The following is a 72,089-nucleotide window of genomic DNA, read 5'->3' on the forward strand; positions in this document are numbered from 1 at the left end:
TTGTCAGGGAGATTAGTTCAGCAACATGACTATATTAGCAAAGAAGCATTATTGAAAAACAGTTCTGAGAGAATAGTGACTTAACAAACATATTTTTGCCAACTGACTGTCCTGTTTAAATCCCATTGAAAAGAGGCTTTTCCTGAAGTGTCCGTGTTGACTTTCTATTAAGAGTGAAAATTAAGTTGTTAAATAGATTGCTAGATTAGAAATCATAAAACTTAACTATGACAGTAGCTCTAGGTGAGAAGAGGAAAAGCATATCATTACAAAGATATTGCTGAGTCTCTTACTCTTATTAGTAACTCCTTTGCTCACATACTTACAGAGGTTGACCTAATTGTCTTCAGGAATGTCCACACATGCTGCAGTGCAATATAGTTCATTTATCCCACCACATAGCCTATGATTGCAGATAAGTATGGGTACTCTCTTGAATGCTCTCTCTTAAGTGATCTTGTTTCAATTGAATTCATGATGACTGGTGGTCCGGGTTTCAGCATTCTTCACCACCAGTAGCACCTTACTGGCAATCTCAGCAGATAACATTAGCAAACCCAGGTCAGAAACCTGTTTTCCACTGAAAAGGGGCCAAACACATTCACCTGCATTAAGGCTAATCGTATTCAAGCAGCAGTTCAGCTGTCCTGATTACAGATACCTACTGACACTTGCAGACGGCATTGTTTGTATACAAAGTAATTTAAACTTTTGACTTCTCCCTTTGAAACAGTAATAGAGTGTATTATGGCATTTGGCAACACTGACGAAGAACAAATGTCCAAAGGAATTTCAAGACTTACTGGTATGAAAGTGCCAAACAATTAAAAGCTGTTTTGAATTTAAAAACAGAGGGAGAATATATAATTTCTTTTTTAAAAAAGGAACATTCCAAATAGAAACTGCATCTGTGTTTCACAAATGGGGCTATAAAAAACTACAAGAAAGAGCGAGTCTTATTGTTTATGGGTAACATCCAAGCTAAATTAATATCACATCCATTTATTTAGCCTAAAAAGCCTTTCCTTTGGAAAGATTCATGTATGCTTTAATGTAGTTTACATCAGGATCGTTATGAAGAAAGAAAAACATCATCTTGATGCTGAAATAAACATTTGGTCTTTTAGATAGCTGGAGAATATAGCTAAGGAAAGATTGTACTTTGGATCTTAATCTGCATTAGAAATACATTCATCAAATCAAAAGATGGTTTCAATTTACATTAAAAAGAAGCCTTTCACTCATAACTAATATGCCTCAAAAAACATCAGTATTTACAAATGTTCACATCTAAATTGAGGGCATTTTATTTCAACATCAGCAGTGTGGAGGTAAACATGTTACTGTCCTGGACAACAGTTTATCTTGGCATTTGTCTCATTTGTGTCTAATACTGCAAATCTTGTGAGAAATGCCAGTCTTTCTCAAAGCAAACAGCTGGGCCTGTAACGATTGCCAAACTCTTGAAGTCTGTCGGATCAGTTTCAGTAAATGTGGCATGTTCATTGGTAAAGAAAACTACATATATATTTTAGAACTGCTTTGAAGCTAAAAGAGAATTTATACTTTGTTTTTCTCTAAGGCTCAGTGAAGCCTGGAGCAGCTCTTATTTTATCCACACCAACTCTGCCTCTCTCTGACCATGATATATGTTCATTCCATTGCAATAGGTGGTATTTCAAAGGTCTATTTTTGCCCTATCTGTGTGGTAAATTTCCTCTTGACATTTATGTTTCTACATGTTTTATTGTAGGAGAAATTCAAAACATTTCAGTTAAGTCTTAAAATTGCTCCAGATAAGGAGAAAGCCTTCATCGAAACAAGAATGGTCTGACTGACAGGTCAGCTTCAGAATAAAGCCAAGCCTGAGAAACAACAATCCAGAATCTTTCCACAACCAGAAGAAATGAGCACTGAGAGACCTTCCAACCTAATCAAACACCCATGGCAGACGAGCATTCCTTCCCTCGAAAACATAAGTGATTTCTCCTTAAATATCACAGACTGCACCCAGGTCGTGGTGCCAGAGGAAGTTTTTTTCACTGTTGCTGCTGCTGGAATACTGGAAAATCTCCTTGTCCTTGTTGCTGTCATTAGAAATAAGAATTTGCACTTGCCCATGTACTTCTTCATTTGCAGTTTAGCCATTTCAGACATGCTAGGTAGCCTCTACAAAACTTTGGAGAATATCTTTATCATCTTGTGCAAAATGGGGTACCTGACACGTCGTGGGGACTTTGAGAAAAAGCTGGATGATGCCATGGATTCCATGTTCATTCTGTCTTTACTGGGGTCGATTTTCAGCTTATTAGCTATTGCAGCAGACAGATACATCACTATCTTCTACGCTTTGCGGTACCATAATATCATGACACTAAGAAGGGCCTTGGTTATCCTGGCAATCATTTGGATGTTCTGTGCTGGCAGTAGCATTGCCATTGCCCTCTTCTCCTATGAAGCAGCAACAATTATTCCCTTCACCATCCTATTCCCTTTAATGATGTTTTTTATACTGTGCCTCTATGTCCATATGTTCCTCCTGGCTCGATCTCATGCTAAAAAGATCGCCTCACTGCCAACCAGCACAGTCCATCAGAGAACTAACATGAAAGGAGCCATTACACTGACCATTTTCCTTGGAGTTTTCCTTTGCTGTTGGGCCCCCTTTGTTCTTCACATCCTCTTAGCCAGGTTTTGCCCACATAATCCTTACTGTGCCTGCTACATGTCCATTTTCCATGTGAATGGGACGCTCATAATGTGCAATGCGATCATTGACCCCATGATTTTTGCATTCCGAAGCCCAGAATTGCGGAGTACATTTAAAAAGATGTTCTACTGTGCCAGGTCAAACTGGAACTGGTAAACGCTTCATGAAAAATGAAGATTATAGAAGCACACCTATGAGGAGCGTGCAACATCAATTTGCAGAGTTAAAAATACTAACAATTAAGCCCAAAGTAATACTACACTTATAGGATACTGCCAGTGATTTTCAGAGGGCTACCAAAGAAAAAACTCAGTGTGCACACAAATCTTTGCCAACCAGACCTCCAGATATATTACTGATGAAGTTAATTCTGTGGACAATTTTCATGCAAGTAAAAAAAAACCCTGTATCTTAACTATGTTTTGTGATTTCAGAAAAATTCAGATATACATTTTCTGCAGCCAGTATTGCATTACCCTAGAGATTAGTTTATGCCAACTCATTTTGTATCAGTAATTTCAATTTAAGGTGTATATTACTTTAAAATTCTGTTGTTTAAATCACAATGAAATTAACATTTCTTTCTAAACTGCACATTTATATCAAAGTATATGACAAAGCAGAAAACATGGACATGTAATTGAATTTTGCTGGAAAAGTAAATTCATTACTTTCTTTAATATCCAGTCTCCTTAAAATCATGGAATTAGTGTTCTCTGAGTTTCAAAAATAACTTTTGGAGTGTGACTCCAAGAGAATTAGTTTAAAAGCTATTTTTAGTGACTGAAGAATTTTTCACAACATACATAAAGTTTTTGTGACAGCAAAGACAGGTTTTGAATTTTACAGCCCCAAAGCCGTGTCTGGACTAGCAAAGGGAATTGCTGAGTTTGCCAGCTCCCTATTGAAAGCCCCTGGACCAGTTTTCTTTAATTAAATAATAAGCTTTGCAGACAGTAAAAGAACTTTTATTAAACCATAACTTTCTAAACATGCCACAACAAAGAATTTTAAAAAATAAAGTATCAGCGAGAAAATTCAAAGACCTCCAAGGAAGTCAGTCACCTGGATAAGAAATCAACTACCAAGTATGAAAGGAAGCTACAAGGCAGTTTGTATTTTACAAAATCCTAGTGGGAAAATTTTGAATTGTCCCTGCCAAAATAATACAAAACTCACAAAACTTTAAGGCAGAATAGTGTTCAACAGCAAAATATCCTGAAGCAGTCCAGAGCATATGGTGAGGAATTAACCTCACAATAATTCAGTGGACTTGTTCAGCCGTGCCAGAGACAGAGTATTTTGTAAGAGACAAACATGAAACAGAGAAAGCCAAGACACAGCTAGAACAAGAAAGAGAGAAAAAGATAAAATCTATTAGAAGTCGTAGATAAATAGAAGAATTTACTCCGACAGAACACTAAGAAAAACAGGAATTTCAAGATATATGGAATATGGACCAAGCCATGCATATTCAGGTGGACTTAGGCTTACAGTTAAAGAAATAAGAAAGGGACAGTAAATCTGAAAGCTTCTATAGATCTAAGCAAAGAAAATGCCTTAAATGAGAAAAGAGGTACTAAAATCAAAATTTTTCAAACCTATATATTTATTACAAAAAAGGTTTATCTATAAAATGCAAGTTCAGAAGGGAGTTCAGATATATTCACACATTTTGTTTTAATGAGTTTTTCCTTTCCATCAAAAGCAGAACAAACGTAAAGCTGCACAGCAAGGTACAACTCTTTGACATGAAAAAAAAAAAGACAAAATTATACAATATTAAAGATAATGCCAAACAAAAGACCTACAAAAGACATAATACTCCATGCACACAGTTGATGAGCTTAAAAATTATTTAAAATATTGGACAGAAAATTGTGATTTAGGTAACTTCTATGTTAACTCTGCAACACATGAAATATCTACTAATTGCACCTTCTCTCAAAACTTTATTTTCCATCCACTTCCCTAAAACAGACATACTTAAGAGAGCTAAGTAGCCTCCATCATGTTAGAAGTCACTGTACCTCATAAGGAAGTCCACTCTAACTCTACAGATGTTGAGTATTAATAAAATATGTACAATAAAAAATTAACCTATTCTAAACATGGAGAAGTAATCAATAAAGAAATGCATTTAACACTGCAAAGATAACATTCAAGACAGATTCAGTCAAAATCCAAAATTCAGCAGTAAAATATATAATTAAAATTCTGCGTAAAGTCCTTTGCAAAGGACTGTTTGTCTTGTGGGGACGCTGCCCTTGGTGGCTAGGAAAGGGATAAATATGAGAGCACAGGCTGGGGGTGGACATGGCCATGGCTACAGCAGGCCCTAGATGGGGCCACCAGCTACTGCTTTCTTTTACCACACAAGCATGTGGCAGCTCAGAGTAGTCCTGAGACAGGGTTGGCCTCACCTGGAGGAAACAGGACAACTTCGACCTGGCTGCCTTCAGTTGCCCCCCGCTACACAAGAGTCTCGGGAACTGGCTGGCACCAACCTTCCTCATGGCATCCCCAGCCCCAGAGGAGAGAGGAGGGCGAGCAGTTGCTTGCAGACCCTAGGAGCCGGAGCCTAGCTCTCACCCCTGCACTGCCAGCAGTTTGCTTTGCAACAAGGACATGGACTCCTACCTTGCCATAAAGTGTGGCCTCCAGGCCTCAGGCAAGGAGGTTGGATGAGGCACTATGCCCACCCTCATCCCAGACCTCCAGACTGCTTAACAGGTTCTCCGCTACCCTGCCCATGTCGCAGCCTCAGGACATGGCTGGGAGTGGTGGCACTCTCCGGCCGTGGTCCCAAGACCCACGCTAGGAGCCCTCGGACAGCCTGTGTGGGGCACAAACTGCTCACCAAGCAGCTGGGCTCACTCTCTCCTTTTCATCACCCATGCCCCAGCTTCACCCACAACCTAAGACCTTAAGGGCACCTAAGATAAGAACTTAAGACACAAAATCTGTCCTACAGCACACCTTTGATCCCCTTCCTCTTAGCCCCACTTCAAGGGCAGACTACACTGTCCTCCAGTGACCCAGCAGCTGTCCACTCCTTCCCAGGCTGTCCCACTGTTTTTCTCAGCACCATCGCCAAGCCTCCAGCCATCGTTTACCTGCAAAACATAGAGCAGCCAAGGTTATGTAGCCCAGTGAGATTTTTTTTTTCCCATCCAACTTGTTAACGCATGGAGTCAACACTCAGGCAGCAAATTTTCAGCAGGTTTTACCTCACATTGTTCACTTTGACTTGCAAGTATTTCTGAGATCCAAGAGCTGTTAGGAAGCGGTTCCTGCCTTACCAGGAATTAGCTGCCAATTCTTTGTAGCTTACCTGGATACATTCAGAACAACATCCCAAAAGCATTTGTTCATGTCATGGTGCCTGAGCAACACTTAAACTCATGGCTTGAGGTTATGTCTTTAAATTTGTGATAGGAACTTGACGGCTGTTACTGTTAGACTGTGTGTCTAATATCCAGACAGCCGGCAAGGTGGGGAAAACCAAGGGGATCTAAGATAAAGCACAGAGTGAACAGGCTTGTAGATTATGAGAACTGCCTGTTCTTCTCCATTTTTAATGGGTTCAGGACAACAGAACTTGCCATGTTCTCTGTGTAAATTTGTAATAAATGCAGATCTTATGCATTTGCAATACAGTTGAAATTTGCAGCACAATATTAGATCTCAAGCTGAGCCTAAGAGTTGTATAAAAGAGTCAATATAACATTCAAAAGACACATATAAAAATATTTTTTTCTTCAGTGTGCACTAGTTATGATTAAATTGAGTATTTTTTAAAAAATATTTTATTTCAGGGGAGGCCAAATGAGGAAGAGTACAAAATAGTCCTGAATAAAAAAAGCTTCTAGGAAGATTTTCATTTTTAAGTCTGCCAGCACTTGTTGCGTATCACCAGATAGGTAAATCTCCGTATGTTATCTCCTAATTGGCTGTAAATTTGGCTTGCATTTTAACTGTTGGGCAGTCTCCAAGCAACTAATTTTTTCTCTTTCACCTAATAATGTCTACATATATTTCGCTGTGTTGCTCTTTGAACAGATTCTTTAAGCCATGATTTGTGAAGCCTTCATTGTATTGTACTGAAGTCACTCCTGAAACTCCACTGTTATATTAAAGAATAACAGCGAACACTTTTCTCAGATTTTGGGACTTCCTTCACCTGCCCAGCTTTAAATTACAAATGTTTAGGGGGCAGAACTGTACCTTAGCATTGGGAGAAGTAAGTTCATCTTGGATCCTATCAGAAGCTAATAAGCCTGGAAGGAAAATCCAGTCCCTTGAAAATCACAGGCAACTCTACAATTGATATTTCATTTGGAAGGGCCCACAGAACTTCACATGCCTGTGGCAACAAAACGTTTCCTAGTCACTTTCTACAAAACTGAAGAAGAAAAGCTCCTCCTCTGTTTCTGTTGTTTTGAACTGAACTTCATGTTCAGGAACAAAGTGAACAAATCTGATAAAAGCACCCAGGGGAATTAATTCCACTGAAGCAGTCAGCACGCCAGTGAGAGTTAGACTTGCATAGCATTTTGATTTTGTTCACAAAATAGCCAGACAAATACAGTTTATTTGTGAGAAAATATAGTTTAGAGTTTATTTATGTGAGAAAAATCTTGTTTCCATGAATTACAGTCCTGGGCAAGACTTTCAGAAAAGTATATATCTTGGACTCCTATTAGCTGAACAAAATTTCAGTTTTTCAAACAATATTTAAGTAACTGAAAAAGAAGTTTGACTTGAAGTGCAGAATACTGTCAAAGGCAAGCAATGCTAATTTATAATATTTGTTTATAATATAATTGGAGGCAAATGTTAGCCTTCTCGTTTTAAATATCTCAAGTAGGACACTTCATATAGAGTCAGCTAAAATTACAGGCAACGTAAACAGGAAAAGGATCTTAAAGTATCTGTTTATTGTGAGACCTAATACTGTTTGTAATAGTACTGAATTACAATTATGTTCACAACCTTATCGATTTGGGTGATTTTTTGAATTTGATTTAGCCCTGGAGGCTTGGAACTTTCAGTACTTTTTTTCAGTACTAAACATCTACATTTCAAGATCATAGTTTTTTAAAATAAATCTTTTTGAGTCAGATTTGAAATAAACTTCTCAAATGATACATTTATTCAAACAGAATCTATTCCTCAAGTAGGCACAGGATCTGGTTTTTAATTCTCTCAAGGTAATTACAGCAGATACTATATGTTCATTATTCGATAGTGCTTTGATATGTCTTCGTCTGAAGTGTCACTTCTACAGAACATACAATGCTGCTGTCAGCTTCTGATTCAAAGAGGATGACTTACAGTACAATTCTGGATAAATTAGTGTGACCATTTAAGAAAACTTTTCATGTCCACTTGAAAGCAGTTTCCTTATGTCTACAAATCCCCTCAAATTACCACTATAACAGAAAAATCATACTTTTGAACTGTGACACATAGTCTAGTGAGTCACCATTAGCTATCAAGTAATTATGGATAACCCAGGTGGAATGCAAATGCCTAATAAGTAAAATTATTTATTGCTTTACATAATTTTTTTACATTAAGACCATAAGACAGATTTGTTACTCCACATTGCATTGCTTCAGCAGCACCTTTACACTACCGTTTATTACAACTTCAGTCCTTCAACATTTGCACCTAAACATCATATGAACTATCTAAATAAAGGTAGAGCTAGTGAAAAAACCATTTAATAACAAGAGGAGTTACTCCACCGGCAACTTCACACCCTCTGACAACCCAGCTGAGAATGGAGGAGATGGAGCACGTGGCCTGGGTGAATACTTGTATTGACAATTCAGCTGTAGTAAGTCAGATGCATGATTTACATGGTTAGTCAAATAGCCCCTTTATCAGTATTGCTATATAGAAAGTTTCCAGAACAAAAAGACAGGCTGCACTGTACGCTGCTTTATAGGTCAACAGCTTGGTTCAGTGTCATGGCCCTGAGGCACTGCCAGGTCTGACTGTCCCTACCCACCTCGGGGGCTCCCCCGACTCTGCTCATGGTCCAGGACCCCATTTCAGCCCCCAGAGCCATTGGCCCCTGCCTCAGCGATGTTGCAGCAGGGCCGGTCTTCAGATCCCCACAGCCCTGCCCTGCCCAGCCATGGGGCCTGCCGAGCCAGGCCCACCCGCAGAGTGGCCCAGCCTCAGACCGTCCCCAGGGAGGTGCCCGATGCCCCAGGGCTGGGGCTGCCCTGCTCTTTTCTCGGGTGGTGGGACAAGTCCTAGCTGCCAGGCCCTGCCCTGATGGACCCCAAAGGAGCCCCATAGCCTCCGGCCCACGCAGGCCCCTGCCATTAGGCTGTTAGTTGCAAACAGGCATTTAAGAGCCGCTTTCACAGAGTCAGAAACCAAACAGGAGCCTCTGCGGCAGAGCGTGAGAGCATTCAGCTCTGCAGGGAGCTTCAGTGTCAGCATAACACTGTGTAGTTTAATACAGTCTCTAAAGCTAGCAAAAAATATGTTCAGATCTTTTAAAATTCTATCACATAAGTTATTCCAGCTAATTGTCCCTTCTTGACAATTTATATTTGGTCTCAGTATTTGGTGGCATTGAAAATGTATTCCAGTTCAAAACTAGCTTCCCAGTAGCTTCCCAGCTACTCACTTTCGAAACTAATCAATATTATCCACCCTGCTAAATACGTATTTGAGATTTCACTTGAATTTTAAAGAATGATCTGCAGAGTCTGCTTCATTGATATACCATTTCAGTCTTACAGTCTACAGTCTTACATTTTCATTTACTTGAGAAATGAAACCACAGCCTAGCAATTTGGGTAATTACATCATCTGGTGTGACGGCTAAATCTGTCTTAACTGCCAGTCTGTGCAATGAGGAAAAAAAAGGAAGAGAGCAAAAAGCGCTTCAAGCCAGCACGGAGCCGTCCATGTCAGAGGGCAAGCCGAGAGGAACGGATGGAGGCCTCAGGTCTCTCGTCTGCGCCTACCTTCCTCTCAGATCACAGCAGAGCCTTTGAAAGAGAGGGGGAATTTGGATAAAAGGCAGCTGCTGGCTCCTGGATGAGCAGGCAGATGAAAGGAGTGCAGCCTTGCAAGTGAGAGCTGGCTGGTTAACAAGGGGTTGAGACTGGCAGTGTTTCCCATTAGAGGTGCTGGCACTAGGGGTTGTTAGAAGTCTGGGAACAGGCCCAAGGAAGAGGGTTGCTGAAGAATAATATTTTTTTTTAAAAATAACAATGTTAAATGGACTAAATCAATTGTTCAGCCTTTTTCTGTACAGAGGGGTCTTCTCTGAAGGCTTTGTCTTAGTGGCTCAGGAGTATCAGGGGCATAAGAAGGCTCATCAGGCAGAGGGTTCCTGGGATCCCATGCTGGAAACATTGCCAGCAAAGCCAGGGTCAGATTAGGAGGGAAGAGGGCAGTGCTGAGACCTGGATGGGAAGAAAGAAGTAATTTCTAGGATTGGGTAGGACAGCATGGAAGTAACCAGAACAGAGAAAGAAAGAGATGGAGAGGACATACTCATCTTGCACTGCTGGACAGAAGTGTGCAGACCTAAGAGAGCAGTAGAAATGAAGAAAGTAACGTTCAGGGTCAAATAAAGCAAAGAAATGTCAAGAAATGAGTGAAAGGAGCAGAGATGTCCAGAACAAGGCTTTTGTTCTTGATTTGCAATAACAACCAATAATATTTTTTTTTTCAACTGCATTTTGTGTTCAGTATTGGTGTATTGGATGCTGGTGCTCAGGTGCTGGCAGAGGGGGGCTGCAGCAGTGGCCTTTGTGAGGAGAGGCCAGGGCTGCCTCATGCCAGACACAGCCAGCTCCAGCTGGCTCCAGCGGACCCACCGCAGGGCATGGCTTAGCCCCTGAGATAAGATGGTGGCACCTCTGTGAAAACATGCTTAAGAAAGAGTAAAAACTCAGTACAGCAGCTGTGAGAGAAGAGTGAGAAAAAATGTGAAAGAAACAGCCCTGCAGACACCAAGGTGAGAGAAGGAGGATGAGGAGGTGATACAGGCATTGGAGCAGAGACTCCCTTGCAGCCTGTGAAGAGGACCATGGTGAAGTAGAGATTTCCCTGCAGCCCTTGGAGCCCCATGCCAGAGCAGCTATTCACACTGCAGTCCATGGAGGACCCCACGCTGGAGCAGGTGAATATTTCCTGAAGGAACTGCAACGCATGTGGAGAGCTCATGCTGGAGCAAGTTTATTCTGAAGGGCTGCATCCCATGGAAAGGACCCATGCTGGAGCGGAAAAAAAGTATGAGGATGAAGGAGAGGCAGAGAGAAACTGTTATGGACTGATCGCAACCCCCATTCTCTATCCCACTGCAAGACTGAGAAGGACATAGGGGAATCAGGAATGAAGAAATGAAGTTGCATCTGGGAAAGAGGGGAGAGTGTGGGGAAGGTCTTTTTAGTTTTGTCTTTGTTTCTTGCCATCTTACTCTGTTTTAATTGACAATAAATCAATTTTCCCCAGGTTGAGTCTGTTTTGCCTGTGACAGCAACTGGTGAGCAGTCTACCTGTCTGTTTCTTTTTTCATCTTTTTATCTCCTCCTGTCGTTTTGAGGAGGCAAAGTGAGAGAGCATCTGATAGCCAGCCAAGGTCAACCCAGCACAATGGATTAATCCTACAAATAAGGATTAATGGTTCTACTATAGAGATCAGATGCAGTAGGACTGCAAGGATGGGCAAACCACAGGTGAAGGAAATGGCTTGCAGTAGACTAGACTAGGGAACTTGCATCAGCTTTCTAACCTGAAGCATCCTTTGTGCTCTTACACTAACAGGAAAATGCTGACTTAAACTGACAAATTAACCACAGATAATAATGTTAAACTGGGTTCTGTGCATAAACCTTGGACATTCACTTACCTCAAAGCACTGGGATAAACTATATCTCCTCTCTTTTCAGCTGATGAGAGTAAACTTTGCAGGTATGCATGGCTTTGTGTGCTGAATACTATCTGCCAGCTTTCTGCCATCACATGGTGAGAACTGGGTGAAAACTCCTCTGACTGTTAGAAGGCAGTCTGAATTAAACAGAATGTGATAATAAAACTGCCTCAAAGGTTGGCACTATTGCCTTGATACTGCCAAACAAAGTTTGAACACTCGAGAATATTTTATATTGAAAATGCAGAGCAGTAGCTTTTTTTTAACAGAATAATCCTTGACAGCTGCTCAGGAGTGTTCTCAAAATGGTTCAGATATTTACCGTTTATTTAACTGTTGTTCGAGTTCAAACCTGGTAGTCTATTTGGAACCAATGTCAGCCTCAGCATGTCAAAGGCATGATTTTCTGACAATACTCAAGCAAGATATAGAGAAGAGGCAGAACTGACATTGCCTATGAAGCAGTTATTTCTATTTGATGTATTAGTGCCAGAGCTACGGTACCACATAACAAAAAGAGCACTTGCTTCAGAAATCTCAGTGAAGAGGTGGCTAATAGGGAAAAACTATCTTGAGCACCATCAGCCACTACTGCTGCCAAGGAGGAAGGACATCAGTGGTGGTAGCAGCTGGAAGGAGTGCCTGGTGCCTGGAAGTAAGGACGAAGCTGTGGCTATCAGATTCACCCAGATTTCTCTTTTATTTCCTTACTTACACATTTAAAAAATACTCCATTACTTTCCTAAATAATCGTCATAAAATTGTCTGCCATGATCCTGGTCCCTGTTAATGTATTGCGTCTGGGGGCCAGTCATATTAGAGTCAGATTAAGTGTGGTGCTTCTGGTATTTCAAAAATCACCTGATAGTTTAAAATTTATTGCACATTCATTTGAAATTCAGATGTTGAAGTTTAAAAAAATATTTCATGCATTATGTCTGCAAAATGCTTTATATCTATTTCATAACTAAGTACCCTACTGAATACTTTCCTCAGCTGATTGTCCTCCCAGTAACTAAGTCATGACCATAAAATTCAGCTTAAATGACTACAATTACCTAACATAATGTATGTACTAACATTCAGTAGTCTATTGAAATGTTTGCCATCTTATGTTTGTAACAGAAGATGTGAATAAAAGGCAGTACTTTGAAAAAAAGATTTTAGGACTAAATAAAACAAAGGACTTTGGTGGAATATGGTCACTAAAACAGGAAGACCTATAGCTGTTTCTGTTTTCTTTGCAAGCAAATGCACACAAGCTCAGTGACACAAGCAGCTCCTCCAGGAAATGGGAGACCAAGATTCACAATCTTCTTAACACGGAGAGAATTCAAATCTCCATCTATAGCCTCTCTAAAGCAACTGTTGGGCCACAGGGTTTTCTATAGGTAGAAAAATTTCCAGTTGCTCTTCCTTGAAGAACGTTACTGCTGTTGAAACTGTGCAGTGAAGAAAACAGCATTCATTGGAGTGGGGAAAGAGAGAGACTTGTTGGTCAGAAGCACCCCTGTGGGTCAAGGAGCTCCATAACCCAGGTCCTCCTCTCTGTACTGCTGACCTACTTCAGCAAAAATACAACAAAGTGATTCCCCAGCAAGTCTGAACTAGAAGTCCCTCGGGTAACAGAGAGACTAGAATCCAGCCTCACTTACTTCTGGAGGGATGGTTTAAATGTTAGTCTATGGCATGAAGCTCATAGTCTTAGAACCAAGACAATGGCAGCATTTTACAACAACGGCATATAGTACGTAGCTCCCTCAAAAAGGAAGGACGTGATCACCTGCTCTTAGTAGAGATATTCAGTATGTGGTTCCATACCCCACAAGATTATTTGAGTCACCTCCTTCATCATTGTGTTCAATATTTCTGACCCTGTTTTGGGACACCTCCTTGTATCCTCATCCAGTTTGAAGAACCTTAGACCTAAGCAGGCCTCTGGATTCCTCTCCAGGGACTGCAGAAGCTGAAAAAATAATCAGAACTAAAACAGTTTAACTCAGCTCTCTAGACTATCTTCTCTTCTATGTGCACAAGGAGTAGACGGTGACAACTTAGCTCCATTCCCAACATGCTCTGTGCAGAGCTCAGTAGCAGCTGTTTGGTGTATACAAGCTGTGGAGCATGAACCATCCAGAAAAAAAAAAAAAAAAAAAAAAAGTTACTACATGGCCCTAGTTCCCAACTGCAAGCTCACCTACAAAGCAAGCAAATCTGTGAAAAGTGAGAGCAATCCTGCTTCCTCCTGATTACGAGAAAGAGATAGTTTTGAACCAGTTAGAAAGCATCTTATTTTTGCCCTCTGTACCACAATAAGTCTGTAATGGAGAATTTCTCCCCTAAAGAAGACAGATAAGTTTACTAAATTATCTCATATTGCTTGCAGTTAGCTTTGTAAAAGCTCAGACTTTCAGTTTAAAAGTTTGGAAAATGTTCTCCTGAAAGAAGGTTAAAGGAAATGAGGGGGAAACAAAAGGTCTTCTGAATTAAGCAAGTCTGCTCTCCCAGCCCTTCTGGCTATACTGATGACAAAGCGTCCCCCACAAGGAATGTGCTCTACCAACTGGCATTGTTGTGGAACAAATGCCTAGAATAAGAGTCAGAAATAACATTTGGCAGTTCAAAAATACTTCTCTTCTGTTAATGATACTTTCATATCAGTATTTTTGCATCACAGGTGAAGCCATGTGGAAATGAAAGTATTTTTTCATCAGTTTAACTCTTCTCACGCTAATTTCAAGCTGAGGTGTGCTTTTTTTTTGTCCATTGGTGAATCTTTTCAACAAATATCTTTTCTCAGGTCTGCTTAGTAAGTCCTGGAAAGGCGTACTTGGGCTGGTTTGTGTGCCTGACCAGTTACCAGCTTCCCTACAATAAACTGCAAGGCAGATTGCCTTGCATGTGACCTCAGGTGGCCAGAGCACAGCTTTAGTAGTACAAGACTGCAGGACAGCAGTGGGGAGAAGAGGCTTTTCCCACAAAAGAGAAATCTGATGTTTGCTAGCACCTGCAGCACACTGGGTGACAGTCCCTTCAGGTTCTGAAAGTGGGTACAGGTGCGAAAAGTCACGCTCTCCAAAGTGCGCAAACCACTGCAGCACAGCACAGCAGCCCCTGGCAGGTAGCCAACTGGAGTTACAGGGTAGGTGACACAGCACTAGTAAAGGAGTTGGAGTCATAGAATCATAAAAAGGTTTGGGTTGGAAGGGACCTTTAAAGGTCATCTAGTCCAACCCCCCTGCAAGGAGCAGGGACATCCCCAACCAGATCAGGTTGCTAAGAGCCTCATCCAACCTGGCCTTGAATGTTTCCAGGGATGGGGCATCCACCACCTCTCTGGGCAACCTGTTCCAGTGTTCCACCGCCCTCATTGTAAAAAATTTTTTCCTTATCTCTAGCCTGAATCTACCTTCTTCTATTTTACAACCGTTACCCCTAGTCCTGTCACAACAGGCCCTACTGAAGAGTTTTTCCTCATCTTTCCTGCAGTTGAGTTACCAGCAAACGTAACCTTAAGAGAAAGAAAAGGCAAATAAACTAACTGCTTCATTTTAGTAGTGCTTTCTAGCAGCAGTAGAAATAGTGGCAAAATTACCAAGAGAAAAATGTCAAGCACCACTGTGCCCAAGACGCTCTGGGTTGCGAGAGAGTTCCTTGGCACAATATTCAAGCAATAAGAAATGAGAAAGGACTAAAGATAGAATATTCGTAATTAAATTTAAAACAGTATATATTCAGTAGTGGTAAAAAAGGAAATTATTTCTAACATTTCTGTTTAAAGTCTAGCAATCTGTGAATTACCTGGAGTGCACACTGATTTTTGAGATGTTTGGTTTTTGAAGGATGTTCTAGAGTATATTGTAGCCTGTATTTTGTGTAATCCCTTTTATCTATCCACACTAGAAACATTTTGCTGCCCTTTAAAAATCACTTTTTCAAAAATTATGAACTACGTTTTCAAGATCTATTCTTTGCTGCTAAATCTTCACACCTTTTCTCATGACTCACTCACCACTTTTTTCAACCAGTTGTAAGATGAAGCCTCAGTGTTACTCTCCTAAACTAGTTACCTCAGGGTATTTTCTTTAAATGACAATACTCAAGTTTATTACAACAATATTGGCTAGAGGGAAGGTCCCTGGATTAAGTAATAACAACATTGCAAAGTGAGGAGACTGTATTTTGACCATGTGGAGGAAACGTTCTTGTAACAGGGGTAGAAGCTCCCTCACGCTTTCCTCCTCAAGAGCCAAGGTGGGCCAAACCAATAGTATCTGAGCCACACTTCAGGGAACAGCTAAAAACCATTTCATCTCAGCCTCACAATTGTAGCTGAAAGACATCATGAACTACAAACTGTGCTATCAATACACACACCCATTAGTAGGTTTCTGCAGTTGAAAAAAAAAATTGTTCTTTAAGTGGATTAGTGCCAAAAATTAAAATGTAGCCAGCTTCTAATTTCTGAGGAGGAGATTAAGGAAGTAGAAGGTGAGCCACAGGCTGATACTCCAGGGAGGGAAGAAAACAACTGTGAGTTGAAACCCAAACATGGTTCATTCCTGCCGGAAAGAAGGTAAAGGCAGCAAAATCACCCCTGCAACAGAGCAGTGAATTAATTAGTTTTAGTACTTAGCGGTGTAGATTGACCTCTGTGTGGTTGTTTACAGTATTTTGGCCTCTGTTTAAATCACAGGGGCTTTCTAATAAGATTGTTCTGGTTTTAACTCTTAGGTTTTTATTCTCTTGTTTTTACCAAAGAGATATAACAAGACTAGTGGATTTACTGTGCGGAATTTAACAGCAGGTACATGAGCTTCCCTTGAGGAAGACTAGCATCCATGCAGGGGAGAACTGCTGTAGCAAAACATAATGGTGAGAGTAAAGAACTTGATACTTGAAATAAGCTTTCAAATATATGTTTCTGTGGGAGCAAATTAGCTATAATATATGGAAGGATGGTACCCACATTTCAGCCAGCATTGCTTCCTCTCCACTCCCTGGCCACATCTCCCTGTCTACATTTCGAATGTCTGTGCACATGTTCAAGATTCAGATGCCTGTCCTCAGCTGACTTAAAGTAAGTTCAGGTATTATCTTTGGCATGTTTTATAGACTATTTGACAAGTAGTGCATTAACAAAAACACAATTTCATGTACTTGAAATACAATTGTACCCACCTCCAAGGCTGAGAAAAACAGTCTGATACAAAGAGCTTAATCTACCTACCAATAACTTGCACTAGAGTGAACAACAGGGAGAAGAAATGAAAGTAGACACCTTTTTAAGACATGAGGAAATTATAAGTTGAGAACCCATACGGACAGGAGGAAGATCTGACAAGGACTGCATGTCTCTCATGCTGATGCACAACTTGGTTAAGTCTATCCTCAGCTTTGCAGCTCATGACCTTTGGATCTGTATACAGATGCCTGTTGTTCAGTACCCTTTTTGTTCTAGGAAAAATGTGTTTCCCAACTATAGTTCCCAGTTGGTTGCACAAGTTTCCTATAAAAGAATTGAGCTATTACACTAGTATCAATTTAGGTCCCTTAGAGAGGTCAAAAGCTGCTATTCTGCTGCAGAGGGGAAGTTGGAAGAGCCAGACGGACACAGTCCTGTGCAGAATCTGGTCTAAACAGAGGCTCCCAAAGGAGCCTATTAGAGAGAGCAGCCCTCCTGACTTCATTTAAAGAGAGTGAGATCTACCTAGCCTGAAAACAACTGAAAAGAAATACAGGGTGACTCTTTGACATTTCACTAGTCATCTCACAGGTTTGTCTCCACAAGACTGACTGAGTTTTTAAACCACATATTCTTGGCTATCAGCAGTCTGTGCATCTCTCTGACGCAGGATGAAGTTCCACAAAGTTGTTTGTACGTGTGGAAAGAATAGGAAGATTAACAATAACCACCCACAAATTTTGATCAGGAGGTTCAAATCAGGAGGTGTTTGATAACCTGTTAGCATTTAGATCACCAACGTGTATCACTTGTCAGATGAATAAATAAAAGGTTAGACAGATAAACAGATCATAATGTTACATCATTATTATGCTATTTTGCCAGTTCAGAAACAAAGTTAGCCACTCAGTAAAGCAGTACAAAAGCCTCAGGGACAGAAGCTGACTGGTAAGAAAAAAAAATGCATTTTTGGGAAGGCCAAAAAAACCCAGTCTAAATAATGAAGCCAATATGTTCAAAGCACAAAATACAATGACTATTTCCCACTAACAAATGGACATGTAAGAATGATGGTTTCTAGGAGAGATAAGAACTTCACATCCTTGTCTTTTGTATACAATGGAGCAGAAACAAAAAACAGAATTAGTGTTGCCATCTACAGCACTGATGGGGTTCAAAACCTCTAAAAAATCTAAAGAATTACTGATTCAAATCCTGGGGAAAAATGAGTGTGGGTTTGTAGAGTCAGAATCTTCTTACTAATAATTATAGCTGCAGCTTTTATTTACAGGGACTCTGTGAAGGTAATGAATTACTGTGCTAATGAAGATGGCTTTCATGTTAGTGCCAAAAACAGCATTGTAGCCCAAGGAAAGGTCCAAAATTTTTCAAAATTGAAGTATAAAGCTATGTCTTATATTTTCCACCTCATTTTGGCACAGTGTTTTTTTTTGTCGGTATGTAAGTGGCTTGCTACTTGTAGTCATCTCTTTTACAGACAGGACAGTTTCACCATCAGTTACTGCAGCCATTGGTTGTAAAAGCATTTATTTCTCTGGATAGAAAAAGCAACTATTTTGCAGTTGAACGTAAGCACAGTATAATTTTTTTTTTGCATTCAGCCATGACAGCACTTGTTGATTTAAAGCCAATGAAATTATTACTGAAAGAAATCCCTAGAATATTTTGCAGACAAGTCATTATTTTGTCTGACCTCTGAAAGTTTCACTGATCAAAAAAAATTGTATCTCTTATAGACAAAAAAAAAATTAAGTAATTACAGTAATTAACCAAGGAACAGTAATGGAATCTCCATTAAAGCGGGTAATGCATTGCCTTCTAAAAGACACTTCCCAGTCTGGTTTATTAACAGATACGTGACATCGACAGGAGATCTCACCTAGGGAAGTAGTTTTCTTTGTCTTTCACAGGAAGTTTTATTAAATCTCCTTAAATCAAAGGCTATCAGAAAACAATAAGTTCTTCACTTCCTTTTTGCCATGTTGATATAAGTAAAAAAAAACCTGGTTTTCTACTTAGTCATGTCAGATTGAATCTAAGCTATAGTTATACTAGTTTTCTTCACTTTCCCAGCCACTGTAACTCCTGTTTTGATAGTGTTAATAAAAAATAAAATTGCTCAAAAAGCACTTCACAGATCAATTTTCCTGTGTATAAATTTACCTTTTTTTTTCCAATTAATTAAAATAGCAAAAATCATCTATTGATTTTATGGTAAAATTAAAATATTTCAAACAAAAACAGTCCAAAACCAGTACTTTCTTCAGGAACTAGAAAGCTATGAATGTTACTTGAGATAAATGGAGCTGGGAAAGGACATTTTGATAACATGAAAGCAACTATCTTGGGGACAAAGGTTGGTAACCACAGTTGTTTCCATTTCTAGTAGTTACATAACTAAAGATTTTGAAAGAGAGTAGAAAAAACAAACCTAATAGTGCTGCCAAAAAAAAAAAAAGCCTAAAATTGCAGAAAGCCAGAGTGAATAGTTACTAATTAGTCCCTTATCCAGCCAGAGATAAATATCTGTATTTCAGGGAAACATGTTTCAACTTCTTTTATTATTATTATTATTATAATTACCGTGAGTAATTGAGGATTCACAGTGTTTGTAGGCAATAGAATAAATACATGCAGTGAGCTCCAGAGAGATGGTGGCAAAGGAAAAATAGTGAGCAGACAGCTGGGAATGTCACCTATTTCACCCTGGAAGAGAATTTGGCTTGGTACCTTGCTGCTGGCTGATGACCAGCTTTCTCATTAGAAATTGTTTAGGCACAATAGCATAAATAAAGATAATGTATTGTGCTTTCAGGTCTGTGTTTGCATTCACATTTCTTCCCACTGCTAATGATCTTAAAGGAACACATTCTTTTGGCACAAGTGGGATTTCAGCTTGCAGACCTATGCTCCCACTTGGCAAATCACTCCAGCTTTGATGCCTGAAGTCATTCTTGAGCCACTGGGAAATGACATTTAAAGACCTGGCAAAATGTATGCTGCAACCCAAACCCAAACAGATACTACATCCCAACCAGTCCCTATTCCTCTGCCTCTTACCTGTGTGTTACCAGTGGGATCTTCTCCCAGCTGGTGCCATGAGGGCAAAACCAACCTTCCTGATCTTCCCAAACACTTCCGCAATAGGGGACAGGGAAATGTTTCCTGCTGACAGCGATGGCTCCTTTCCTTGTGGACAGACTTGTCAGTGTAGTGAATCTCCCTAAATACAGCGAAACTGTTTTCATATAAGTCCGCTCTTTCTTGCATACACACAAAGCCAAGCTCAGAGTAAAGCCCACAGTAAGAGTAATACATAATATCTTAATTCTTTTGTGACCTTTCTACTTGCTGGTTTGAATCTTCTAAACAGGTAGCTTACATGGGATAATCTTACAGTGTCCTCTAGATCATAAGGAACTCACATCACCAGTAGCTGTCTATGCAGTAGCTGTCCACGTGCACTCACCTGTGGAAGACGGGCCATAGATCCATGTCCAGTCATTCTGCTTAACTATATACTCTTATTGATAGCTGGTTTTAGGTAGTACCTCAGCACATAAAACCAGAATTCCTTATTTACAACACTTAGTCCACATGTGGAACAAAGGCATCCTCCCCTCCACAACGGTAGGGAAGAAAAGGGCATGCTGAGATAGAAGTATGCTGTCCAAGAAAGGGAAACCCTTGCCAGACAGACTTTCTTCCTCAACTTGTGCACAACTGTATCGTTCCAAGTGTCACATGCTTTAGGTATCCACCATATTTCCCTCCAGAACTTACAACCTTTAAGCTTCTATTAGAAGCCCATCATCAATTCTGTGCTCTTTTGAACTGCTTGAAGCAGTTTTGAACTTTTTTAAAGCTGAGGTGCCTGTCAAGGCTTACTGAGGAATCAGAAGAAGAATCCTGATACTGACTCTCCTGAGACTGAAAAGGGAACACAAACAACCTTCTCTCACTTATAGCTGAAGTATAGGCTCGCTCTTCCACTGATTTTCGTTTCCCCCAGACAAGTTAATGGGTGCCAGTACCACCTGCTGCTGGATTCTGCCATGAGCGCTGACCTCTGAAGTGCCGGAAGGGAGGAAGGAAGGGAAGAAGGGAGGAAGGAAGGGAGGAAGGGAGGAAGGAAGGGAGGAAGGAAGGGAGGAAGGAAGGGAGGAAGGGAGGGAGGGAGGGAGGAAGGAAGGGAGGAAGGAAGGAAGGAAGGAAGGAAGGAAGGAAGGAAGGGAGGAAGGAAGAGAGGAAGGAAGGAAAAATACCAGCTTAGACAGGTTGGTTTCATTTTCAAGAAAAAATCTGAAACTATGGCATTCACAAGTGGAGAATAAGCACAGTGATTCAAGTTCAGATTGGCTACAGAGTCAGGGCGATGCTGGCAGTAGCCTGACAGCAACTGTGGATAAACTCAGGAAACTACTTGGCTCACTGAGTCAAACAAAACCAGGAGGCCCTAGAAAAAAACTTCAATTTGCTTCAGGTGTAAGAAACCACGAGTCATGAAAGGAACCTGAAGTTGACAAAGGAAGGTTGCTAGCAACAGCATAGCAGCCATTACCCTGCCATCAGCAGTGATACAAACAAGAATGATCCAGGGAACTGTATACTGAAAGAGCACCTGCTGTGGCAGTAAAGCAGTCAGGAAAGAGTAGAACTATTTTTCAGTGATCCGCTAATAAGTTTTAAATCTCTCCACTCCCCCTGAATTGTCAATAGCTCTCACAAAAACACTTCAGCAAAAATAACCACTGTAAAGAGAGGTGACAAAGAACATGGCAAGGACACCACATGTTGCAAAAGAGAAGAAAGTGGAAAAATAAGTCACTCTGTTGTCATGTGCTGGGATGCTACCAGCAGCTACGCTTGACATAGATTTCTTAATAAAGAGATAACTTATTTTTTAAAATATGGAGAGTTCTGATGTTGTAAGTATATAATCTTCATTGACCTTGTCACAACAAGACGATGAAAAGGAGAGAAGCAGAAAAGAGAGCTAGTTCATTTATGATCTCCTCTCTATGCTTCCATGAAAGTTGTCATCCCAGTCAACTCATTAACTTCTCTGCTTCTCCCTGAGCTTCTTGAATCATCTTTGACAACTTCACCTTTTGTCACAGAGCTCTCTGTCACTTGGATTGCCCAAGCAGATCAAAACTGCTTGAGGGAAGTTTCCTCCTTTTCTTTCACCTTGCCAACAGAACAAGCAGGAATGCAAAGTCTGAATGAACTCCAGTGTCGTACCTTCAAAATAACATACTTCCAACTGCACAACTGCACAACAAAGGCTTCAAGGAGAAAAGAAACTCTTTTTTGACACAGAATGCCACAAAGCCAGAGAAGTTGGCAGGGTTTTGCAGAGATGTGCTCTCAGTGCCCTGCAACATTTATACCTGCAGCAGCATAATTTGCCGTAGGAAATTATTCTTTCACAGAGTTTTGTTTGGAATAAGATCTGCAGAGGACCATAGTGACATGTGTAGCTCATGCACCACAAGTTTCTAAGCAGAAGGGCAAGGCTGTTGTTTCTATGAAACACCCTTCCAGCTCTGCCCGTTATGAGTCAGTCCTATTCTGTTCTAAGTAGTCAGTTGTTGTGGGTCAACACCAGCCAGCTGCTCAGCCCCATGCAGCCACTTGCTCGCTCGCTCCCAGTGGTATGGAAGAGCAAAAGTGCAAAAAACTGTGGGTTGAGATAAAGACAGTTTAATAGGTAAAGCAGAAGTTGGATGCACATGCAAAGAAAAGCAAGGAATTCATTCACTACTTTTCATCAGCAAGAAAGTGTTCAGCCATCTACAGGAAATCAGAGCTCTATCACATGTAATGGCTGCTTGGGAAGACAGTTGCCATCACTCTGGATGTTCCCCCTTCCTCCTCCTTTCCCTGAGCTGTTTATCACTGAGCACAATGTCATATGGTATGGGATATCCCTTTGGTCAGTTGGGGTCAGCTGTCCCAGCTGTGTCCCCTCCCAACCTCTTGTACGCCCCTAGCCTACTCACTGGCGGGGCAGCGTGAGAAACACAAAAGTGTTGCTGTGTAAGCACTGCTCAGCGATATCTAAAACAAAAATCTCTTATCAACACTGTTTTGTTTACCAATTCAAAACGTAACACCATACAAGCTGCTACAAAGAAAATTAACTCTAAACCAGTCAAAACCAATACATCTGTTTAAATATCTGCTTCAACTATAGAAAGTATGATCAATTTAAAAAAAAAACCCAAAACTTACTAAATACAGTCACTAACGCTGAAATCATAAAATAAAGAGTAGCACCAGATGAATCTTTCGTCTCATAAAATACCTAAGCCACCCTGAAGGAAGAGAAAATATGATAAAACATGCCATTAACCTTCCATCAGAATTCAGCTCCCTCTTTGTTTTTAAAGGTGGAACTTCAAATTCTAAGTAATCAATGGACTTTTCACATGTATTTCAGTATATACTGTTCTACTATAGAGTACAGTTGTGCTAGTTACCAAATACAGCAGGAAAGTCTATTAAAATAGACCCAGAAAGGGAGAGAAATAAGAATTATTTTGTACATAGAACTTTTAGAGGTTTATATTTTTGTGCTTACTGTTCTTTTATAGATAAATATATTGTTACAAATGAATGCTTCCTCAAGAATGCATTACACAGGAGAGAGCAAAAATTTTTTTTGTTTATATGGCAAATGCTTGCTCACTTCTTTTGTTCTAACTTTTTCCTCTGCTCTACTGAGACAATAGTTAGCTGAAGAGAACTTGCAGGAAAGCTCAGTAAGAGAAAGTGGAGAAGCAGGATGTATAGTCCTGTTTTGGCTCCCGCTACTGTATCTCACTTTCAGCTGTGACATTTGGAACAGTTGAGTGCCTATACTTCCTCATTTGTCAAATGAAAGAAGCTGAAGTTTCTGAGGCAAGACACGAAAATGCTCATACAGAAGAGAATTAAATGCTATCATCTTTTTCCCGTGACCCTTAAGAGACTTGACGTTAATACAGTTCAGGCAACCTAGCAAGATCAACACTGGAACAAAGTGTATTTTTGCAAATTTGAGTTAAGATACATTGGCGGAAGTCCACAGCATGAAACTCGCCTGAGAGATATTCCTGCAGCTATCTAAAGTCTTACCATATTCCACTGAAGAAGCAATCCTTTTCAAAGTTGTCATCTGTAGGAAATTATATATATATAACATCCTCTTGAGAGTTATTTAACAGGTATTAGCTACTCATTGAAGCAAAATTATTTTAAAAAACCCAGATAGGTTTCATGTTTTGACACTGTTTCCAGTCTTTAAAGAAAGATTGATCTTTATTGCATAATCCATCTCTCCAGAAAAATCTCCTAGCTCTCTCTTTTGTAACAACAAAGCAATGAAAAATCAAGTAATATCGTCTCTCAAATAAGGTAAAAAGAGATAGCAAAATGATAAGCCTGAATACATAAAAATATTTTAAATTCATTCTCGTAGATCTAAAAGGCTTTGGAGTAATTTAAAAGTTACTAACTGACTTCATAGGTCTTGTCAGTATTGATTTTTCTAAGAAAAAGATAACACAAGACTGTACTCCTTCAGTGGTAACATACTTTTAAATGCATTTGCAGGTAAACAGCACTTCCCCATTTGTGCTCCTACAGAAGAGATGCCTTAGACACAGACAGAGAAACAAAGTCCTGTATCTTCAAAAGGTTCACATATCTCGCTTTCAGAGTGCAAGACAGTTACTGGATGGAAATGTTTTATTGCTGGTAATTACATAAGAACATAACTCAACATGGCAGCTGTGAGTCTCTCTCTGTGGCATTTTGGATCAATTCAATTGGAAAATTAGCACTCAAGTCCAGAGTTCAAGTCTGTAAGAAGAAGAGATCCAAAGTGTTTTTCCCTTTTGGCAACCATTGTTCAGATGTTACGGTGACTGTTCTGAAGTAAATAAATATTTTCAGTTATGAAAGTGCTTATCACATCATAGAAAGAGTTACAGCAATATAGTTTCAACTCATGAAAGAGCAAGATGCTACATGAGACCAAATCATTTGAACAGCTACAGAGGAAATAATTTTGGATCTTGTAGAGCTGATGAAAAACCAGGAAGTGCATTCAGAGAAAATATCTAGAATTTTTACCCCACTCAAAATTTAACTTTTATTTCAGAAAAAAAAAAAAGCCTTTGAAACCAAATAAATCAATTCCTTCCTTTTCCTTTTTTATTCTTTTTTATTTTTTTTTCTTCCCCAATGAAGTCTGATTAAAATACAACTCAAGCATCAGCAGGAAGAAATAGGAAAAAATTACTCCTTCCATTTTAAAAAATAACAAATTGTCATAAATTTGAAGATAAAATGTAATAGAAAATATACTAAATGACCACCTTTTATCCTTCTTTGAGGAAGGTTTTTGCAGTGCCAGAACTGTACTGCTAAAGCCAAATCATCTTGTTAAAGTGTGGTAGCTTTGATTGGGAATGCTTCTGGAGACAAATGGTCTCTGGTCACTTCAGAAGCCCAGAGGAAATGACAAGCAGTCTGAGACCTAAATCTGAAACCTTGACACAGTCACATTTCATAAAAATGGGTTACAAATCACAACACAGTTCAGAATCTTGAAGATGTCAGAAAGTGTGTTTGTCCTCCTGTGGACATTCATTCAGCTGTGGTTTGAAGGGAAGACTTCACCTTGGTCCAATGAGGAAAACACCACAACCCAGGCTGCAGATAAATGCCGCAAGTTGAGGGGAAACTCTTCAGAGTATAGCAGGTCATAGCAGCAGCTACATCTTGGGAACATTTTTATCAGCTCTGTTCTGCCTACACTACTTTTGAAGTAACTGCAATTGATTCTGTGAGTGCTTCAAGAGCTTCCACAGCAAATCTAGGTTAGGAGAATAAGAAGACCAACTTAAGTACATCATCAGAGGTGAAAAAAACATTCTAGCATGATTCATGGCTATCACAAGGCATGGCAGGGCTCATCTCAGAACCACCAGGATGCACAGGAAGGCCTCCTTGGTCAAGGTCCTAGGGCCACTGAGATCCCTAATAGCATAGCAGTAGACAAGAGACAAAAATTAAGCAGCTTACCGGGGAAACTGGTGGATGGACTGAGTGTGCTGTTTCCTTTCTCAGGATAAGAAAAAAACAAAGTCAGTTTACTGACTGTGAAGAGATGCAAGGGATGTCAGGGTCCAGTTCTCTGATCCTAAACATTTAGCCAGTAAAGCCCCTGTGGCTACCATTTTTTAGTAGGTCTTGTGTCCTGGGACTGAACCTGTCGCTTTGACAGACAGCTGTGCCTGCAGTGGCCTTGCCATTCTGTTCAGCTGGCGCACAATTCTGTGTAATTCTTTTCTGTACCCTGTGACTACTTTTACAAACTCTTATGCCCCAGTTGCCTTAATCCCACATTTCAGTTGTTATTTCTCAGACAATGCAGTTAACTCTTTTCCAGACCAATCCATCTACTTCCTAATACAAAGTTGGTTTTACCTTTTTGGAAACAATTCCAGCGTGTCAGACTCTCTGCTATTTAAGTGCTCAGAGAATAATTACGAGGCTGGTAAACCCTGAAAGTTACTTTCCAAAGCAAGAAGGCAACACTAGACAAAAGCACAAACTTCAGAGGAGAAAAAAGCTGCTAAGCAAGGCTGTGTGAAACAATATCATGATTTTAATTGAATTGTCAGCCTCCCCTATAAACTGTAGCGTAAGAGGCTGGCAGACACAGCAAAAAAAGCTTGTAGTTTTTGCTCCAGTCATGAAAGTTGTCCCATTGCTAATTGAAGTGTATTAAAACCTTAAGTCCCAGCTATTCCTATCTGTGCATTGGCGGGATATTCCTGTCCCTTCTAACCCTGCATGATGGTGGCTCGGGTATGAATTACTCTGTGTTTATATTACATAAAGCAGGAGAGTGAAGATTGCATCTGTAACATCTACGAAAATATGTTTATTACAATCCTAATCCTGATCCCAGTTTCCAGGCCAATTAGCATGCTGGCACTAGATGGATAAAAGGGAGTGTTGGGACAAAATGTTCAGCTCAGTGCTCTTGAGCTTGTTCCTTGGTCACAACTGCACAAAATTACTTCCCACAGTGTCTCACGGTAAGAAAGCAGGCAGTGCTTCTCACTTCCCTTCTCCCTCACAAGGGGAATGCATGATTATGAGATGGCTGGGACAAGAGAGAAAACTTGATCACAGGTTTTTCCTTTGTCTTCTTGCAGTTGAACAGGTGCCTTTTTTCCAGCTATGACCAGGCTGCAATTTTCAGTCTAGGCCACCAAGGATTCAAATAGTCTGCCTCTTCAGCTCTCCATTCCTTTTTTAAAAAGTCCATTGCGCTCCTAGGAAATCTGTTGTTGGATTAAGATGAGTATTTTCAGATATTTTCTATCTAATGGCATTCTACAGCTGAGACTGTCCTTAGGAAATTCTTATTCTGCATTTACTGCATTTCCACTCACTTTTAGTTTGGGGGAAAAGACTGAGGCACAATGGTTGCTTTATTCATTCTCTTTTAATTTCATTAGAAGGAAAAAAGTCTAAATTAGAATATTTTAGCACTTTAGTAAGAATTTGCAAGAAACAGTCATACAGCAGAAGAGTGTATCTTCAGAGTGGCCAGTAATGATGGGCTTTTATTTTGTCACCTAATCACAGGTTATATAACGGAGTATGTAAAATGAAGATCAACATAATATCACTCATATAACTGGGAACTAATCAAGCCCTTTATAGTTCTTCCTGCATTTCATCTTGCCTGGAAGAAAAAAAAAAAAGTACCATCAGAGGGCATCTGGAACATCCTTCCAAACGTCCTGCCTGCTGCATAAAGATCCATGATGCTTATTTATACATTCATCAGTCAACTTCTTAGCCCCGGTCTTTGTATCACACCACCCCCACTGCTCCTCCCTGTGTCAAAGCCACAGGAAATCAAGGTGTTAGTAACTCCTAATGGCCCGGCAATCCCTGATTCGCAGACAGAGAAGTTGGCAAAACAATCTGCACCAGGGGAACTCAAATGGGTTATAAGATGACCCACAAAAAAAAATCTAAGTAGATAGAAACTTGCACTGTACAAGCACTACCAACTGAAGACATCTGTTTGAAAATAATTCTTAACCAGATAGATTATGGGGCTACTAAAATGGTATCCAGACATCACAGATGTTAATATTAAATAGGAATTTCTGCTCAAATCAAGTTAAACATTAAACGTACACTTGAAAACTTCTGAACCATTCTAGAACCCATAATTAAACACTTTTACTTATTTCTAAATTTATACCAAAGACTTTCTCCCATCTCAACCAGGAATTATTTTATCATTTATCTTTTACAATTTTATTTACACAGTTTACCATCCTGGCGGTAGAATGAATGTCTAGAATGAAAACTGATCCTTTTACTTGTGGGAATTTAAAAATTAACACTGACAGGCATGAATTTAAGGTGATTTTTACTATTCTCTTACATTTTACCTCCTCCAATTTTTGTAATGAATTGCTTTCCATGCTAATTATTTTGGAGGGAGCAAAAATACACAATAAGCAAATCTCTAGATGGTTAGAGATGCAGTAACTGTAATCAATGCAAAAATAATAAGGTTAATCATGGTTGATTCAAATAAGGTTAAACAATTCCAGGAAATTAGCTGATGAATTAAATGTGTCACATCACTGCTAGATCTGGGTGAATTAATTTTAATTAATTATTCTATGACCTTAATTCTTCTTTCCATTTTTTATTAATTAATTATGTCCTTAACACTTCTCAGTTGAAGCAAAATTTTGTGCAAAGTTACTTCACAGTTCAGGCTATTCACTTGTACTGTCATTTCTGATTCAATTCTTGTGTTAATCTTTGTATAGTTCTGATGTTCTGGTTTTAACCTGGGCTCGTGAAAGCTTCTAGCATGAAATTCCACATTTATAAATGTATACAAACTTATTTTGGACCATATTAATTTACCCCTTAAGAAGAACAGAGCTATCACTGTTCATTAGCTTGCTTGGGATAGAAATACGTGCCTATTATATGAAGAAGGGGCAGAGATTAATGACACTTGCAAAAATAAATGACATGAAGAGTCATCTAATCTCATTAGGCACTTAAATCTGTCAAGTGCAGAATAGGGAGACAATGATCCAGTTAAGCAATTTACTCAGGGTACGTCTAGCTCTTGCATTGGGTCACAGTGCAGAGGTCTCTGAAGCGGCCGTAAACAAGCTGATGCCAAGACTGTGAGAAGCATAACAGGCACTGACACTGCTGTCAGTGGCTGGCTATTACACTTAGCCCAAATACAATACCCCGTTTAGTTGGCTAGATTAGCTGAAAGCCTCAAGTCAGTCTTTGTGCCATGTTTTCCTTTGTTACGCAGCGATATTGCATCTAGTCATGGGATCTCTAGCGCCGTCCTCTCACCCCAGAGTCATCGAGTATGCAAACAGTCCTGCAGATCTCAGAAAGACAGTTTGCACTTGTAAAGAGCAAGCTGTTCTCATGTGTTTGCTTGAATTGGAGGCTAAATCAAGAATGCTGCCACAAAGTTAATGAACAGCAGGTGCCAGTCAGCTACAGATCTCTTTCAAAGGAAAAACCACAAACTGAAAAAGATGCCCTCAAACCATCTGACTGCAGATAGACTAAGGGGATTTGAGACCAGATGGCCACATATAGGGTGAGTAATCAAAGACAACAACCTTAGTAAAACAACTAAGGTATTTTTAAAAGCTTTGCTTGTTTCCATCCATCACTGATTTTCTTTTTCCCACAGAACGAACTCATTTTAAATTTAGTCTGTTTCTGCAGTGCAGAGGAATGTGTTGCTGCAGGAGGCACAAGCAGTGCTTACCACTAGCTGCTATGGAAGTCCTTGGTTACTTAAGGAAGAAGCTCTCAGTGGACCCATAATACTACTAGACTGGAGCAGTAGATTGGTGAAGGAGTAAATTTGGAAAGAAAACCATTATAACTGCAACAAAAAACTGCCCCATCTGCAGCGCAATCAATGCAAAAAAACAGAGGTAGAGGGCCACTGACAGCTCTCCAGCAACAGGCCTAATGCCCCTAACAAGTTGGGTGTCAAATGTGCCTTAGGAGAGAAATCGAAAAGACTTTTAAATTATTCCTGTCCTATACAAGAAAAATAATTTCTGCACAATAAAAATTGCTTCCATTGGTTTTATAAACACCTCAAGTTGTAGTAAAATATTAGCTTAAAACTGTGGATGTCATTAACAAATCTCCATCTAATTTATATGTATTTGCACATTTCAAGAGCAAGAAATGGCATTTCATAGTCTAACTTCCTTTTTTTTTTATGGAGAATTTTCTACCTCCCTCAGAAAATAACAGGAAGAAGTTGACACAAGTTTCTGCCTTTGCCCTGTTTGTGGTTTTGCCAAGGCATTTCCATAATAAATAATATTTTTAGACTACTGTCATCCTTTCTAAGCCCTTGAGCTACAGCCTGAATACGCTTCCTTCTGGAACTACCAAGCCCCACACTACAAGCCAAAACCGAAATAAGGTGGATGTAAATGCTCATATCAGAGTACCTGATAGGAATTCCAGTGGCAAAATTATTAGGTTTAAGAATCAATAGCTTAACAAGTTGAATTAGGTTGGTCATTTCAATCTAGAAGTACTTTCCTATATCTTTGTACTAGTGATATCCCACCTCTGCCTTAAAAAGTTTCAGTGTCTGAAAAGTGTTTTCAATGAAAGCAGCTATTACGTTGAAAGTGCAGTTAAATTTAAATCCATAGGAAAATGCAGAAACCCATCAAGCAACTTTTAAAGTGTCCTTCCCCTGTGGCTTGGCTTATTAGAAAAGCAATGCCAGTCTAAGGAAAATGTACCTTACTTATTGCTAACATCCAAGTCAGCAGCAAAAAATATGACACCCTTAAGCCTCGAAATCCTGTTGACTATGACTGCTTCCATTAATTAATACAGAAAATAGATTGTGTTCGGTTTGTTATCAGAGGACAGTCCTAAGCAGTACGAGCATTTCAGAGAACTGGGGATGCATTAGGAGGGCTCACTAGTGAGCAAAGTGCTCTCAAACAGTTTGAAAAACCTCCAGACAATTTCACATCCTGCAAGTCACAGTGTCTCACTCCCTATCCTTAACCTATGTTTTAAGAATGTATTATTTCTTTATTCCAGCTCCATTCATTGCAGTGACCATAGCTACTGCTTCAGAGTTTTTCACATTGCAAAGAGATTCTGGAGCTGTGACAAACATGCCACTCACAGGCCACCGGCCACAGCCCAGCAACTAGAAAAAAAAAAAAAAAGCAGAATACACTCAATTGTTTTTATTCCCTGAGGAATCAACCTCATCAGCAAACACTGCACTGGTACCTGAATACTTCCTCCTGTGCTCTCACTGTGTCTGGGCTCCCAGGAGGGAGGAGGAAGAGTCAGGGCTGGAAATCCACGTTTTGAGAGGAGGAAATGCCCTGCCTGCCCATGCAGCCCAGTCGGGATGCCAGAGTCACAGCTGGTACCACAGGGCAGAACCATTTTTCTCAGGTCTGGCATGAAGAAACTCAGCTTGAGACTATCCTACCATCCCATGTTGCACCTTGGATATCTGTTTTGTGTCTTGAAGCCCAGTTCTTCAGATTGTGTGGTGGCTTCAGAGAAGCAACACATAACTGCAAAGGGATGAAATCAGGATTTTAGAACTCTGCTTTCAGAAATGACTCATCTTTACGTCTCTACCTTCACCCTCAGGGTGATGCTATACTTCTGTAAGCAATCTTGCAACAATGGTTTGAGATTTGATTCATTAGTGTTTGCAAAATACCCTGAGACTCTCAGAAGGGCAATGTTACTGAATTCTAAATATCGGCTTAATTAGCTCTGTTCAGAAGTTATTTTACTCAGTCAAGCTGAAAGATCAAAAACATAATTGAAAGGTAAACTGCAGAACAAAACAAAACAAAACAAAAATCAATTTGGAGATGGTTAAATACCTCTCTATTTTTCTATGCTGCAGGCTTATTATATGTCTTCCAAAGCACACAACCGTCCGGGGCACATGGACAGCCCCCTCCCAGAACCAGACGGCATTTTGGAGGGGATCTGCTGCAGGCAGTTGTGACCTAGGATGAGGTCTAGGAGCAGCCTCCACCGGGCCTCCTCTCCATCAGCTCCCTCAGTTAACCACAGATTTACTTCATTATTATTAGCTATATTCTTGTCATTAAATGCTTTTTTTCACAACACTAACAACACTGACACTTCACTGGCCATTATCAATTCAGCAAAGTTTTAAAGTATGTGTGGTTCCAGGTGTCTGATTTCCCTGTATATTTGCTCTGGTTCTTCTCTGAGCATTAAATCTTTCATTATTCAGTCCAATTATTTATTACCTTCTTTATAAATTCAGTACAATCTTCTGACTGACATTTGCAGTGAAAGGTCATCTGAAATACACACGGTGTTCCTTGTATCGCCTGCCTTCCCTTCTAAAGGTCCACCAGAGCTAATGTTGTACTTGTCATCTATTTACTTATTACATTTTGCAATAGGCCTTTGATCCTCCGCTTGTCTGTATGCCAGGGCTGTCTCCCATGAGGTAGCTCTAGGGTGGCTTTCCTCTTCTCCATTCCCTTCTAATTAAGCTGGACATGTTTTCAATATCCCCCACTCTAAATACAGTTCCAGTGTATTGCTTAAAATGCCACGGCTAAATTCAGTTATTAATCGCACATGACTGGAGTGTCAGGCATGTGGCCAACAAAACCAAGGAGCTGAATGAAGAGCTGGGAGCCTAAATCCACCTGTCACTTGTTTATACCTAAAGTCCTCACATCTTCCAGTTTTCTGGAAGCTGAGCACCTCTGCCTTGGATGGCAGAGGCACCGAGGGCTACAGACCACAGATACCATCTGAAAATTGTCCAGTCAGAATTAACTGAAAAGGTTGTTTCCAATTGTTTCGCCAGAGGGACTGTCAGACTTTCCCTGGACTGTAACTAAAACTGCAAGCTACACCCCAAATACTATTTTTTTTCTTCACAGAATTTTCCTTCAAAAATCCACCTCCAGATTCACAGGTGGCAGTGCCAATGTCCCTTTTCATAGAGAAAACCTGAATATTTAGCAGCTTCACTGTGAGATGAAAGACTTGGACTTCATTCAAGGACTTACCTCCTACCTCTTCATTTTTTATGCACTTTATGCAGGGACATGAACTGTCATTGGAACTGCACTTTAAATTCAAGTGATTCATCTCTTTCCTCTGCCATTTGAAAGAAGGGCTTTTTAAGCACCCACTTTACAAACTGTGCTTACCAAGCAGGGAACTTAAGCCTGGGAGAAGTAGAAAGTTTAACCTACCTTTTCCCAGTGAGTTAAGCAGGTTGCCTATGAGCCGAGTTTTCAGAGACCCCCAGTCAGAGCACTGAATCCCAGGGCCCCACTGTGGACAGCTGGCAGGTCCTTGGTCCTTGGAACATGAGAAACGAATCTATTTTTTGACATATTGGTTTCCCACTAACTTTTAATGGTCTAAAACCATTACCCCCTGTCCTACTGCTACAGGCCCTGCTAAAAAGTTTGTTCCCATCTTTCTTACAGACTCCCTTTAAGCATTAAAAGGCCACTATAAGGTCTCCTCAGAGCCTTCTCTTCTCCAGGCTGAACAGCCCCAATTCTCTCAGCCTGTCCTCGTAGGAAAGGTGCTCCAGCCCTCTGATCATCTTCGTGGCCCTCCTTTGGACCTTCTCCAACTGGTCCATGTCCTTCTTATGTTGGGGACTCCAGAACTGGACACAGTACTCCAGGTGGGGTCTCACGAGAGCAGAGGGGCAGAATCACCTCCCTCAACCTGCTGGCCATGCTCCTCTTGATGCAGCCCAGGATACAATTGGCCTTCTGGGCTGCGAGTGCACATTGCTGACTTATGTCCAGGTTTTTGTGTTAGCACTACTAATAATTATGTTGCTATAGATTTAAAATAAAGTATAGGAGTATTTCCTGCTACACTTTGAAAGGAAGAGTATCCTGAACAGATTCCCCTGACTTTAAAAAGCACAAGGAACCTGTGAAGCAGAAATAATAGTAAGGTCTATGTAAGGCTACCCCAGCACTATGAACTGATGGGGCATAGAAGTTCATGAATTTAGGTCCTGTCTCAAAACCCATGCAAATCTTTCCAGAAAGCAGTTCAGAGAAAACCTATGACAAACAAAAGGCATAATACAAATATGATCGGTATTCCTAGGGTCATTTTTAGGAGGTAGATGAAGTAGGCATGAAGTTTCTGTGTAAGATACAAAAGCCAATGAAAAAGCTAATTTACAGGCCACACTACTTATTGCTTGCCAAAAGTAACTGTGTCCTGTTAAAAACTGGCAAACTAGAGAGAAAAATTAATCCCATCTTCTTTGTGAGTTTTTGTTTTGTTTTGTTGCTGTTAATCAGGGCATTTATGTAACAGGGCTTCAAAAAATTCGTTTGGTGCCTTTGAAAATCATCTGGAGCCAGCATGCAAAGCTTATAGTGCCAGTTCTCATCTTGCTTTAATCAGGTGTAAAACTAGCTTAATTGAAAGGACAGGAGTGATGAATCACCATCTGGAGGTAGCTGCACAAATGACATTCTTACCACCGTTCTCAAAGAATTGAAGGGCTTCTGGGAGGAGGAACATGGGGTTCCTGATCCTTAGCCACCCAGAGCATGGCTGGGACACACTGTAAGGCCCTTCAGCCTCTGTGGCCAGGCTTCCTTCCCATCAGAGGCAGGGAGGTGGAAGCTGTGTCCATCAGTTGAGTTCTGCTACAAAGCTGGGACACAGGCAAGGCATGTACTTGGACCTGGAAACACAGAAGCACTCCTAAGCACCATATTTTTGGCACATACTTTATGTGCTGATATATGACCAAAGTCCTCACTGTCGAAAATGTAAGCCTACTTAAAGAACAGAGAGTATGTGTTCCTATGTGCATTTGCAGAGAGGGAATTCTTTTAGAGATCTTGAAATTTTCCAAATTATGGAGAATGCTGTATTAAATGAAAACATATTGTTACATACTGCTAAGAAAAGAATAGAGAACAAAACATGAGGCATCATCTGGCACTGTGGAAATCTTGTTTTCACCTATATGTGGATTATCACATGCTTATCTGGTCCTGAGTAAGAATGAATAGAGTAGGTCTATAAAAACAACATAAAAACAACACAATATGAAAATACTAGTAGAGATTAAACAGACTAGGATACTTGACTGGAAAAGCGAAACTTTATAGGGGAGTGTAAGGGAGTAGGCACACAGGGAAAGTGAATGGGGACGAGTTATTTCTCTTCTTTAGAACATGAGGACTCAGGGGCATTGAAGAAAACTTCCAAGCAGATGTTTTATAAAAGAAAAAAAATCATTTTTCCATACAACTTCTCTAAACTGGGAAACTTACTGTCACATGATGTTGTGAACAAGTATAAAGAGATCTAAAAGTGATCAGATAAATTCTTGTGAGAAACATTCATTGAGAGCTATCAGTCACAAAGCCGTAAATATAACCTCCTACTCAACAAGTCCCTAAACCATAGCTTGCTGGAAGCTGTAAGGATATTCCAGAGGATTACCATGCACAAGTCCAGGATTTGTACAATTCCTCTAAACAGCTGCTCTTTATTTTGATGGAGACCCTTCACTCTCAGTGCTCAGTACAGTCAGTAACGTGTTCCGAGGGTTTTTTAGGCAAGCAGCTTGAGGAGAAACTGTTCTATGGATAGTGCTTAAGGACCATAAGAATTTAAATTTTTCTGAATTTTGAGTGTGACAGGTGCTAGGAGAATTTTTTGTTCTGTCACACTGATTCACTATTATTTTCAAAAGCTCAGGATGCAAAAAGCACTTGAGGTTTTTTTTCTTCTACTTCAGATTTAGACTGTTGCTAGCTTGTTCACAAGTGGAGGAAATACATGAGAAACAAGCTGCAAATCGGAAGGTAGTATAACACATAACTGGATGACAAAGAGCAGAAAGGTTAGGGAAAAAGAAACTGTACACCCTCGCATACATTTCATTTGTTGATGTTACTTGTAATGGTACTCTATATTTGGGAGTAAGACGTCACACACATATAGGCATGTATATAAGTATAGACAAGCTCAGATTCTCCTTTTCTGTCTTAGATGAACAACAAACTGGATCCAAGATGCACACAGCTGAGGTTGTAATACATGATAAGATTAGAAAAGGAGGGAGAGCATCTCACCTGAAGATAACCTGGCACAGAAGCTTACACAAGCCATTCCACGGCAGCCTGCATGACTCTCCGTCGCTGATGTGGGGATCCTCATTTCCACATGCAGGTTCCCATATCTTATTCACTCACCATACCTAACAAGTAGTGCACTGTTTATGCAAATCAACACAGCCAAAGACTGGAACTGTCCATTGCAATCCCTGAATACAGCAATGGTCACCATGAGCTGGTCTTCTGTGCAAGAAGCTGACCAGCAACAGAAGAAGAGTTTACTGCAAGAGAGGCAGGAGAATCCCCAGGAAGGCTTTGGAGAAAAAACAGAGTCCTTTTGAGATTTCAGAGAGCAGACTGTGTGAGGGAGTTGGTTGCTTTTCCACAGCTGTACAGAATTTTCTGCCTTCTTAAAGTTTGTGTGTGCAGGAAATTCCTGTGGTTTCTGCATTTAGTTTGCATAGGGTGCCTGAAAAATGCAACTGAAGTCTCCAGAGAGCCACTCAGAGAAGATTCTCTAAGAGGAAAAGTCAAAGCAGTGGGAATGTGCAACCCACTCTCAAAATGGAGTTGGACACTGGTTGCACAGAAGTTGCAGGCCTGTAGGTTGTAGAGCTGAAAACAATCACCTCTCCCAGGCCAGGCCCAGAGGTGGTAGTATTCAGTAGTTAGAGCTCTTTCTGACAGACTTGTGCGCATTTGGAAAGCAGGATTATAAAGCCCAGGATCATAAACAACCTCTTTGCTCCTTTCAGTTATGACTGTTTTGTGTTACAGGAGATGCTAAGGCTCTTGGAAAAGTAGTATTTCCAGGTACCTTATTGTGGTTTCAGCCTGGAGAAAAGATTCAGATTTTCCTAATGCTGGCATAGGAGCATGCTGTGTATAGGATTATCCAGGCAATGCCATCATTTGCAAAAGCAAACCTTCCACTTCAATCTAGTAAAGCAAGCAAAACTTAGAGCAGCATATTAAGTACTTCAGTGTAATCTGGAGACAGAGCAACATGCCTACCATCAACCACGTTTTGCGTGATTATAGACTGAAGAATCTAGTCTTCTGCTTCACTAGATGAAGTTCTGGTGCAGCTAGAAATGTCGGGTTGTTTGGTAGACTCCCTGCTTCTACTACTCTACTTAAAATGCAGGTGTAATTTGACCACTCTTTGTGAGTTTATAGAAGTTAACCCCACCTGCAACAGAGGTGAGTTCAGAATAATTTTTTATTAAAAACTTTAAAATAGTGGCATACAAGTTAGAGGCAGTGAAGCGTTCAGTCATCAAAGGAGCAATGAGCAATAGAAATTGGTTTTGGAGCTCTGGGACAGAGATAGTGTGGTTTGAGCTTCTTTCCAATGACTAATACCAAACTGTTAATCACTGGCAGTGTAAGCAAAAGTAGTACCATTAGCTGTGGGGACACAGTGCAATGACAGCTTAGCAGCTAATTTTTTCATGACTGTCCTTTGACACCAAATTTTGTACTTACACAATGCTTGCTTGTCCCAATCTATCAGAATATGTAGTGTTTTCCAAGCTTTGGTAGAAGTGAAAGCATGCTAAATGTTGATTTTACTTTGCAGCTAAGCAGGAGAAAGAAAAAGGTTAAAACACGTCATGGCCTCACAGAAACATCTGTTTTATACGGATTCCTGTAATGTAAACAGTCCTTTTTTGAAGGAACTGTTCTAGTCTGTGCTTGAAAATGCTTTCATTTTCCCCTTGAGCTGTTTTAGCTCCTCACCTGTACAGGTTATTACGTGGATGTGATGCTGACACCTAGAGGAATATAGACATGAATGTAAATACATTGTATTAGACCATAATTTTCTTTCAGAATGTGTTTTTCAATAAGGTGTCTGTTCAAATTGAGAAGTGAAACTTGTAATGCAATATTTCCTCTGTGAATAATCTGTAAGGTTAGCAGATATGTTACAATGAATAACCAATAAAAGTGGGTTTTACAGCAGTTTAGTTTAATAGTTTCTTCATATGTCTGTGTTTATACACCAGATAAACTTCCAACAAAAAAAAAGTAATGTACAATTCAGGAAAGTACCCAAAGCTATTACAGTTTTGGCTTCCTCTTTGTTGATTTACAATTATATACAAGATTGTCTTATTTGAGATACCCAGGGAGGATTTAATGATTTATGTACAACATCAGCTGGTGCCTTTAAATATGCAATTGAACTGTCTCCTTTTTGCTGTTTGTAAAGAGCACACCTAGGTGTCATTTATGGGTAGGGTTCAGGGGTGGACTGAAACAAGGCAAGATTCCTACTACCAACCACAAACATACCTCTGAAATCCCATTTTCAGGTATAACTTAAGGAAGATTACAGTGCCTAGTGCACTGATATAACTATTACATTTATAGTCAACATAATACGGTGTCTCCACTGAGAATAACATTCCCACTCATATCAGAGGGAGATACGTACAAGCTGAAGGCAGTATATATTTTAAGCTGCAGCAGACAAAGTGTTTAATTCTGGTGATATAGATGAACTTTACTTATCCTGCCAGAGACCTCCAAAGCAAATGAAGACACAAAGTATGCTATCTTTCTAAGAAGATAATGTGGAAGATAATATTTTACAGTTCTTCTTACACATAAGATTAAGTTAGTAGTGGGAAAATTATAATTTTATCGTAATACGTAAACTGTTTCATAGAATCACAGAATAACTTGGGCTGGAAGAGACCTGTGGAGGTCATCTATTTCAAATCATTCAAAGAAGGGCCAACTTCAAAGTTAGAGTCAGCTTTCAACTTGGACCAGGTTATTCAGGCCTGTGTCCAGTCAAGTTCTGAATATCTCCAAGGATGGAGACTACACAACCACTGGACACCTGTTCCCATGTTTGAACACCCTTATGGTAAAAAAATTCTCCTAATACCTGATTAGGATTTCTACTTTGAGTGTATAATCTAAGGCCCATTGAGTCAATCATAGTCCTTCTATTGACAACAAGTTTTAAAGCATCCCTAAACCAAATGTAACAAGGGTTATTCTTTCAGCTTGTTGGAAGAAACAATTCATTGTTTCAATTTATTTTATGATATCTAGTCAGTAGGATATCGCTGCTTGAAATATTTTCATCGCTTATATCTCAGTGCAGGATCTGTACCATCCATTAGCATTAAGAAACCAATGTCAGTTGCACTTCCTTCATCTGTGATAAATACAGTATTTCGCACATTGCATAGCTGTTGCAGAACAGCATGTTTATGAGAGCATGACTAGATGCAAATTACTCACACAAAATGCATGAGGATTTCACCGTAGAATCCTCTCAATAAAGACAAAATCTGTTTGTTTGGGGAGCAAAAGCCAGGACTCTATTATAGCTACATGTGTCTGAGTTTTTGAAATCCCTGTTTTGCCATTATCTCCTGCCCTTTCTGATTATCAAACTTGTTTTGTCTCTCCCAGCTTGAAAGAGGCAATCTACAGCAGAGCTTCCTCCAGTTACAAAAGCTGCCCCTAGCTGAAACACTTTTCTAATGTCTGTATAAAAGCAGCCACTCATGCAGTCTTTCCTTCTTCACAAAACATTAAATGACTGTCTAGAGGCCCTGCACCTTTTACTTCCCTGGCCCTGGTGAATGAAGAAAACAGACAAACTAGAATCAGCTCAGTCTTGACATTCAGTCTAAAAATCCACCTATGGTATATCTTACCCCACAATGAGAAGAACACATGTAGTCAGATATGTACTGTATCCAACCTGGAAAATCTTGTGGAAAGATATCTTACTTACTATACTTACTATCCTCTTACATAATAGATATTTTATGACAGTAACAGTCACAACTGGAATACAAGACTGCTGATATGTGCATATATATTGGTCATAACTGTTGAGAGAGGTATGTGAACCCTAATAATGGGAGCTACTTCTCTGATTTTTTGTCTTCAGAAGGAAATAGTAAGAAACCTGTTAATTCTAGGCATCAAAATAAGCCATGCTGTATCTAGAGAATATCAATATAAACATGCAATGAGATGCTGATGGGCTCATTTGCATGGCAGATCACACTCGTTGCATTTAGCAGAAAGAAAAATAAGGCTTTCCCTGTACAATCCTCTTAGAAGATCCAGTCTTCACTAGAGTGAATGACATTCAAAATATTCTTTCTCCCTGTAATACAGATGCACTGAGTAGTTTCTATGACCAGTGTGAGAGGTGCATGGAGGGAAAGAAAGGTAAATTCACATTTAAAAATTGGTTTCTGATTGCCACAGAAATCATGACAGCTGAATGGAGAAAGATGTTCCATAGGCATTTCAGCAGAATTACAAGGTACGGCAAGATGTTGCACTTTGAAAATCTTCCCTGGGTTGACTTTGTTTTCTTAATACTTGTTTGATAATCCACAGATCACCCTCAGGCTATAGCAACAAATTATCTCTTTGAAGGTCTTCCTCATTTCCTGGCTACGAAATGCATAGATCAATGGATCAATCACTGAGTTGCACATAATGAGAATGAGGTACATGTTGAAGTGAGACATGAAGCAAACACAATAGAGGTTTTGAGGGCAGGAGATCATCAGGATGAGATGAAGGAAGAATGGAGCCCAGCAAACAATGAAGATGCCAAGAAGCATAGTTAGAGTGATGGCTCCTTTCATGCTGGTTCTTTGACGGACAGAGTTGTACCCAGGCAAAGCAGCTATTTTCTTCACGTGAGTACGAGCCAGGAGGAACATATGGATGTACAATGAGACCATGAGGAACAACATGGTAAAAAACATTGTGATGAGACAAATGATTACGTAAGTTGATTCATAATAAAGAATGAAGATAATGCCACAGCCCGTGCAAAAGATCCAGATGCATGCAATAATAAGCCCTGATCTTTTCACTGTCATGATGTTGTGATAACGCAAGGCATAGAAAATAGTGATATACCTGTCCACTGCTATAGCCAGCAAACTGCACATGGAAGCCACCACAGATATGCAGATCATTGAATCAAAGACATTGTCTATATGACGGACAAAGGCATCTTCCATAATTATGTGCCTGTTGTTTATTAAGTATATCGTTATTGTCTCCCAAGAATTAGATACACTAACCAGCATGTCAGCCACTGCTAAACTGCAAACAAAAAAATACATGGGCGAATGCAAGTTCTTGTTCTTAACTATTGCACATATAACCAAGATATTTTCAAGGAGGCTTACAATGCCCAGAGTTAGGAACACCTCAGTCGCAATGACCACTTGCTCACATGGTGATGACTTGCTCTTGACAGTAGGCACAGTAAAGTTGCTGCCAAAGGCACTCAGGTTTAGTTCAGAAACATACAGTTGAGAGGACGTGTTCATCTCTGGAAGAAAACACGTTCTGTTCTTCCTGAGGGACTTGCCAAGGAGTGTGGTAAATGCATTTTCCAAAAGGCAAAAGATCCTGCCAAAAGAAATGTAGCATGACGAGAACACACAGAAGTTGACAAAACAAGTACCATCCATTTCTATTTAATTTGGCTTGTACACATCCTGCCTCTTCCACACCATATTCTTCTTCTGATTCTAAATTAACCTCTGATTGGCTCAGAGTTTTTCTGTCCATCCTTATTGGGAAATTAAAACCACAAACTAAAGAAGAGATTCATGCGCTCTTCATTCATAGTTTTGTTTATTCTATTCAGTGCCCCAGAAGTGAGCACAATGTCCTGGAAATTCTGCTGAACACAAAACAACAAACAGTTTTCAGAGTCTCAATTCTCAGAGCCCAGAAATGCAGAAGAAAATAGCATTAGGTTCAGCAGATCCTGATCACTTGAATACAATAGATAGAAGTTTGAATTATTACCACAATTAAGAATCAAACATTTTCAGTAAAAGATTTAATGCTTTCCTGACCTTTGTACTTCGTAAGTTTGCATGAACTGTGTTGTAAACAGCTCATCTGTGCAATGCTAACATGCTCACTTAAGAGAATAGTATTAAACCCCTAAACAAGGCAAACCCATACATTTTCAGGACATATTAATGTTACAGAATCGGTACAGGTGGAATTCTGTCACAAAAAAAAAATATTCTATTCTAGATTGTGGGTGTTTTATTCAATACGCTTTCAGTAATAAGAATATTCAGGGCAAGTTGTAAGCCATCAGATTCTTAATAAGGGGAACACTTAAAGCTGACTGTCAGTGACTTGTTGCAAATACAATTGAAAGCTTATCAATCTAAATAATTTTCAGTTTTCAAAAGTATCCTTTTGTTTGCAACGAAGAATTAGCTGTACCTGTTTACAGAGCTGCTCCTTCAGCTGCTCCTCCTCTTCATCGCCTGCAACCTTTCCTCCAGAGAGCAGAAGTTTCAGCCCACCTCCTCAGCCGACATCTGGGGCTGGGGACTCCTTGGTGGGAATGGATGACAAAAGTAGAGGAAAAGGAATGAGTAAATCCATAGAGTCAAGGCTGGCCACGTATAAATTACTTACTGTGCAACTGCCTTTTTATAGACTCCAAGTAATAACGACTTCAGTACTTGAACGGTGGCTCCTCCTCCCCTTCTTTGCCCCTCTGAACTCTTTTCACAGATTTTGCTAGCAAAGGCTTGGTTTTTTACCACCATCTAGTGGTCTTCTCTTGTATTGCTAAATGAACAGTGATTCTGATCTAAAATTCGTGACAAGCTTTTTTAAAATGTTAAAAGGGGAAATGCTCTAGGAATGCTTCTTTCCAAAAGACATTTATTTTTTGTGTTTGTTTTCGTTACTGTTGCTAGTTCTCACTGACAATAAGTCCATACTGCTATAATACTCCAAAAGAGGTGAGAGCAGAAGATTATTATTGAAGTGGGAGGCTTATTCCTTTTGTAAGCATTTGTCTTATAGTCACAGTTATAATTTTGCAAGAATAAGAACCACACTGCTACAAAACTCAGAGAACATACAGCCCATCACATCACTAACAGAATACATAATTCAAGTAATTTGTGTGAAAAAAATAGAATAAATAAATGGTTGTGTTTTGGTGCCCTTGTTAGAGTAGGTATTTTGATGCGGATCTGGAAGAACACCAGTGCTGGGAGCCAGGATTTCCTGAGGCAGATGGGAGATCCCCCAGGTTTCACAGGGTCTAAAAGCTGAGAAACTCGGTGCTCAGTATTGCAATGGTTGAAGTCCCTTCCCTCCGTGGGTCTAGCAGTCAGGCAGTCCACGCTCATTCCAGGCCTTACTCAAATGTGGCAAAATTGGTGAGAGTCTTCTCTTTAGCAAATGGGCTCTGCTTCTGTGTGCAGACCAAGAAATGCAAAGCACCTTCTTGACACTACGGAAGGCCCGTTACGTTAGCTGCTAACCAACCACTCGAATACCATACAGGGCTTGATGTCAGCTTGAGATAAAAAGTCTCTGCTTCTCCAAATCCCTGTTTTTCCATAAATTAAGAGGTTGGGGTTTTTTCATGGTATATAACAGCTTCAAAAGCTTCTTTTTAACCAATAGCATTTTTCTTAAAGAATTGCCACCAACAAACACAAACTTTATTGCTGTATCCTGTGCCATTTTTGTGTTTTCGGCATTCAAATAGAGAGTATTGTTGTACTGCAGCTAAATCCATATTTCTGACTATTATATTCCACGGAAGCTTCCTCTCTTGTTACTGCTAGCTTCCCTCTAGGGACATTTAAAGACAAATAGTCCCTGGGTCAAAGGAGAAAGTGAAAAGCATTCTTATTCATTTGAGTAAAATGAATCCTCTAGCACTATGCAGTTATAGTCTGGAGATGAACTTCGCGTGCTCCTTCTCCCCACTACAGGAAAGAGAATTTAGACTATCGCAAAATAGAGGTAGCAAACTATGCCCAAGTGCAGCTATTAGTTCTGACCAGATAATGCCAGTTAGTGAACAGTAAAACTCCCTGTTGTATCTAATCCATCTGTGTGCCAAATCTGAGCTCATAGCTCTTTGCTATGCCCAAAAGAAAAGAGGATGCTCATCTGCAGTTCTCTTTCTGTTCTTCAATGTACAACAAGTTTTCATTCTCCTAGGTTATCTTTAGCTAACTTTTTGTAGTTATTCTTATTTATCTCTTGCATAGTTTCTGATTTTCCTGCTATAGGCTCTGGAAATCATGAACCTAAAAGTAACATTTTATTACTTTCACTGTTTCTATACCTACCAAGAACTGCACAGTTGCTGTTCTCTTTCCACTTCCAATTATTTCTCTTCCAGTATCCTATTTTTTTTTCTTTATTACACTCTGTCTTTAAATTTGGTTCATCTTCTCATTTACAAGTTTCTCTGCATGTTCAGTTTAATGGAGTTGTTTGCAGGTCGGCTTAGCTGGCTTTACAAAAGTTCTCTCTGTACCTGGTAGGACTCAGTAGACCAGCTGATTACAAGAAACAAATCCAACATCAGACTGGATGGTTTGGCTGTTATTCCTTAGAGTAACGCCTAGTCTCTCACATATAAATTATGAATCAGCCTTTGGATTCTTTTTCCACAGGCCAGGTGTAAACCCTGGTGCAAGTGTCTGTGCTAGAAAAAGAAACTCCCTTATTTACAAAGCTTGCAGAAAAATCACCTGCCTCAAAACTGGGGTAGTGATATAGGTGTAGTTTGTTTATGCTAATAGACAAAATGAAAAAAAAAAAATTTAAGACAGACAGTTTTATCGTTATATTGCTGCAGCAGAAGCTACAATCATCACAATTTGAGAAGCAAATAGCTGAAGAGGCACCCAATTAGCAGTGGGTGGAAACATGCAGGTGAGTTATAAGCATTTTAAGTAAAGGGGTGTGGGAGCAGATCTTTGGATTCTCTCAGGAATAATCCAAGAGTAGCTTCAACTCCCAGCTGGAGGACTCCTGACGGATGTCCTAGTTTTGGCTGGGACGGAGCTAATTTTCTTCCCAGTAGCTGCTGTGTTTTCAATTTAGTATGGGATTTGGTATGTGAACAATGTTGATAATATACTGATGTTATTAGTTGTTGCTGAAGAGACCAAGGACTTTTCTCAGCTTCCTAGGTCTCACTAATGTGCAGATGCAAGAAGCTGGGAAGGGTAGAGCTAGTACATCTGACCTAAACTGGCCAAAGAAAGTATTCCATGCCATAAACATCATGCTTAGTGTATAAGTGGAGGTGGGCTGGTGAGCTGGCTCGTTTTTTCTCTTGCTGCTCAGAATCATTCCGGGATCATTTTTCAGTTTTTCTTTCTGTGATTGCTGCTCAGGATGGGATGTATCGGTCATCGGATTGTCAACTGTTGAGAAATTGTGCATTGTTCATTTTGTATATTCTATTATTCCTACTATTATTAGTATCATTATTTATATATATTTAATTATCTTTTCCTTTGCTAGCCTAGTAAACTGTCTTTATCTCAACCCACAAGTTTTGTTTACTTCCTGGTTCTTTCTCCCGTCCCCTGGGGAGGGGGAGAGTGAGCGAGTGGTTACATGGTAGTAGTTTGCTGACTGGGGTTAAACCATGACACTGAATAGGCTGTTTTTTCAGATGTTCACGATCTTGGTGTTCCCCTCCCTTGTTTGGTCAGTTAAATAAATTCTCTGTCTTTACAGACAGGTTGGTTCTTGGTGTTTTCCAAGGCCACAAAGATCATGTCTGGATTGCCAGTGTGGGCAAACTGTATGATGCCTCGCAAAGCCTGCGTTGGTATTTAGGTATTGGGCTGTACTGGCATAGCATAGGACCTGGTCCCTTGAGTGCACACAGAGTGGGCACGCTGAGGAACACACTGAAGCCTCTGCCCTGTCCTCAACCAGCATTTTCTTTCCACAAATGGAAAGAGGAAGGAAAGTTGGACTGGAGGCTTGGGATGTGAGCGCACAGGTTTCCCTGCAGCCAAGAAACAAGCAGAGCTGCGCCATACACCAAGAAGCCTGGATCTGGAACCCTTGAGAATGATGGTCATCCCAAAGGGGATACTAAAATGTATCTTTAGGAAAAGCTGTTTTGTTCTGTACTTCATGTAAGTATTCTTCTATACTTCTGTACTTACCTGGCATAAGAAAAATGCTAGCTGCTTAAAGTCCCTGTGTCACTGAACTCACCAAGAGTTTGTTTGGGGCTCCAGGCAGAAACATCATGCAGTTGTCCAGAAGGACATCAGTGAAGATAAAGCAGTAAAACATGATGCCAACAGGGAAAGAGACATCAAGGCATGTTTTGGTCCCATGCCTTTTCTTTCCTTTATGAAGCAGTGAGATAGAGCAGAAAGCCACTCTAGCTGCATATCTGCCTCACAGGCTTCATCAGTGATCAGAGTGGGCGCCGTGACAGCATTGCTGACAGGAACGCCTAGCCCCTGCCTGCCACCAGCACCAGCAACGACCACGCAAAGCTCCCCTTCACCTGGCACGTCTGCTGGAACAGGGGAGGCCGTGACTACCCTGACCTGTAGGCCAAGTTACATCATGTCAAAACCAGCAGGGAATTGCATGCTGCCTTCACGACAGCAAGATATTGATTTTATCAATGAGTGCATAAATGAGGCCAACAGTACAACCTGCCCCAAAGAGGTTTCTGTAAGAAGAGCTTATTACAGGCAGATGCATTCTGGTATTAATCTGTGCTAATCTTAACAGGTTCAGAGAAGAGGTTTACTGAAGCTAATACAAATCTACCCAACTTGTCTGCTGCTCATACAATGAAGCAATTTAATTCCAGTGTCCTTCTGTAGCTATTTTTATCTGTTCGATGAAAATACATTTGTCCTTCATAATGTAGCTTTGGATTGGTGCTCCTCGCCTATTTACAAAATCTCTCTTCTGTCTACTCCTTGCCTATGCTGTCATTAACACAGTATTTCAGAGCCACAGGGTATCCTGTCAGGCTACACTCTGCTCTGAGCCATAACCCATGGATCCAGGGCAAAAGTGAAGATCATGGCCTTCTCTGCATTTGGATATATAATCACATAACAAGTATTCCCTAACTTCTCAGGCTGAGAAAACTATTTCTCTTGACCTCCACACTGAGTAGCTTTGGCTGAGCCCCAGCAAGGCCCCCACCGCTACTTTCCCAGTGTTACCATCCAGTTAGTCTTTAATAAAGACAAGTAGCAAATCCAGACCAAAAATAAAAGACATCAGTCCTTCCTGGTTTTTTTTTTTTTTAAAAAGCTGGACCAAGTGGCGATAGTTCAGATCTGTCCTCTTTCCAGGAGACAGCTGAGAGCCTAAAAGTTAGGGTTTTGAGGTAAGCAGTGGTACAATGAATACGTTCTTTTACATTGTGGCACTAATCTTCAAAACAACACTTGAATGTCTTTTGCAGGAAGATTCAAAGAAAAAGAAGACTGAAAAAAACACATCAAAATATCAGGTAAATCATGCCCTGTCAAAGGCTGGCATCAGCCATACTTAGTACAACTGCACTAACACTTCTAACCATCATCCCTCTCATCTGAGCGGTTCAAAATGGTTTGAGATAATCTCTGAGATAATCTCAGTTAGTACCTATCAGTGGGGCTTCTTGCATCAGAGTAGAAAGCTGTGAAAGATGCAATACAGTATGAAAGGCATTTTAGAAAGATGTAGCTTAATAACCTAAACTGGACAATGTCATAACTAGCCTCCTAAACTGTAAAAGGGTAATAAGAGGTTTAGCAACCACCAGTTTTATTTACCTTCTAATAGGAGAAATTTCCAGCAATGAATCATTTCGTAGCATTTTGTTAGAGCACGAGTCAGCAGTACAGACCTGCTGAATCATAAAGAAGTGCCAGCCACAGACTCTAAAAAGCACAGACGACCAGTGAAAGACCACAGAAACTTTCTGACAGAAAAGAGGGGCAATTCAACAATGCACAAACAGACTGGGAAAAAAAAAAAACCATGACTTTGCAGGATCTTATTGGACACTACTTTCTACAAGAGAAAGGAAAGTATTTCTTGCCAGACCACTTAATATACTTAAAGTATATTTAGTTTGTCTTGATCCATTAGTATAATTACAAAAAAAAAAAGTTATTAAAATGCTACTTTAATTACGTATTATAAGACATTCCATGTCTCCTTTCTGCAAGCTTATCTTGCAGTATGGCAAAGGCAAACATTGAGCACATTATTTTTTTCATTAAATGCTTGTGCATGATAATTTTTTTTTTTAGAAAATGCTACTAATTGTTGTGTAATTCAGCTCCTCAGTGATACTTCAGTGTTTGAACGTTTTAACTTTGTTGTAGTGATCACAGGCAATTCAGTGAAAGCTGATGCATAATACTCAATCTTCAGTGAATTATATTCTAATACTGACCAGAAAAGCCCCAGATATTACTTGAATAGTATAGTGTAGCATAGAATATTTCAGCTGGAAGGGACCTACAAGGCTTAAATCAGGTTATGGTAAAGCATTGTCCTCGATGGCAAGCTGTTCTCTGACATACAAAAACCAAGTGACTTTCATGAGGTCCTCAAATTCATGGCCTTTAACTTCAAGCATCGTTAATCCCTCCAAAAGCAAGCACCATGTGCCCTGCTGTATTTAGTGTCTAAGCAGTATTAAGAGTGAAGGAGAACCTGAAAAAATTATTGCCATACTGGTTTGATGAGGCTGCCTATAAGCTGCAGCTTTCTGGCTATTCCTGGGCTTACAAAGTGCCTCGTTATAAAAGAAGGTCAAAAGATAATTTATTTTTGGCATGTTTTGAAACACGAACCAAAACCTCCCCTAACTTCCTTCCTTCCTTTTTCTTCCTTTCTTCCTTCTTCCCTTCCTTTCTTTCTTTCCTTTCTTTATTTCTTTCTCTTTACTTATTTATTTATTTATTTCTCTTCTTTCTTTCTTTCTTTCTCTTTCTCTCCTTCCTTCCTTCTTTCTTTCTATTTTTTCTTCCCCTCCCAAAAAACAACCAAAGAAACCCAGTATGATTTTAGAGAGAGGGCAGTCTCTAGAGCAAGCTGGTTCTAATGAAAATACCCCAGAAAGCACAGGTTAATCACTTATGCTAAGAGGGATAGCAGATTTGTATCTCCAAGAAATTGGGTGCTATTGGATCAATTGGGAAATCAATTTCTGCAAGAGCTAAGCTGGACTATGCCACGGTTTATCAACTGAATTACATTTCTTCATACCATCTCTACTTGCTGATAAATAAAAATTAAAAAATTGCTTGGCATCTACAACCTTTCTTACTTCCTCTTGCTGAGCTCCTCAATTATTGCAGCATGGAGGTCAATGCTGGCTCAACATCACAGCCTTCACAGTGGTGAAAAGCTGGATCTTTGAAAAGTGACCTTTGTGCTTATTAAAGATGCTGAATGCCTAAAATGTAACTCAAACTCTAAAGCTAGTTGAAAGCTGGGATTGAAATATTTTCATTTGGGAGATGAAAGATAGGCACTTCAAAATTCTGGAAAAAAAAAAAAAAAAACCCAAAGCTTTAACCTTAAGGAAAAATCAAACTAATTTTTTCCTGTGAATCTGTATTTGAGTTGCCAGCCTTTACGGTCTCTAGGGTTGACAGGCAGAAAGCTTAAGCACTTTTCAAGAAAATCACTGGGTAGTGTGTTCCTGTTCCATGTGTCCACATAAGACGCATTGATAGAACAAGAGTTTGATACCACAAAAACACTATGGTCCTCTAGTTCTAATAACTGTGCTTGTGCTCCTTGTACTCTCTCATGGACGTATAGAGCCACCACCAATGTTATCAAAGACAGGATTGCACTCCTCAGTATGACTCCATTAATGTCAGTAATGTCATGCAGCTGCAGAACATGGCTCTGATTCGCAACACCAAGTACATCCTGGTCTGTCAATGACTAGCCTATATGATAATTCCATGAAAGCCAGCAGGGAACAACTAAAGTCTGAACACTTGCTTACAAACACACAAAGGCATAGCAAAGAATTAACTTTGGCTTCAGGGAAAGTAGTAGCAGTGTAGTAAACGTAGATATATACGTAAATATTTTTTATTCAAGAGATGGGAACAAACAAGTTAATCCAAAGTTTCAGATCAATTAGAAGAATAAGGACAAAGAGAAATTGCAAGTCTCCTGACTTTTCTGCAGAGAATAAATTTGCAGGCAGAGCAAGTTCACAGGCACTTATTCAAAGAATAGGATGAAGCGAAAGGAGCCTGATTTCCAGTAATGAGAAAGAAATGCACTTGGTTAGCATATATCTTAATTTTAGTAACAGAATTAATATTGACCTGTGTTACCAACATTATCAAGTTCAATGATACCATCACTTCTGAAAAACAGGAAACACAAAGTACACTCCCCAGTACAACCTGAATTCAGCCTTAGCTGTAGGACAGTTAGAGCTTTGTCCTAATACACAGTGAGAGGTAAACTAGAGAAAATTGATTATCTCATCAAGAATGTTCTGTTAATTTCAGGTGTGCAACCAAGTACTGGCTTTGGTTCTGCGAGTTAAAATTAACTTCTACTAATGCGGTGACAACAACAATGAGAAAATGAAACTTAAAGTAAGACATACTTTTCACATTTATAAAAATCTATTCTCAGCAGACTAAAGACTAGGAAAAATTGCAGTGCTTCTCAGTTATAAATGGTATAACAATTTATTAAAATACATAGGAAAATGAAATTTTAATATTATTACAGAATCGATAATATAAGAGAGATAATTTAATCACCTAATTAAATTTCCACCTCTTCATCTTCATTAGAGTCTTCCTAAAAGACAATAAATTTCTCAGTAATGACATGCTTCTTTTTAGTGTCTTCTTCCATTATTTTGAAATTAACATAGCAAGCTTGCAAAATGTCAGAGAACAACAGGAAGGCCACGGGAATTTCTTACAAAGACATGCTCCTAAGAGCCAGAGGATGCAGTGAGAAAAAGTTCTGGACACCTGATTCAGTGGAAGAGACGTTTTCATCCTGATTGTTTGTGCTGGATTTAGCACACAACGTAGAGTTTGTGCCCTGCAACAGGAGGATCAATGCCTGACCTGAGATAGAGTTAGAATGGCAATTCAAGCACTGCCATAAAGCATGCCAGGATCAAGTTAACCCATAAATATTGTTTAAAGAAACTTGAACCAGCTGCATGAGTCTGTATTGCATCAGAGCTTTACATCACAGCCACGTTTCTAACAGAGGATCAGAACAATAACTTTACTGCCATGTCAAACCACAGCACCTACGTCCCTTACAGTTGAGGTCCTTGCCAATTTTAATATTGCAGGTTAACATATCAGCTATTTGCAATTGTGATAATAAGGGTTTTTTTTTCCATGTGAATATATGTCCACTACACACAATCAATAACGGCAAAATACATCAGATATTAATATTTTAGTCCTGTCTAAAATTTTTTCTTCCTATTCTTTCAGCTTATTTTTTATTTTATTCTTACCTTTTGATAATTTGTGTTTGTTGAGGTTATCCTAAGGAATGATTGAATTGTTTTTTTCCAAAAGATGTTCCAAAATAGATTTTCATTAACAGCAGAATGATCATTACTTTGGAAACTCAGGACATATGTTTGGATTATCTAGAAGTGACAGAAAGGGTAAGTCTGGACACATATTTTAGAAAACCTTGCACTATATGTTTTCCAGCTTAGAGTTATGAAAATATATTGGGGGTGGGAGGTGGTTTTTTGTTTGGGGAGGTGGCAAGTTCATCTTTCCTATTTTTCTGGCATAACTAAAGTTATCTGAAGTATCTGAAAATTATCATTTGCAAATGAACACTGGAAAACGAAACCATGAAACAAGCATGCACACAGTATGGCACGACTGGAAATACATTTATTATCTAATTGTGTCCCCTTAAGCAGCCTTCCCTTCCCAGCCTGGCCTCCACACTGGCCATGCCAGCACAAAGACTTGGAAGCCATATGACAAATGGGATCAGGGCACAGTTCTGAGTTGAAAAAAAAAAAGTAGCCTCTTAAAAGGACAGTTATTTTTCTGATAAATTTGGACTCTAGATCTCTATATCCACACATGGATCTGTGCAATACAAGCAGGAGGAAAAAGTGGCCAACAGGAGACAGAAACTGCTGCAGCCAGCAGAGCTGCCAAAGGAAATCTGTGGCCAACCACGGCCTTGGAAACCAAAACTGTTCTGATAGCTTAAATGTTTGTCACACACAAATAAAATAAATACAACTGACCTTACTTATTGATGTGTGTCTGCTAACAAACTAAATCTGTTAACAGGAATATGGATGCGTAGCAAAGGTTTTTGTATTTACTGAAGCACAGCACAATTAACAAGAGGGTGATCTAGCTTGGAAAAAGCTCAACTCAGGGTTGAAGCTCTTGCCTCCGAGGGGGCCTGCGATGGAGTCACCGCTGCCTTGAATGAGTCCTTGGGCCCCAAAGCTGTTCAATAAATGGTATGTATCTCTCTGACCACATTGCTCAAGGCTATAGTTATAGGGTTCAGCCTGATGTAATATTTATTACACCTACAGCAATGCCAAGTTCAGTGTAACTGTGACAGAAGATACATCAGACAGGATGCAGTGGTTAAAAAGACAAACTCTAGCTTCCCTCCCCATAACAGGACACAGGGCATCACTCGCCAAGTGAGTGATGCTGGCAGAGCAGGAGTGAGACCAGGGACGTCAAGCTGTAAATAATGAACCGATGCATCATTATCTTCTTACACCTCTGCCTTAAAGGTTGGAAATGTGTACAAGCATGACAAGAAGATCAAATTTCAATTAAACTTTCTTCATCTAGTTTAGAAAAGATATGTCAGGTAGAGGTGTGGCATCTTCACGCTGATAGTTTCACCTGGCACACCTTGATGTACTTGAATGGGTAGACATGTTTCTGTGTACAATGTCTGCCTCTTGGCTTCTGTAAATGGGCTGTAACAGTCCAACTGCACCTCCAGTGAGAAGTTGTACCACGTTCACGTAACTGGTGGCACTAATACAAAACAGCTGGTGACTACAGGGAAACCCTGGGTGAAGCTGAGCATTTGGATTCTCACACACAACCTCTTAGAGGAGAAATGGCCTATTTGTTCAGCCTATTTCTATTTGCTGCCTGAAAAAAAGACGATGTAACTATGTCAGCAAGGTACTCTCTGCCCTTGTTAAAGGTTTCAGAAACCTTCTTTTAGGTCTGATGCTGAAATATTGATTAAAATACACCATCCTTTTGCTTTTTTGGAGTTATACTTTGGCATTTTCCTCTGAAATGAGCTGCTATATCTAAATACCTTTTTGCATGCACTTCTTTCAGTACTAACTGCACTTGATTTGCTGTTTGCAAAAAAAAACAAAACCCCAATATTACTATTAACAGCAAAGCATAATCCACACATTCACAATTGTGGTTTGATTCCAAGTTTTCTGTCCCATACACCTCCCTTGCATAGCTTTGAAAAAGCTTGCACAGAGCAACATTTATTTGTTTCAGACTTGTCTTAATGTTTTTACTTTAAAAGAGACTAGCAAATTTTCTTTTGATTAAAGGATGAGTATTGTTCTGAAGCAGTGGTATAGCCACAGTCACATTGATGACAGTCACATAATGGACTTCAGACAAATAGTGTCCAAAGATTAGCTTTCAGCACAAGGACTTTGCAGTGAAATGTTATCCAGACAGGAGGAAATTCCACTGGCTCTTTTGCTAGCACAGGATGCCCTGATGACCAAAATGTCCAGCTCCTACAGTAGGAAGTACGAAGACATGAAACGCTGCTAGGTTTAGATGCATAGGAGTAGGGCAACAGCAGTAGTGTGAGTCTCCTTACCTACATATCTCCATCGTGGATAGCAAATACTTCTTTCAAGTGTTTCTTCCTGGCAGCCAAAGGTTTTGACATCCCCAAGTGTCCTCCTGTAGTATAAGATTTGTTCACATGAGATTATGTCACTGTATAAGAGATGTGCAGGAGTTGAAGCTCACTGAGGAGTGGATTTTCATCTCAGTGCCTGCTCAAGAACGGGACAGGGCAGAGGCTATACCACCCACTATACCATCTGATGCCGTGAACATCAGTCTGTGCAGCAGAGGTAAAGCTATGGGGAAAAGCTTCCATTATGCTAGAGTACACAGATGTGTCTGGGAAAAAAAGCAGACAAACCTTGCCTTTAAAGGTCTCTTCCAACCCAGACTGCTCTATGATTCTATGATTTTACGATTTTGAAAGTCAGAGTTCTGGAGTTAGATAACTAGCCTCTGATTACTGATATACTAGATTTTGTCTACCACAAAAAAAAAAAAAATTACTTCTGATATTCTTAATGCCTTGGCTAATATGTTATAAATCTTTGGTTGATGAATCCAACTGCAGAATGAAAGCCTCTGTGGAATAAGCTCTACTAGCATAACTTTTCAGTGGTTACATTTTACAGTTTACCATTATCTTTTATTGCAGACAAGCCTTAAAGATATGGGATTCAGGTTTTCAAATAACGAGTTTACTGAGTTCTTCTGTTAAGAATAACTGCATTCCTGCCCAGCTTACCCCAGCACATACCCACAAATGCGTGACTTGGGCAGTACACAACCTCAGGTCACAACACAATCCTCTGCAAATCTGCAGCATGACTTGGTTTTCAGTTAGACTTTTTTTTATGCAGACATTTCTCAATTCAGATTTCATTTTCCCTATCACAGTGAAAGACTCACCGTGCCCACCCAACAGCATCCACTGCTCCTCTTCTCAGGGGGCAGTGGTGCAGGTAACAGCACACGCTCTGGGGGGCTCCAATCACATGTACCATGTTTTCCATTCAGCAGTAGTTTATTCTTCAGGTAAGATATGTAAGATGTTGTCTTTGTGTCAGGAGTAGACACACACGTTGAGGACTGATCATCACGGAGTGCTGGAGACAACTCTCAGACAGTGGAGCTGGAGCAGAAGGCAGGAAACCCCAGCCAGTATATGATCCCTAAGAAGGTCACTTGCCTTTCTCTGGCAGGGGTGAGAAGTTAAAGGAAGCCATTTGAGTACATTCCACTATCCCCAGTTATCCTTCATGGTCCCAAATAAAAAAGTTACTTTATGAATAATTTATTTTTCAAATAGCATTTGGGAAGCCAGTGCCCTCTGCTTGATCCGTAAGATAAGTGAGATTTTTTCCTTAGTAATAAGATCAATAAAATAAAAGTATTTTGCAAATTCCAAGCTTCCCATTAGATGAAAACCTGCCCTTTGCTTTTAGTCAAGAGAGAAACTGTCATATTTAACCATCATATTTAAGATTAAAGTAGTTTTTTTCTTTTAAAGCCATAAAAGTAATGTTGGGATTTTACCAGTAAAATCAGGTAAAAAAAAAATCAGAAGAGCTTCAGGGAAACTTTGATGAGCAATGTAAGGGAGAATACATTTACCTTAAATTATTACTTAATAGCATGTCTAGTTCAACTGTTACTGGCAGAGGAGGCACAGTGACCTACCCTCACATACAGAAATACTGATTGATTACAGAGAAAGCATTGGGAGCTCTCAGAATATCAATAGGGCACAGCTTTAATGAAAATTCCAGCCTCCAGCTTTTCACGGAGCACTCTACCCAATCTTTAAAGCACATAATTCTAAATTTGGACATAAGTAGTTCAAAACCATTTGTTTTCTAATACGACTTTTTCTCTTCAAGGGCATTTTGACCACAGATGAGGAAATTGGGAAAGTTTCAAGGAGCAGATATAAACAGATGGGAGCTGAATGTTGCACTGAACAGGCTGGTGTGACTTTTAGGTGTGAGCAAAGCCTTGTCCAGAACTTCACCCCTTTGCCTCTCCCCATTCCTTTGATGTTATTAAAGGTCACCACAGCAGTATTTTACCCGCCAAAGTTACTAGACGTTTCCTTGGCCATTCTCAAAATCGTATTGATGATTTAAGGTTTGATATTCTTGAGTACATGTAGCTGCCATTATTGCAGTGTGGAAGTGTAAAATCAGATATTCTCTTGAATGGTAGATTGTTTTACTGATGTTGCATATGTAATACATATTTTCTTCCTCGCCTCCTTTTTAGGTTATACAATTCAATGATTTTCTGCACAGTATTTTCTAATGAATGTATAAATGTGAAAGAAAAAATTATGGCTGCTTCTTTTTTCCTCTTAGTTGCTTTTTTTTTTCTTTGTGAAGATGCAATACATACAAAATTAAATTAAAGGTGATCCCAGCCTGGCCAAAAAAAAAATGCTTCTTACAAAGTCAGCAGTGAATAAAGAATACTAAACATTGCATTTCTCTTGATGAAGTTGGAAGAGCAATGAGTAAAATGGCATCAAAGACAAATTTGCTACAAAAATGCCACCCTCCATCTTCTACTTACATTTCCTAGTACATCATTCCAACCTCTGTGAGGTGTATAAGGACTTTTAACATAAAAAAAACACTCAAAGCAGTGGGTGGTTTTAGTTCGTTACCCTGACCTAACAGAGGTTTAGTCTGTTTATAGCCAAATCTTCAGGCACACTGAATAGCACCTCTTACTTCATATGTATCCTCTCATTAACCTAACAGTCTACGTGCTCACCTGTTGTGATAAAAATTGTAAAATTTGTCTGTAATTATGAGCTACTTTTTGCCTTTCTTCAGCAAGACAATAAGAGCAATTTGCCTTCAGCTTGTGCAGGTAGTATTGTTTCTTTATTCTAATTATATCTGACAGGGTTCCAAGGGATGCAATACATGTTGCAGGGCCACTGCTTGCTGCAGATAAACAATTACCACAGCTGGTATATAATTACACCATACTGATTGAAGCAGAAGATATTTTCTAGGCAGTAATACGTAGTAAAGGGGGTTTAATGGACCAAATTACTACAGAAACCAATCTCAGTCACTCATTATTCCTTTAATAGATGTCCTTCAATAGATGTCCTATTTATGCTAAGTCCAACTCAGCAACTGTATAAAATATCAGATGAAAACCAGTGCAGTGTAAACTGCAATGATATGATCTTTAAAGTTTCCACCAACCTATAAAGCTTTAAAGATGGTATTTTTTGCACCAGTAAAAGTCACATAGTGTCCAGATCTGCAGAATATCTTCAGTTCTAGACTGGGATTAGCTGTTGGACAAAAGACCAGTGCCAAAACCACCTAGCATTCCTCCTTGTTCCATGAGTGATCAGTTGACCATAAAAATTTATGCTTATCTTGCTTTATTTTTTTCTACTTTTACTTCTCAGTAAAAGTAGAAAATTCAGAACATTCAGGATAAAATGACTGATTTTTTCATAATAAATATTTATCAGTGTTTATGACGCAAAGTCCTGCCAGACAGTTGAAAAAGCAGGAACTTTCACGCATGCTCTGCTCCCTACTGCAGTGTGTGAGAGGCAGAAAAAGCTTTCTCAACTCAGAAAAATGTCTTAGATTTCCGGATTGTTTCCTCCTACTTCTCTTCCAATGAAAGTGTTGCCTTTTATTTGTGATGACTGCGTTGTCTCACAGAGTGACTTAAAAGCTACAGCAGCTCTCCCAAGGAAAGCCATCCAGGAAGGATAGGATGACTTGTCTCACCAAAAAAAAAGTCTCATGGCAATAAGCAGCCCCAGTCAGGCAGGGTAAACCAGAGTAACTGCTAAGCATTATGATACTAGCGCATCAGAAGAATATACATCCCAATTTGTTTTGGTATGGCCAATATGCTGCAAAGCCTTGTTAACAGATAGGTCATGTTTACTCTGAAGTTAATCTGCTTTCTGTCACAGTCCTTTAAAATCAGATGCAGGTGAAGAAATGTATGGAGACAAGTTTCAGAAGAAAATATGTGGCTATGCTGAGTAATATGAAGACTGTCCTTTTTCCCACATTTATTCAAACATACTCAGACAGGGCACTGGCATTCACTGTGACACAGGGCAGTCAAAAAAATTATCTCCATGTCTGCAAAAACACAGGAGCCTGGCAGAAGCATCCTGTGCTGGAAACCTAGTTTCTACTTTTCCTGCCTATTTTTACTGTTTTTGTACCTCACTATGAGCTTTTGACTACCATCTTCTGTACCAGCACAGAACAAAAGCCCCAGCGATGCTTCTGCTCCGTTTGTGGGTCATCCCAAAGGGATGGCAGGCAGGCGAACCAGGTGCTGCTCTTTGTGTGTAGATCCTTTCTCCACCATCCTGCCTCTTTCCTCTTTCTGATATCAAGGGACAACTATATTCTTGTAGCTACTCCTCAGCATTAATTCAGCTTTAAAAGGGGGACTGCAGATAAATGTCTAAAACTCTGCATGTGGATATGTAGCCAGTCTCAAGAAAACACATCCTGTATGAAAAAAATAAAAGGCAAAGAAAAGCATTAAATTGTGTGAACGATAATAGAGTGGTGAACTTTTGCTAGGATGGACGTTACCAACTTGCAAGGCTACACACAGGTTTGCAAGCACTTTTTGCCCCTTAATGAGCAATTATTGTGGTTTTGTTTAGCGACGGGGGGCCTAAGGTGGTCGCTTCTGAAGGAAACTACTAGAAGTCGCTCCCCTTTGTTCAGTGGACTTGGCCAGGCCTAGGGTGGACCTGCTGCTGGCCGTAGCAGAATGTTCCGTGATAATGCCTCTGCGACAACGTATTTAAGAAGGGGAAAACAGAAAAAAAAAAGAGAGAAGAGAAGATGTGAAGAAGCTGAGCGGGGGCAGAGGTGCAGAGGGGGAGGCACAGGCCTCATGGGCCTTGCAGGCCTCACCCTCTGGCCTCTTGCCAGGCGGCCGACTGGGCCCGACTCGGTCCGGCCTGGCTGCAAGAAGTGGAGAGGAGATGAGCTGGATGATGTGAAGAGATTCTGAGAGGCGTCTGCCAGCCTGTTGTGAAGAACTTTTCTTGTGAGAGAAACGGCTGCAGACGCCAAGGTCAGTTCAGAAGGAGGGGGAGGAGTAATGCAGCTCCTGGCCAAGATTCCCCTGCAGCCTGTGGTGACGACCATGGTGGAGCAGGTTGTCCCCCTGCAGCCCATGGAGGTCCACAGAGGAGCAGAGATCCACTTGGAGTCCGTGAAGGACCCCACATTGGGGGAGGTAGATGCCTGAAGGCAGCTGTGGCCCGTGGAGGGCCCGCTGGGACAGGCGTTCTGGAGAGACTGCACCCTGTGGAAGAGATGACCCACACCAGAGCAGTTCCACGAAGGACTGTGGCGTAGGGGTGGGACCCCACAACAGAGCAGGGGAGGAATGTGAGGAGTTCTTCCCCCGACCATGAAGCAGCAGCATAAAACAACGTGTGATAAACTGACCGCAACCCCATTCCCTCTTCCCTCCCTGTGCCACTCGGGAGGGGAAGGTAGTAGAGATAATGTCAAGCTTGGGAAGAGGGAGGGGTGGAGGGAGGTTATTTTGTTCTCTGTCTCATTATCCTGCTGTTTGTAGTAATAAATGAATAGTTTTCCCCAAGTCGAGTCTGGTTTGCCTGTAATGGTAATTTTAAGGATTTTCTCCCTGTCCTTATCTCAAACCTCAAGCTGTTTTTCCTTATATTATCTCTCCCTATTCTCTTGGAGGGTGGGGGGAGTGAGAGAGAGACTGTGTAGTCTGGTCCCGATTGGGGCTGAACTATGACAGCAATCTTGACTCCTGGAAAAGTGTGCTGGCCCTGCTAGTGCTCCAGATTACTCAGCATTTTTTGTCAGAATAACCTTAGAGACAAAAAAAAAGTCACCCCGTCTTATAAGAATGCAGCCACTTTCTTGGACTTGGGCAGCATAAATCTGTGATGCAAAGCTGCTGTGGGGAAACTTGACCATGGTCTTGGGCTGATGAAGAGGGGGCTGAATAAAAAAGAGCACAGTACATCACGGCGCTCCCAGGTTAAGCATCTCTGGTTTTTCCTCTGCTAAGAAACTGACAAAATGTCTTTCAGGCGTCTGATACCACTCAGCAAAAGACAAAGGCAAGTGCTACAAAAGGACAGTATGTTCGACATTCACATCTGTGTAACCACCACGCTGCTCAGAATTAATACGACCATATGATCAGCCTGCTTCTGATTACAGCCCATCTGCACAAAATCAACTCCAAGGAACAAGTTGAACTGTGAACTAACTTGAAGGAATAATTGTGCAGGTTGATGAAAAAAAAGACAACAGCTACAAACCACTTCCTCGGATTGCCCATCTCCCTCCAGAAAGAAGGTATAGTGGTTCCACTAACAAGCCAAACACACTTAGAGCAGTGAAAATAGGCCACCTCCAGCACAAGAGGCCTTGATTGCATCAGTGTTTCACGTGCGTTTCTTCAGTAGCACCAGAGACTGGAGAGGGCAATGACACTTCTAAACAGAGCATATGAATGAGTCCCAGTTGTCATCTACTCCTGCTTCCCAGAAGTCTGTAACAAAACTTTACTCTTTTCATAGTGTTTTCCACCCTGGTCCTTAGAGAAAACAGTCAGAAGTTAAAATTTTAAAAGGAGCCTAGAAAGGCTAGGGACAAAAAATGGTAATTTCCTTTGAACCAAAACCAGGTCCTAGCTCCCTGCAGCCTCCTTGGAAATTCCCAGACCCTGCTATTTTGGGAGCTTAGGAGAGATGTTAAAGAAGACAGAGGATTCTTGCCTTAAAGAGTCTTTACATTATTACATTAAAAACTACTGTACTCACAATACAGTAAGGTAGACATACACAAGCCTAAATAAACAGAATGCACTGTACTGCTCTTGCTGTGCAAGGGAAAGGGAAAACTCCAAATGCGAGTGCTTGCAGCCTTTTGAATGAACCGTTCTCCAGAGCAGACACCATATGATAGCTGGATTACCCCTGTGATTTACACTTGAAAAATGCTAAAAAGTTCTCAAGTAATGAGGATGGTCAAAAATAATTTTATCACCAAACGCAAATGGTTAATGCAAAAAGCAGAATTTAAAGATACATTGGAAGGGATTTTAAAGGCTGCAAGAGTCAAACATGTCACCTACTAATCAAACCTACTACCATGTTTTATTGTATCCTTACAGTTACGTCGATGCTCTGATGTGATAAAGGAAATATCTCAGTTATTTTATGCTTGACTTCTTTTCCTCCATCAGGCTGTGTATTACTAATGGGTTTGTCTCTGAATTACAGTTCCTGACAAATTCTGCTTCTGAATGTGCCTGAAGTTGCCACGTGATTTAAGGAAACCGTCCAAGTGTTGAGGTATCATTTGGTTTCTAGCAATTGAAAGGAAAGTTAGTGCTGAAATCAGCAAGCCAAGGGACCAACTGACTTTTGAAAGAAGATGGCAATGAACCTTTCAAAGTATATGTTTTTAGTTTGGATTCAGGCAAAATGCACCCAATGTGGATATATCCGGATTCTCCTACACAGCTGTGTGACATCCTTAGCAAAATAGGGGCAAGTTATAGAAGACCGTAGGAAAACCTCTGACCTCAGTGGAAGTGAGACTGAAGCTTGATCTTAGTTTCATGCGGCTTTTCATCTCAATAGCATATGCTAGCCAAAAGTTTTCAGCAAACATGTGAGGGCTCAAGCATAAATGGACTCACAAAGTTTAAGAAAAGTGAGAAGTTCATAGTTGTCATACTTTTAGGACTGAAAGTAAATGGACTTCTGTTTTGGCATAGATCTACTGCAAAAATACCTACAGGCTTACACCTCTTCCCTCAAGAAAACTGTAGCCTGACCATATTTTTCTACAGTGTTAAGTGTCAGGCATATTAGTGACACTGGGTACATGTTTATTTCTGCTCCACACAACTCTCATGACTGTCACTATTCGGCATGAGAACTGCTACCTTCAAGTCTGAGACTACAGAGAAAGTCACATACCAAATATCAACAAAACACTTTCTTCTCTTATTTCAAGATGATCCTGCTGCCTTCACTTCTGCCATTCGGGGATGTCTTGCCTAAATAAGGGATTGCCTTTTGGAGTATCAGCAAGCCTGCAGCCAGAGAAGGCTGTTCTGTTCTGTTGCAGTTACTCCTCTTTTCAGTAACAAGCTGGAGATCTGCATGCAAGCTTGAGCTGTATCTAGAGTAGTTTATGCTCCCTGAAGCACCTCCTGTAGATTTAATTTTTCTCAAGCAGAGTAACAATTATAGATGCCTTATGTCTTTCATTTAATAAAAATGTTCATCAACTAAATAGAATCATGATTCATAATTCATGATAAAATTTCATTTTAAGTTACTGATCATTTCCTCTTTAATTTTCTGACCTCTGGAAATAAATAAAAGAACTTAGAGGAGGATTAGAAACAAAATTTAATGCAAAGCATGAATTAAATTCTTGATGACTTCATTTTTCCCTTCCCTGCCCTGCTCCTATTTCTGACTACCTACACAGAACGTGGTCTGCCAGCTCTTTTTAATGCAGAGTTGAGGAAGGAAGTCTCTAATCAAGGGCTACAACTTTTATAAGAAAGACAGAGAGAAACTTTTTAGCAAGGTCTGTTGTGATAGGACTAGGGGTAATGGTTTTAAACTACAAGGAGGTAGATTTAGACTAGATACAAGGAAGACATTTTTTACAATGTGGGTGGTGGAACACTGGAACAGGTTGCCCAGAGAAGTGGTCAATATTCCATCCCTAGAAACATTCAAGGCCAGGCTGGATGGGGCTCTGAGCAACCTGATCTGGTTGGAGATGTCCCTGCTCCTTGCAGGGGGGTTGGACTAGATGACCATTAAGGGTCCCTTCCAACCCTAACTACTCTATGATTCTGTGATTTGGGCTAAAGAAAGACTTTCCTGGCCTGACTTTCTGTATATGCATTGGCTAAAGAACTAAGTGAGAGACCTATGGCCTTGGGAAAACGAGAACAAAGGCATGTCGTAATTATATTCCATGGAGAACTGGATCTGAAAGAAGCTCATTCTACCAAAGACTAACATGAAATTTTACAGGCACACTACCACATCAGTACAGTACATGAATGCAATTAAGTGCATAGGAACAGGACAGAAGAACAAGAAACAATCTGTATCTACCATCTACTGATGTTCTGTACAAGCAGAAAAAAAAAAACGTTATTTATGTAGAAGCAGACAACGAGGAGTTGAAAGTGAACTGAATGGCTTTAAAGTGATTCTCTGACAGTACTAAAACACTACAGAGCACCCCTGCTGCTTTCTGCAAAGCAGTTTCTGGCCAAATCAGTCATTTAGCCAGGAAACCAGAAATATTTTTGTGCACAGTATTGCCCAGAGCCTTTGCTGAGTCACTTTGCATGTTTCTGTGTCTGTCAGCATATCAATAGATATCAGAATTCAGTTACTTATTCATGTAGTTGTATTAGGTCAGGATTTCCCAGACTCTCAAACTTTTGCTGGTGGTCTGCATGTCTATCCTGCATTCATTTTGCTGCCTGCCTTACATCATTATATTAGTTGGTATAATTGCCCAGCAGAGCACCGCCTAGCATACCTCATTAGCATTCTTTAATTACAGCAGGACTGAAAGGCATGTCATTTACTTGTAAAAACTATTCACTGTATAATACAAAAGTGATTATAAACTAATCTCTAAGCTTTGGCTTCAGCTTGGACCTGACATTTTTGTAGACATCTATACTTCATTCTGGTAGTTGATGACAACATACCCCCTTGAATAAGCTGTTACCTGTTAATAAGCAATGTATCCTAATTCATTATCTCATACTTTATTAAGCATAGGTAAAAAACAGCCTGGAAAATCCTTTTATTGCTTATTTGACTTGTTAGTAAATGTTCACACTAATTTGAGCTATTCTCCCTCTTAGCTCATACTTGCTGATTTCAGTGACTAAAACAAAAATTACACTTCAGTCGCAGTTCTGTAAGTTTTGTAGTACAAATTCAAAGTGACAGGCTCTGCCTCCATACTGAACCCTCTACCGTAGTTTGCTTGCTGTCCTTTCTCTTTGCAGAAAGTTATGGTGGTGCAGCCCATGGAGGTCCACAGAGGAGCAGAGGTCCACCTGCAGCCTGTGGAGGACCCCACACTGGGGCAGGTGGATGTCCAAAGGAGGCTGTGGCCCATGGAGGGCCTGCACTGGGGCAGCCTGTTCCTGAAGGACTGCACCCCATGGAAAAGGACCCGTGCTGGAGCAGTTTGTGAGGAATTGTAGCTCATGGGAGGGAACGCATGTTGGAGCAGAGGAGTGTGAGGAGTCCTCCCCCTGAGGAGAAAGAAGTGGCAGAGACAATGTGTGATAAACTGACCACAAATCCCCTTCCCTATTCCCCTCTGTGCTGCGTGCAGGGAGGAGGTGGAGATAGTCTGGAATTAAGTTAAGCCCAGGAAGAGGGGAGGAGTGGCGGAAAGGTGTTCTTAAGATCTAGTTTGGTCTCTCATTATCCTGCTTTGGTTTTATTGTTAATAAATTGAATTGGTTTCCCCAAGTCAAGTCTGTTTTACCCATAACGGTAACTGTTGAATGATTTCTCCCTGTCCTTATCTCAAACCTCAAATCTTTTGTTATATTTTCTCTCCCTGATTCCCTCGGAGGATGGGGAGAGTGAATGAGCGACTGTGTAGTGCTTATTGCCGAGTGGAGCTAAACTACAACAAGACCTAACACCTTTGTATTACTGGCCCTTTGTAAAATCCTGTGCCAAACAAGCCAGACAACAGAATAAAATTTTGCCTCACAGCACAAGGTTGAGTTGCATAAAGTCTTAGCGGTCTTAGTGAATGATCTACAAGGAACCCTATCATTGCTATCTACATAAATGTCATCACCTTAGTCAATCAAACTGGATTGTGTTTTTAGTTCTAACATGCTTAAATCTAAAAGAGTTTCAAGGTAACAGAACTTAACATGTAAGTGCAAATTCAAGATTACCGAGGTTGGTTTATTACTGAAAGAAAGAAAAATTACTACATTCTGTAGGGAGTATATGCCATTTTCCCTTTAGGCTGACGAGAAATGCGGTTAGCCCCACTAGTTGAATACAGAAATCCTAACTATGAATTAGTTTTTTCTCCACCACACTGAACACAGCCATCTTTATACTGGGTGATGTGGGCAATGTTAACACCCTAAATCAATCAGAATTTATTTTCATGGCCACATAGGAGGTTCAGCACACTAAACAACTGAAAGGTACCACATCTGCGAAAGATTCATTTTTCTTTTTATAAGACATGCTTCGGTGTGTAACTGCTAGATAGCTGCTAGAAAGGGCAGCTGTGAGAGGAGAAAACATGACAAGCAAAAACACAGATACTGTCTAGAGACAAACACATCTTCAAGAGAGAATGAAAGATAATAGTCATCTGATTTAAGCCATTAATTGAAAGTAGAAATTGCTAAACAAAGTATAATAAGGGCATGTTCTCTGTTCCATGAACCACTTCTGGCCTTGAATCCACAAGCGGAATGTTATGCTTTCCCTACTGTGAACAATTTATGGAAAACTCCTCGCCTGCTAGACCCAGAATGTTTACATTGCTTTGTAATGTATATTTCCATCAAAATCTTATTTGTACTGGAAGACCTATGGTCTTTTCACACATGAAACGGAAACGTTTCATGCATTAGGAACTGATTATTTAAGGTAGTGACTACCACTTACTGAGATTCATTTCAAGTAAAACAAATAAGTGGGCAGTGATTATTCTACACTACAGTTCGAAGGAACTCCCGCAAAGCTGAGAAACGCATTTTATTAATAAATGTTCTTCTCCACAAAATATTCTCATTATAAAAGTCTCAGCTACAGTAATTGAACAGATCAACCCCCCTACAAGGAAACATGAAAAACACTCTTTCAGCTTAGCATTTGATAGCAGAATAGAGAACAATGGGGGAAAAGGAAATACAGGGAGAAAAAAATATACTTTTATCCACTCTTTTGTTTATTGTAAGGTGTTCTGCCCTACTCTGTACAAGCCATTTTTAAAGCAAATCCCAAATAAATTAGTTGCCGAGCCAAAAAGCTCTACGGCAGGTTCCATTTGTGACTCACGTGCAGGTGCACAGATACTGTGGCTGCTCTTGGTTAATGCATCTAGGTCACTGTTGGAGTTAGCACAAATTTACAACAGGAATGATGACTAAAATTAAAAATTGTACTACAAAAGTAATGTAATAATAGAATAAAGTAGTTTAAAATACTGACTTCTTCTGTTAGGCCAGCTGTAGGTGAAAGGCAGCTAACAAAAGAACATTGTAGCCAGCCTTTTAAAAGTGGTTTCTCTATAAAACTCCATTGTTTAATCTTGAGATTCCTAAATAATGCTGTGAGAATGACAGGTTATAGTGCCTTAGAATTAATGGACTTCTACCAGCAGGACACTTGTCCCTTGCTCCTCTTCACTCCTCAGGAAAGAGGGACACAATTCTGCTTGGCATGTGAAAACACTGAAGGCAGCAGCCAAACCGCACATTTCATTTCCATTTATCTCAGGAGTCAACAGAAACTTCTGAAAAGAAAAAACATAAAACTTGGGGGTTTTGCCTCTTCACGTAAGGCAACTTAGAAAACTTCTGATTTAAAGACTGTTCTTCAGAGGATAAACTATTCTTTTACCTGTCTGGACAGCACCTAGCAGATAAGTGCTACCACATCACAAGCAAGGGATACAACCCACGAGCAAAAGGACAAATTTAACCTAATCACTGAGAGGTGTGTCTTCAGGGCAGCCTTAGAACTACATCTTCCTTTCAGATTGTGTTACGTTTTACAGAAACTTCACCTGAAACAGGTGTTAGACAAATGGTACACTATGTAATCAGCCCCTTGGTTATCACAGCTGGGGTTCCGTGTTTTTGCCAAAAAGTTTCCTGTGGGCTCAGATTCACAGTAGTCAGCCCAGACCCCTCAGTTCCTACAAGGTCCGACAGTCAACACCATTATACTCAAGGTGCAGGGGGCCCTACACACTCTGAAGGCTGCCCAATTTTTCCTCGAGGCTGTTGTTGAGAGGAAGCAGTGATTTGCTCCTAGCTGAAAAAAACCCCATTTAATTGAATCTTTTATGAATTATGCAAGGAAGTCAACAATTTCCAACCCTGTAATTATTGTTATTTGTTCAGCTCACTCACAGCTCTTTCATAAAGAAGCAGGCTTCAGTTCCAGCAGTCTGTTACACAGATGTACACTGGCAGGTGTCAAAAAAGGATTACTTGGACCAAAGAATGATGATTAATTCTGCTACCAGAAAATTACTACTCCACAGAGCAGCTTCCTTGGCCTATAAAACTTAGATATTTAAAAGCTGTATTTTGTACATAAACCAAGGTTGTCTTTGTGTTTATTATTTCATAGAATCATAGAATGGTTAGGGTTGGAAGGGACCTTTAAAGGCCATCTAGTCCAACCACCCTGCAAGGAGCAGGGACATCTCCAACCAGATCAGGTTGCTCAGAGCCCCATCCAGCCTGGCCTTGAATGTTTCCAGGGATGGGGCATCCGCCACCTCTCTGGGCAACCTGTTCCAGTGTTCCACCACCTTCATTGTAAAAAAATGTCTTCCTTATATCAAGTCTAAATGTACCCTCTTTTAGTTTAACATCATTACCCTTGTTCTATCACAACAGGCCGTGCTAAAGAGTTTCTCCCCATCTTTCTTATAAGCCCCCTTGAGGTACTGGAAGGCTCCTGTAAGGTCTCCCTGGAGCCTTCTCTTCTCCAGGCTGAACAGCCCCAACTCTCTCAGCCTGTCCTCATAGAAGAGGTGCTCTAGCCCTCTGATCATCTTTGTGGCCCTGCTCTGGACATGCTCCAAGATGTATTTTTTTACTAGTTTTAAACCAACAGAGACTACTCTTGTGCCTAAAGTAAGAATAATTCCTTCACTGTCAAGTTAGAAGAAGTGAGTGCAAACTGAGAAGGAAGCTGTTACAGGTTGGGAGCTAGTAAATAATAAGTTGAGTAGTCTTATTCCAAGACTGTGAAAAAAGCCATAAAAATTAAGAAGATGGCTCCGGAAAATGTGAACACTGTTACTCAGAATCCCATGGTGATGTTCATTCAATTTCTAAAAGTAGTAAATTTCCAGTTTAATCACAATTAGTAATTAATTAAGGCTGAGCAAAAGCATAGCCTTCTATCAGACTCTGTCAGAAACACAACTTGTATGAATTAAGACAAGACGGTAAGACTCAGAGAGAGCACAACTCTTAGGAAGCTGCCTACTGAAAAAATATGGCCTATGAACTGAAAGTACATCCTTTCCTTGGGCTTCAACTATTTACAGCACACATCAGTCAGACCTTAAATGTTTGAACACCTTACCCTGAAAGTGAATTTCAGCTGCTGGGAGACACATTAAGCAAATAAAAAGACAAAAATATTGAGAATAAGCTTTAATAAAATGAAGAAAGAATGACAGTTTCCATCAAAATGGCATTTATGCACCACTGGAAAACCTTTAACTTACAAAAATCTGATTTATCAGATTAGCTTTGTTCTTCCTTACATCTGTTCTCAAAGTAACAGAAACATTCAAGGCAGTACATAAATCTGTGACGGTGAGGTAGTAAAGGGATATGCTATAAGGGAGGTTAAGGGAAAGCCATTTCACCAGCACTAGCACGTCCATGTAAAATGCCACACATGGAAGCTGCAAAAAAACTAAACTATATTAACAGGTTTTAGTTCAGTACGCAGTATCCATAATGTCATCAGCACAAGGATTCAGATTTCAGACTTTTTCTTTAAATCTCAAATGAGATTTTCTTGTTCAAAAACCACTCAAACACTTCTCTCCATGTCTTTCAGCACTTAAATGACCTGATTTTTGTTCTTCACCCTTCTGAAAAATCAGGATGCTTATTTGCATTCACAAGTAACAACACAGATGTCCCTTCCCTCACTTCCATACAGAGGCTCTCATTTGCAGTGTACAAGGAACACCGGGGACTGAGATTACAAGACTGCTGTTAATCCTACTTGATATTAGACAAGCCATTTCTCCTCCAAGAAGCATTATTACTTTAGCCATAAGTGGATTGCAGAAGTGGATTTATTATCAGCCCCTTGATTACTCTGCAGATGTTTTAAATTTCTTGCTACCCAGTTTAATGTTCCCTAAATTAACTGTTTTCAAAGACTTTACAAACACAGTTTAGCAATTAGAATACAGCATATAATTACTCTTTTTAATAAAAATAGATATTAGGAGAGAGAGTGCTTTATTAAATAGACTATGACTCAAAAGGAAAACACTTTTAGTCAAAGGACTGAGATGTTCATTATGTAAATTAAACTATTCAAATGTTGTAACAGGAGTACGTGTAAGATTTGCAACAAGTCAATCAAATACATCCTACCAGGCAACACGCCTCTTTAAGCATCTGCTTAAAACTTAAGCACACAACACAGCACAGGTTTAAGTGCTTTGCAGCAGTTTCTACCACACTGGTGTGTAATTCGCAAAAGAAAACTCATTCAATATAGCACTGATACAACGGTGATGTACTGAAGCATGGCACATTTCCTGCACAAATACAATATTTCATTTTGTTGTTTTTGCTGTAAGGTTGCAGAATATCCTAAACCCCGCAAGGAACAATTATCTGTACTAATAGTGCTTGGGCAACCTCAGCTACAGATAAGGAAACCAAATACACAGCTCCTTCTTTCAAAAGCAAAGAAAGATGGGAGAAAAAAAGCTAGGACAAATTGCCACTGGCAGCTAAATACCTTTTTTTTTTCTACAAGTCTTCCATTCTTACCTCAGCAAATGCATCTTTCATGAGCACTGAATCCATCTTAAATAGAAAGGGCTGGTGTTTGATTTCACTTTTCATCATCACAAAATTAAACACATAAAGCATTGTACTTTTAAACATATTAACCAATTAGTTAAAACGGGATTTTCATACACCCACTTTCATGGCAAGCTACGGTGTTTCCTGAGGCAAGGAATCTATTGAACACAAGTGCAAAAGTTTTTTCAGCAGTGCTGGCTCTCCACAGCACCTACCTGCTGAGCAACTGGGTTCTACCACAGTTCTCAACCACCTCCCATCACAGAAGGAATGAGAAGAAAAAGGTTGCACCTCTTCTAGCTCCTGTTCCCAACTCGTATGTCTCTACACGTAGGTGAGAGGCGATAAACTGAACTACGAAGTTAAGTTACCATTTCTCATCTGAATTCCTTGGTCCATCCAGAGGGACCTTGACAGGCTGGAGAGGTGGGCCTGTGCCAGCCTCATGAAGTTCAACCAGGCCAAGTGCAAGGTCCTGCACCTGGGTCAGGGCAATCCCAGGCACAAATACAGGCTGGGCGGAGAATGGTTTGAGAGCAGTCCTGAGGAGAAGGACTTGGGAGTGCTGGTCGACTAGAAGCTCAGCGTGAACCGGTAGTGCGCTCTTGCAGCCCAGAAGGCCAACCGCATCCTGGGCTGCATCAAGAGGAGCACGGCCAGCAGGTCGAGGGAGGTGATTCTCCCCCTCTACTCTGCCCTGGTGAGACCCCACCTGGAGTACTGTGTCCAGTTCTGGAGCCCCCAACATCAGAAGGACATGGACCAGTTGGAGAAGGTCCAGAGGAGGGCCACGAAGATGATCAGAGGGCTGGAGCACCTTTCCTATGAGAACAGGCTGAGAGAGTTGGGGCTGTTCAGCCTGGAGAAGAGGAGGCTCTGGGGAGACCTGATAGCGGTCTTCCAGTGCCTCAAGGGGGCCTACAGAAAAGATGGGGAGAGGCTGTTCAGTAGGGCCTGTTGTGATAGGACGAGGGGTAATGGTTTTAAAATAGAGGGAGGTAGATTTAGATTGGATATTAGGAAAAAATTTTTACAATGCGAGTTGTAGAACACTGGAACAGGTTGCCCAGAGAGGTGGTGGATGCCCCATCCCTGGAAACGTTCAAGGCCAGGCTGGATGAGGCTCTGAGCAACCTCATCTAGTCAGGGATGTCCCTGCTCCTTGCAGGGTGGTTGGACTAGATGACCTTTGAAAGTCCCTTCCAACTCTAACCATTCTATGATTCTATAATTAGCAGTGTATCCCAGTGGTCAATATTGTGTCCAATCTTGTTCAAAATCCCGGAGCATCTCTCATAGGCAATGTTGGGATTGGAGCATCTCTTATTATGAGGACATGCTGAGAGAGCTGGGGCTGTTTAGCCTGGAGAAGAGAAGGCTCCGGGGGATCTTATCAACATATACAAATACATGAAGGGAAGGTATAAAGATAGAGCCAGAATCTTTTCAGCGGTGCCCAGTGACAGGACCAGAAGCAACGGGCACACACTAAAACACAGGAGACTTCCTCTAAACACCAGGAAACATTTTTTTTTTACTGGGAGGGTGACCGAGCACTGGCACAGGTTGGCCAGAGAGGTTGTGAAGTCTCTGTCCTTGAAGATACTCAAAAGCCCTCTGGACATGGCCCTGGGCAACTGGCTGTAGGTGAACATGCTTGAGCAGCGGTGTTGAACCAAATGATGTCCAGAGGGTCCCTTCCAACCTCAATCATTATGTGATTCTGTGATTTGTTGAAATTTGCTTAAAAAAAGGAAAGACACTCCACTGTATTTCCCCTCTTTTTATTATTCTGATTTCTTCCAAAAATAGCATAACAGTGTACTTTCAAATTAAAGAAATCTAACAAAATTAGCTTTGACATACACAAATTTCAGTGAAACACTTCAGCACTTCTTAAGTGACAGAATTTTTCAGCTAGTTTCATGAGTACTAATTCTAGCCAACAAGAAAGTCTTGTTTTCTAATTTCAGCAGCAGAACTGGCTGCCATTCTACTGCTTTGGTGAAGGTTTTAGGTGTTCTTCTATACAATAAACAAACAAACAAAAAAATCAGGAGTCATGGAGGAAAGAGTATGACTGAATTACAGGGGGAAGGCAATGCAACTATAAACTCAAGGAATTTGAATGCTTAACTCTGTAACAGAAATGTTTTTTCCTAGGTTTATTATAATTTTTCAAAATACTCATGTACCATCAACATTTCATTGTTTCATCTCTATGTAAACCATACTAGCCAACAGCAGCAAACAGCTACTGTTAGCCCAAGAAGGGAGAGAAAAAAACATAAAGTACCCACGCCCTCTCAGTAGTGGGTGGCTACAAGCATGTGGAAAGCGGAGCAAACACTGTGTCAGAAATCCCTAAGCCAGCTCTAAGAGCCTGACAGGCAGTTAAGATGGTAGTCAGGCACAGTTCTGCCTATTGATATCGTTAGGTTACATTCCCAAACAAAATATTTGGCTCTAATTTGGGGATTGTTATCCACATGCATGGAGTGTGTAC

General features: G+C 40.2%; 3 protein-coding genes across 6 annotated transcripts in view; 1 reads left to right on the plus strand and 2 right to left on the minus strand.

Annotated features, from left to right (window-relative positions):
* The first annotated feature begins 1,906 nt into the window (after window positions 1-1,906).
* MC2R (melanocortin 2 receptor) lies at window positions 1,907-2,866 on the plus strand. Its single transcript, XM_010117924.2, has one exon. The coding sequence runs from the start codon at window positions 1,907-1,909 to the stop codon at window positions 2,864-2,866; it is 960 nt and encodes a 319-aa protein (XP_010116226.2).
* A 35,135-nt stretch (window positions 2,867-38,001) lies between these two features.
* On the minus strand, window positions 38,002-42,468 carry MC5R (melanocortin 5 receptor). Its single transcript, XM_010117923.2, has 2 exons — window positions 42,309-42,468; window positions 38,002-41,468 (listed from the first exon to the last, which is right to left on the minus strand). The coding sequence occupies exon 2, from the start codon at window positions 41,384-41,386 to the stop codon at window positions 40,409-40,411; it is 978 nt and encodes a 325-aa protein (XP_010116225.1). The 5' UTR covers window positions 41,387-41,468; window positions 42,309-42,468; the 3' UTR covers window positions 38,002-40,408.
* A 28,883-nt stretch (window positions 42,469-71,351) lies between these two features.
* RNMT (RNA guanine-7 methyltransferase) overlaps window positions 71,352-72,089 on the minus strand; it is a 19,379-nt gene continuing 18,641 nt past the window's right edge. For all 4 annotated transcript variants that reach the window (XM_086740570.1, XM_086740567.1, XM_086740569.1 and 1 more), the window contains exon 10: window positions 71,352-72,089. This exon is cut by the window's right edge and continues 1,087 nt beyond it. The gene's annotated coding sequence lies outside the window, so the exon portion shown is untranslated.

Source organism: Chlamydotis macqueenii, chromosome 2 (assembly GCF_036417535.1).
Source record: "Chlamydotis macqueenii isolate bChlMac1 chromosome 2, bChlMac1.mat, whole genome shotgun sequence".
Taxonomy (NCBI): domain Eukaryota; kingdom Metazoa; phylum Chordata; class Aves; order Otidiformes; family Otididae; genus Chlamydotis; species Chlamydotis macqueenii.

Coding starts and splice junctions, on each gene's coding strand:
- MC2R (XM_010117924.2), top strand. CDS start 1,907: ATGAGCACTGAGAGACCTTCCAACCTAATCAAACACCCATGGCAGACG.
- MC5R (XM_010117923.2), bottom strand. CDS start 41,386: ATGAACACGTCCTCTCAACTGTATGTTTCTGAACTAAACCTGAGTGCC.